The sequence below is a fragment of the Corvus kubaryi genome, unplaced genomic scaffold, assembly GCF_017639235.1.
Source record: "Corvus kubaryi isolate FWS band 111438036 unplaced genomic scaffold, C.kubaryi_AGA036_p1.0 133, whole genome shotgun sequence".
NCBI classification, from domain to species: Eukaryota; Metazoa; Chordata; class Aves; order Passeriformes; family Corvidae; genus Corvus; species Corvus kubaryi.
Window position 1 is genome coordinate 6,233,348 of NW_024580667.1, and position 72,089 is coordinate 6,305,436.

At 38.8% G+C, this 72,089-nt stretch overlaps 1 long non-coding RNA gene across 3 annotated transcripts; it reads left to right on the top strand.

The window, feature by feature from the left end:
* The first annotated feature begins 1,935 nt into the window (after positions 1–1,935).
* LOC121668092 lies at positions 1,936–28,925 on the top strand. 3 transcript variants are annotated; one of them, XR_006017254.1, is made up of 3 exons: positions 1,943–1,982; positions 2,075–2,196; positions 24,583–28,925. It is a non-coding gene; the product is annotated as an uncharacterized LOC121668092 (long non-coding RNA). The 3 variants fall into 3 exon arrangements; XR_006017253.1 differs by lacking the exon at positions 24,583–28,925 and having other exon boundaries at positions 1,936–1,982; positions 2,071–10,093; XR_006017252.1 differs by lacking the exon at positions 24,583–28,925 and having other exon boundaries at positions 2,075–10,093.
* Positions 28,926–72,089: the final 43,164 nt, after the last annotated feature.

Below are 72,089 nucleotides of genomic sequence, written 5' to 3' on the forward strand. Positions count from 1 at the left end.
TGCATTTTCCTCAAGTTTCTTTGAGTTTTATCTTCTCACTGAGATAGCCTAAAGTAAAGATAGGTAGAGATAAAACATAGCCTGTTATTTAATAATTCCCCATTAAAAAATAACCCATAATAGTGGTATAGAGATTGATTTCTTCTGTCAGTCAGGAGATCATGGGTGATTGAAAAAGGAGAGGATACATGGTAAAAAGAAAAAAAAGCTAGAACTCTGAGGTAATAAAAACTCATGCTTGTGCTATTTGGTACTCACCAATTTCACTCCTACTTCTGTTCTGTGCTGTCAGTAGCTCCTTTGCTCAAAGGTTTCCTTTTTTCCCCAGCTGTGCATATGTGAAAAGTTCTCCATGCTGTAACATTTTCATCAATCTCAGCACTAATTCTGTAGCAGTAAAAAGTTCATAATATGAAAAGGGAAGAGTCTAGTAATAATGTATTTTTAAAAAAATCTTGAATATGGATAAGGCTCAAACTTCTCAGTTTGAGTCTAAAACTACTTTGACTTTTTCTAAGCAAGCTCCAGAATTATGTGACTGCATTTTTATTTTTGGCAGATATTCTAAGGGAACACGTACAGTTAGAATGACTCCCACACAGAACAAAACCAAAAATAAGTAGAAAGGCTTTGGGTTTGTATGGATTTGACTGTGTGGTGTGGCCAGGATCTTCAAGAAATGATGGAGTCAATGGAATCCTATCATGGCCTAGACATAATGGAAATGTCATTACTAACAGGAGTTGCCCAAGTGAAACTGAGTTCAGATGTCATTCACTATTTGTAGAAATGCATACACAGAGACACTGAGGAAAAAATGTTTCCCATGTAATTTAAAAAACATAGCATTCTGGAATTGATCCTTGTGGGTCCCTTCCAAATCAGAATATTTCTGTGAAATTGAACTCTTCTTCTAGATAATTAAAGACAAGATGCAATGTTTTGAGAACCCCTCCACAGTGAATGGGTGTGAAGAAAAGATGCAGAAAAATGAGAATTAGTTCACTAGCAAAATAGAAAGTGATTGCTCTTGAGGACAAAAACTTTGGTTAAAATTATTGCAACCTACCATGTTTCCACTTCATCTATGAATGATATATCAATCTCATATATGACGCTAAGGACAAAGAAACAGAAACATGTTCCCCTTAAACTGCATCTTTGATTCACTTCCATTGGAATTCACATTTTCTCTGTGGTAACCAATCAAATGTTAGAACATACATTCTCGTCACTATCATCTTCTACACAAAGCCTTAGGGAAGCTTTTCTTTTGAAAAACATAATGGAGACACAGGCTGCTCTCTTTGGGGCATTTTCACTATAGAAACTATGGAATTTTTGTGCCCTTCCCAGGAAATTATCTGCAGTATTTTAGAAAACACATTTAATGGTAATACTTAACAAAATTGAATGTACACTTTCTAGTTCAGCAAAACCAGAACAAAATTAATTAGATTGTTGGAATATGACATAGCATGTTCCCCATCTCTTTTCTCTGTGAATTTCATGCTGAACTATTGTCTTGGGGTGACTTTATGATGTGTATCCCCTATATCTGCCCCATGCCCAGAAATTAGTGTCTTTTTGTGCCTTTAAACTGAGACTGAGAGGGGGGAGGAAAACTGAGCAAAACTTCTTCAAAGCAGTTTGCAGCTTGTTCAAGGTCACACAGAGACAGAGACTCTCTTTTCAGCTGCGGAGCAGAGTGAGAGTGGGGAAGGCACCCAGCTTGCTTTTGGCCAGTTTTTCAGCTCCTTTTTCTTTCTCTGGAGAGAGATGGAACTTTTGTTTTTCCTGGGACTTTGTTTTTTTCTTTTTTTTCCCTCTGCTGGACGGTTTCAACATCAGAATACATTGGGAGGACTTTCCACTGAGGCCTTGGCCCTGGAGCTGGGCCCACCACCCTGTCCCAGCTCCGAGGAGGGGGAGAGAGAGACTATGGAAGGACTCTGAAATTTTCCCAGGTTTCTCTCAGCAGAGTAAGAGTTTTTATTATTTAGCACCATTATCTTTTTCCTGTGTGTTTGTTAAATAAATAGTTTTTTATCTCTTTCACTTTTCTTCGAGGAAGATTTATTTTTTCCGAAGCTGGTGGGGGAGGAGTGGTCATAACCTGCCTTCTATCAGAGGATATATTTCTAAATTTTCCCAAACTGGTACAGCTATTCAGGATATAAGGTAACAGAGTAGATGGTAAGTGGATCTGATTGCATTATGATGGGGGAAAACCCCACGAATTCTAATTATACCTGTCTTCAAACTTTCATGGCTCCTTTTTGTGTTGGTTTTTGTTTGTTTACTTGTTTAATGTGTGTGTGTGTGTGTGTTTTGCTTTGTTTTTCTCTTTTTCATCTCCATCCTTGTAGACTTTTTATTTGGAGCTAAGGAGAAACCGTGTGACCTCTTAGTACAAGCCAGAGTTCCATCTTCTATGCTAGTACCTGCTGTTTGTGCTGCTAATCAAAACTAAAAGGAGGCTCTTTGTTGCCAGAGTTCAGGTTTCTGTCATGAGCCCTGTGACATCTCTTGTTTCTGCTTCAAAGCACCACACCATGGAGAGGGAGCTCTGTGGGCCAGGATCATATCAATTTGTCAGGGGTGGGTGGTGTCTTTGTGGCAGGCTGGTGGCAGGAAAAGTCTTGCCCTGTGATGTATCTCAGCCCCAGAAATTTCAGCCTCTGACCTACAGAACAGGGTTAGTCACTTTCCACCACAGGGCAATGCTGTAACTGCTCCAGCAGCAGCTGTTGAGCGGTAGAACAGAGCCTAAGGCTCTCATAAACCTGGGAACTCCTCCCTTATTATTGTACCTGAAATCCCCGACCCTATTTGCGCCTGCAGGGTATAAGCTGAAATCTCTCAAGCAGAGGTGGCTGCCCAGAAGCACAGATTGTTGGTGTAGTCAGCTGAGCCTTAAGTGTTTTAAATTTGGGCTGTTTGCTCATCTCCACCTTACAGACAAATATTTTTAATAATAAAGCTATATGAATAGAGGAATGAAGAATGGCATTTGACATTAAAATGAACAACATAACATAAAGGCAGGTTTTCCCATCCCTCTAAGTAATTTGCATTAGTGAGAATTTATAGCAGTGCAGGTTTCTGTTGTATTACAACAAGCATTAGTATGAGAGCCTGAATGCTGAACATTTGTGAAATAACAACATCTTCAAGGGTGTACCATTATAGTCTAAGTGCTAGTATTATTTTAAAAGAAACCATATTGCTTTTAACATTTTCATTATGCATAGAAGTCGTAATGAGACTCAGTGCTGTGTTTGCTAATATGTCTCATCTGTATTTTCACAGAGGAGAATTTTAAATATTTATAGCAACAAGTGTTTATGTTCAGGAATTTTGCTTTGACAAGGCAAACCCCTTAAATAAAGTTGAAAGACACTTTAATTCAAAGCCTAGGAGTAAAATGCCTTTATCATATAGCCCTAGATTTTTTTGTACCTTGCATGAATCTACAAAATTGTATCTGTTTTCACATTCCTGTGCTTGTTTCTCTGATCCCCATCTGAAAAATGCCTGACCCAACAGAGCACCTCACCAGCGTGGGAGTGAAATGATTGGTGTCTATTCATGGAAAATGCCTGAAAGCTCAAACTGTCCAAAACTGTGCTGACTATCAGATTTGTAATCCCACTGTGCTGAGACCTTAACTATTGCATCTGAAGAGGCGTTTGCAGCACAGGAGAAGGAAAAGGCCTCACGCCAATCTGCACAATCCTACATTATTTACTACCTCTCTGTATAGCACAGCTTCGGCTGGCAGGGAGAGCTAGGGCTGAGAAAGGGAGATGCGTGCTGCTGCTTTGAGAAGTGCAAATAAGATTAGAGTTGCCAGTGCCTGCTGAGAGGTAAATTTCTTTTCCAGAAGCTGAACACACCTTTTTTCGGAAACAGAATCTTTGTTCATGGGAACGGCTAGCCTGCTTCCATCTGCCACACTTAAACACTGGACCTGGTAAATAATCTCTGCACACTGACTGCAGCTATGACAAAATATGTAATGTCTTCTTGTTATACATGTCTAATCTTCCTTTGGCAGTGAACTTGTGGTTTGTCAGCCTCAGTGCAGATGAGGGCAAAGAGGAGAGGCATAAAGGGGAATTCAGGGAGTAAACAAACTGTACCAAACAGCTGGGGTGATCAGTTTGTGAATCCAGGTAAAAGATGTCATCTGCTACAGCTCACCTGATGCACAATTGCTGTTCCTGCACTACTGGCAGGATTCATAAACCAGGTGTTGGACGTACCCATACAATCCAGGTGGGATGAATGTTTGAGTTGATAGAACTATTGAAACCAGCCAATTGCAGGAATTATCTATTTGGTGGTGTGATTTCAGATCTAAAATTTGCTATGGCTACCCATGGCCGTACTCTAGTATGCTTTGCAAGTGGTTAATGTTGAAAGCTATTCAGTCTTCAGCTAGATCAGAAAATTCTTGGCCAGAGGATATACTATAATAATTCATGGGTAAATGCAAGGTTTTCTGGTCTGGTTTTTAATACAGTGTGTATCTTTCTTCCTTTTCACTGAAGAACAGCATGTTTTCAAGCAATCTAAGAGATTACCACTCTCCTAAGAAACATCACACTGAAACTGTTAAGTTGAATCTGAAATGTGTAATAAATAGACTTGGTTTGATGACATTTAAAGGAAGATAGAGATAGTATGTCTTTTTTCAGCCTTTTTGGGAAAAGAGGGTTTGTAATGGTCTCCCAAGATGCTTGTTTGAAGAAAGTTTCTATTTAAAAGTCAGGCATGCCAAGCATTTTACATAATTGAGACTTACAAATACCTCAATTATCAATCAACACAATGAGAATCTATATTCTGCAGCTTGTCAAATAGCTGGCCTTTACCACAGAAACAGTTACTGAAGGAATGGAGAGAAAATAACTAATGGTTGTTATAAATATTCTCTACAGGTAACACTTTTTTTCCTTGGGGAGCCCTCGGGAAAACTAATAAACAATGAAACTTTGCAGCTACTTCCATCCTAGTGGTGTCAAATACTGAGATCAGAGCTTGCCACATCTCCTGCTGAAGTTTGGCTATGAATCCATGGAAAACCCTCTTTTCCTGTGTCTAGCCATATGCCTAGACTTGCTGCTGTGCAGCCCTGGCTGCAGGCACTCGTGATGTCTCCTAGCTGGATATCCTCCCTCACATGGTCAGATGCAGATACCTCTCTCCTTGTGCTCCAGCTCACAGTGCAGTCCTTGGCTTTCCTGCCAGGTCACCATCACCAGTTAGCACTGCCAGACAAGCTGCCTCCTCTCTGGCAAGGGTTCTGAGACCCTGGAGCCTCCTCACAGTGCCACATTCAAGGTAGCCCAAAAAAGCCACCAGGCCATTAGGCTGTGAGCAACCAGAGCAACCCAGTGGTAGTGTGGAGTCTACTTCCACCCTCCTGCTGGGACAGCTGTCCTGGGGAGAATGTGTCCCTTCAGCCACTCCTCCTGCAGCCTACCTTTGGCTGGAGCTGTGGCTTCCCTTGTACTTCAGCTTGGGGTGAATCCTCTGCTGAGGCTTTTAAAGATGCAGAGCAGAGTATTCCAGAGAAAGCTCACTTTGAGCCTAAGGGCATGAAAATGTTGCCATTAGCGCCTGTCTGTGTTCCAAATATTTATAAAACAGTAGATTTAAGATGTGCTAACAGCTTCTGAGAAGTATTGGAACTGCTCACACTGATCAAAACCACTTCCTACGGTACATGTTGTGCTGTGTCTCGAACTTCCCACACTCAGTGAGTGTTCCTGGCTAGGTCATCAATGTCACTGACCCTAAGCAGATGATTTTTTATTCTTCTTAGAGTGACTGAGACATTCCCAAAAGACACATTTTTTTCTCTTCTGAGAATTTCTATGTATTCATATGTGAAATACTTGTCCAACATGCAACAGCTCTGCAAGCTTCTGCACAGCCATCGGGTCGTGTTTAAGGCCACTGAAAGGAACGGGTTAATCTTTACACCGCCGTGAGTCACACAATGTCCCCTCATCCTCCGGGAAGTCAAACTCGCATGACAAGGCTAAGGAGCTGCAGAATAAGCATCATTCCCTTTGGGCACCCAAAAAAAGGAACCTCACCCTAACGGAGAAACCTGTTCGTGAGCCGAGACCCACTCCCCGCCACCCCACATCAACCCCCGGCTGCCTTCCTCGGGTCCCGTAAAATACCCCAAAAGCCCATGGCAGAAGGAAGCGGGTCCCTCACCGCCTCCCTCGCCCGGGATGTCGCTCCAGGTGCGGGGGGGACGCGCTGGCCCCGCGCGCATCTCCCGCCAGGTGGAGCAAGAAACCAAGATTAGACTTTCCCGATTCCCGGGTGTTTGGTGCTTTTTTGGTTGTTCGGTTTTGGTTTTATTTCGTTGGTGGTGTTACCCGCCCCTCCCCCTCCACCTCGCCCTTAATTTTGCCTTTTTTCTCCCCAAACCGGAGTTTCAAGGCAATGATGACGCAAAGGGGGAGGCCAGTATTTACTTCTCCTTTAGACGCCCCCGAGAGCGGGTGATGCTCTCTGCAGTTTGCAGCGTGTCAGCGATAAAGGGTGGTGGGAGGGGGAGAAGGTAGGGAGCACAATGAGCTGCATCAATCCTCCTTCTGCGTGCCTACCGATTATAGCAGGAAAATAAAATTTAAAAATTTAAAAAGGCAGATCGCTCTTTTTGCATTAGTGAGGAAAAGTTGGAAAGCCTATTCCTATACACAGCAGCATAAAATTCACATTAACATCTCATTAAGCCTAAATGCACTTAGGGATTGATCCAAAGGCCATCAAACTCAATGGGAGACTTTCCATTGCCTTCAAAAGGGATTTGGATCATGCTGTTAGAGATTGGCAAAAGCTCATATTAACAAAACAAAAAATTTCTGACATTACCTAAAAGGCTATAAAAGCATTTCCATTCCTTTTTCTGGGAAATCCCTTTTACAGCTGATCAAATGTAATCACAGCAGCCACCTTTATGGTGAAATATTCCAGTTAGTCTAACATCAATGTGGCTGAGAGACGAATGAAAATGACACCACTATTTCACAAAAATTGAAATGGAACTTTCTTTTTTGACCATAATAAATTATCCATAATAGCAGAGGTAAACCTGAAGTGTTCAGAAGTTAATTTAAATAAATTCTATGTAAATACTATTTTAAAAGAGGGAGAGAAAAAAGCAACTGAAATCTAGTTCAGGAAAACCATATGCTTGTTATGAAAATGTTTTACACAGGTCTGGTGGCCTAATGTGAACTAAAAAACTAAAATTACTAAAATTAATGAAAAGTACTAAAGTAGACTTTATATGATCAGAACCAAACCAATTTGTTGTGCACAGTGCATTTAGAGAACTCAGTACATGATATCATCAATAATGACTCTGTTTTCATGTGTGGAGATGAAAAGTAGTACACTAAAAAAAAATTTAGCTGCTTTGGGCAGCTTCAAATTCCTTGATCTTCATTCACTCTTTTAAAATGCTGCTTCTAGCAGAGACAGTCTGGAGCAGAGGCTCCAGCTCTGATTAGGTTTCTTGTTCAGATGGCCTTAGCTGGGACTGTGTTACTTGGCTGATGACAGAGAAAGGCTGAAAATTCCCTGTGCATGTTTCAAAAAAAAAAAAAAAAAAAGAAGTGAAATCACAAATATCTAAAAATTTTTGTCCCAAATATTAAAAAATTGAAACTGACCTGTAAAATTGGACGGGTAGAATGCTTTTGAAGATTTGAAAGACTTTCCAAGTTCTACTTCTGCTGTGATGTTTTAAATCTCCTTTTTCTCTTCGGTATCTCCTTTGCTTGTTTCTTTGTGTTGAACATCACCTTCCTGCTGCTTGGGCCAAACAGCGTGATGAGAACTTCATCTTCAAGTATCTCCATGTCTCTGGCAAACAACCTTCTTGTTCCTCATGCCCCTTAGAAGCCAAAGTAAATACTTCAATGAACAATCTCCCAATTTTTGAGTGCTAGGAAAGTCTGGATGTAAGACAGGGAAGTGATGTTCTTATAGGAGTTGCAACTTTTAAAATATTACCAACAAATAAATTTCACAAAAGGAGGAAGGAAGCTGTAGGTATTGCCCAAAATTTTAAAAATGTATCTAATTTCTACAAGCAACAGTTATGGCAGATCCTGATGTTAACATTAAAGTTAGGCGGCAATTGAGAAAGGAATTCCCATAAAGAGTCATGTAGCTGCACTAATTCAATTTTTACTTTTATTCTTCTGTCTCACTCTAACATCAATTTCCATTTTCCTCTTTTTGGTCTTCAAAATAAATATAGTCTCACTGTCTTTTCCCTCTCCAACTTTGATGGCTTACGTTTATACAAAATGAAAGGGTCTTGTAACAAGAAACTATATATTGAAATACATATTAAAATACTATTCAATGCATATTAAAAAACAATGCACTGGTTTGAGCATCAGTTCATGCCAACAGAGATCAGAAATCTGGCCCTTGGTGAGTACTTTGGAATAACTGCCAGGAACTACTAATCTTGTACAATGTCCCCATACGTTCTGATAGAAAAGTGATGCCAAGGAAAAAACTCGAACTGGCACCCGTGCCTGGGATCATATTTTCACCTGTCTTTCTCTTCTGATTGCACATCACCTCAGCTTTCTTAGAGGTAATCTCATTTCACTCCTTCAGTCAAAGGGGGCATGCCATTGATTACAGAAATAGCAAAGTGTTTTGTGAATGTTTCTTCTTTTTCTTCCTTCATCCCTCCCCTCCTAAGAGTCATTAAACACAATGAAACCTATCAGAAGCAGTATTTCTTTACTTATGGATAAACTATTGATTTTGGTATTATAACCCCAGAGATGTGTCAACCCTGGAAAACAAAACAAGAAGCATCTGAAGTCTCAGGGGCCTCTTTGAACCACAGCTTCCATGCAGTTTTCTCGCTGCTGCTACTGAAGCACTGTGACATCCCACCTGCTATGCCAGCACCAAATCCCTGCCAAGGCCACTGCCTGCATCCCCAGCCCTGCCAGGCCCTGGCTGGAGCGAAGCAGAGCTGGAAGCTGCAACATCCACAGGGGATAAGAAGACCTGCTGCCACTTTTATTTGTCATCATCCAAGGACGCCCAAAGTTTAAGTGGGGATTTCTGTGGAGAACACTTCAGGATTTAGGTGTTGAGTGCCTGTGTGGAAGCTGAAATCCTTTTGTGAATCTGGGCATTGGTTAGAAGCCAACTAAACTTTGTACTGTGTTTTGAAACCAGTTATTGCATGGCTTTGTTTTTCATTAATCTGTGAGGAGCTTACCTTTACTTTTAAAACTCCAGGGTGAATTGTTTATACGTACCAAGCTTTTCTCTAGAGTTTTAGTTCCTCTGACAGAGAGCTACATTAAGAAGAAAAAATGAATGAAAATGCGACAGCATCTAAATTCATCCTCTTAACAGAACATTTCTGTTGCTGGTAGTTAAATCAGAAAACTGGTCATTTAACTACATGCCCAGTATTTTAAACAACAAATTGGGTGATTTGCAAGGACAGCCCAGAGCAAAAAACCCACATTTTAAATGCTGCTGTTGCTCTTTTCTGGGGCCATCCAAGCACATGCTGGACTTTCACAACGTTAGTAATATTAAATGAGAAATTAATTACTTAGCTAGGATGACAATGGCATGGTCTCCATGGTTATGGCCATTTTCTCTCAAAACACAATGAGGATGGAAATGCAGCTCTGATAATGCTGGTTGTTGTCTTTATTTAATGTGAAGCACTCTTAGTGAGTCACCCAAGCCTCTTGTAATTTTGTTCAGTTTCTGGTTGTGCTGGCAAACATACAGGATTTTCAAATAACATAGAGTATCTAAATTTCACACCTTGAGACATAAATCTATGCCTTAAATAGTTAAGTGGTAAGTATTGCTTACTTCTATTAATGTTTTACACTTCTACCTTGCCTTTGGATGCCAGATAATGGATACTTAACCAGATCTCTGGGAGAGATAAATACTGTTATTAACCAGAGCAGTGTAGAAAGGAGAGGTGATCTTTCTAAGTCCATTCATTGAGACAATTTAGCTTGAGAGGCCTGAAAACACAGCTATAAACACACTAAAGCAGCCTGGCCAACCTCCAGAGATTTTTTTTTTTAAATCTATTTAAAAAATGATGATTGTGACTTAAAAATATATTTGTTTCTACTTGACTCATAGTTTCTGAGCATGAAGAATACTCATTCTTATTTTACTTGAAGAGCTAGAAATTTCCACTCTGAGTTTCAGCTGGTAATTTGACAAACCAAGTCTAAAACTTGTAGATAGATCAGGAAGTATTATGAAATATTGGAGATAGCCATTGGACTCCTAGAGGCTTTGAGCCATTTTTCCTGTAAAAGAAACAGTGAATTAAATTTTGTGGTGATCAGTGTATTAAACCTAATGAGCGACCTTCAGATTTAATGCATGTGAAATTTTTAGTCTCAGCTGAAGAAGATAGAAGGATGTAGGGTGAGTGGGTGCAAAGTGCTGTGGGCTGTCAGTAAGAAACTCTTAGTGTCATGCTGAAAACCCCATTGCTTTAGCAGTGGGGCAAATAACTGAATCACATATGATTCAACAGCACTTTAAACCACTCAAATAATAATTAATAGGGTTTTTTTTTCAATTTTCATTAAAATATATTAATATCATTTAATATATGAAAATTTAATATTAATTTATAATTAGACATGAAACATAAAATCCTATTAATTCATAAATATATGTTTTATTAATTTGAAAAATAATGCAAATTACTTACAGGAGCTTACGTGCAGACCCAAATGCAGCTTTCCTCACAGAGACTGGTTATCTATGAATATAGATGTTCAAAGGTAGTTTATTGGTATTTATTGGTTAAACGTAGCAAATGGTTTTCCTGTGTTTTCAAGTGTGCCTGTTATTGTGAATGAGTGTGTTGAACATATCACTTTATTGTGTGGTTTTTGTAGAGGAGGACTGAAAGCCTCCACACTCCTTTATATTGTCAGACTTTAATGTTTTTCAAAAATAGGAAGGGTTTTCAAATACAGAGATTAATAGGAAGGCATGGAGGTAGCTAATGTTTCAAACTAGTTTGTTATCATAGAATCACTTGGGTTGGAAGCTGCATTAAAGACCATCTAGTTCCAACCCCACTGTCATGGCCAGGGACACCTTCCACTGGACCAGGTTGCTCAAAGCCCCATCCAACCTGGACTTGAACATTTCCAGGGATGGGGCAGCCACAGCTTCTTTGTTCCTGTGCCTCACCACCCTCGTAATGGAGAATTCCTTCCTAATATCTAATCTAAACCTTCTCTCCTTCAGTTTAAAACCATTACCCCTTGTCTTATATGATGAGATTATTCGTTATTATATAATATAATTATATAATAATATAATATTATTATATAATTATTATATAATATATATATTATATAATATCATTAATAATAACTTGGCTAAGTTCACTTAATTCCATGAGCATCCTTCAATTAATGAGGACCTGCTCTTGACAGAGGCAAAGGACCTTGGGGAGCAAAGTGATTAATGACCCTTCTCTGCACGGGGCTTTCGAGAGGTCCAGTTCACTGCTCTCAGTGCCACAGACAAAGGCACCAGGAGAACACTGGAGGAGGGATAGGTGGGTATGAATCCCCCAAATGAGTGGCTGCATATCCCACCCCTCCCACTCTCAACCATAGGAATGAGCATTACCTTTCTCCAGTTTTTCTTCCTCTTTTTCTGTATTGGGGTGAGGAGCCTTTGGTCCTACCTTCATATCTGCCCTGCAAGGGTGCAGTGCAAGCTGCTGGAAAGCCTCGAGGCAGGTCTGAGGTACTCAGCGCCTTCATGGTCTGCTTGCCCCAGTGAACTGAAGGTACAGCTTCTCTGAGGTGAACAGTAGCCTTTCTCCAACAGCCTTTGTCAATAGTGAAGTGAGACATCCTTGAAGTGAGGATATGTAATTTTAAAACCTCAGCCAGCTGCACAGTTTGTCTGTGTTCACGCTCAGGAGGGCATTAGATGAGCTGACTTGAAGTACAAAGGCCAAAAGCAGGTTTGGAGAGGTGGGAAGAGGGCTTTCTGTATCTACAGTTTCTTCATCTGGAAACTAAATATGGTAAAGTTGACATCTCTAATAAAAATAATGCAACAATTAGTTCAGATAATCAGATCCAGGTAGTTGCCAAGGAAATATCCTGGTACAAATATAGCTGGGCAGTTCATTGCCAGCATAACTATGCATGTTTGTACTTTTAGCTTCTATCATTCCCTGTGCCAAAGTGTGTCCTTGATCTGACACACAGCTGATTTCCTATAAATGCAAGGATTCCAATTAGCAAGAAGTGCCACTGTTGCCATGCTGCCGCCATTTAACACCATTGTGGGAGGAGAGCATGTTAGTCACAATTGTTCTGTGGACAGGAAAGGTGAAGCCTAGCACAGATTGTTAATGGAAAAAGAGCTAGGCACACTTTTTCTATTGACTTCCCCTTGGATTTGCTCGTTTTATTGTTTGTTTTTGCATAGTAGGAAAGGTCACCAGCACTGCTGTTAAGAATAAATTATCTTCACTATTTATTCAAATATTCTAGAATATGTGTTGATTTAATATGAGGACATATGAGAGACAAAGTGAGAACCTTTTTCGTTAGAAAAAATCCTGATACTGTTTATGACAAGTACCTGCACTAAACTATTCTCACAGCAAAGGAGGATGTTTTCTTAATCCATATTTTAATGGAGGCTTGAACTGAGTGGTTCTGCTCTAAGGAAGTGATTAAGATGTCGATGTGTCTTGGCTAGAATATTGAGGAATATTAATCCACAAATTAATGGCCTTAATTGGATTGAATGCTTGCAAATAGATGAGTGAAGCAACAGAACAAAGCAAAACCAAGATCCCTTAGAAATGCCATAAAATAATGTAAAAGGAGTTTCTATAAACTTTATGTCTTCTTCTGCTGATAGCAAGATTTCATATCCTTCCTAGCTCTTCTTCTGTTGCTTCAGTTTGAAAAATCTGAACTTTGAAGGTCTTACAGCAAGGAACACAAACAGTTCCAGCTGATCTTCATTGCAGTGTTCTTAAGAAGCATCACTCATCATTAACAGAAACTAAGTGATCTACAATTATGTCAATACTGCAAATTAAAGTGCACTTTGCATTTCTGGATTTTATTAATTTATGTGGTTCTGGTTTTTTAGTAAATTATCAGTAGGAAAAATTCCACAAAAATAATCCCATGAAAGTTAACCAGGGCTGCAAAGGGGATGGTAGTATTTTCCTAACTGATAGCATAGCACAGAACATGACACATGCTTAAATAAAAATTGCTGTTCTTCTTGAAAGAAATATTCTGTAAATTATCTAGCAATGTTATTACAGTGATGGCTTAGAAAATATTTCAAGACTTTGGCTGGGGGGGATGTGTGGGAAGACAGGAAGACTTAGAGTAAGAATTCACATGTGCATTATTATAGTACTTGAAGAAAATTGTTAAAAGGAGACAAATATAGGATTAAATCTATGAGAGATGATTGTTACTTTCCCCTAAGGTCATAAATGTTTTGTACAGATCTCTCTAACCTGAAGGGAAAGTTGCCTCTGCATAGAGTCAACAATTTGGTCTCTGGACCAAATTCAGCCTGACATAATTGGGTTCAGTTCCATTAGCTTGTCAAGAGTTTTGTTCACTCTGACACACTTGGATTTGGATTTGAAGTTTTGGCAGTCACCTAGAAATTATAAAAACTACTCTTTCATCATTTCCTGTGATCATGCTTGCATAAATGAAAACACAATGTGTGAAGAGGTCCTCAAAATTGAATTTCACTAGCAAGACAATTCTGTGATTGGTTACAAGCTTATTCATCTTTATAATGACTTATTCATGTGGAAATTAATTTTCAAGACCAAAAGATTCTAGATTTGAGAGCCATATAAATTGCAGGAAATATGAATTTTTAAATGCACTTTTCTAACATGTTACATGTTGACATCACACTGACTACAAATTCTTCACAGAAATATTGGAAGTTGCCAGTCAACATGCTGGCTTTGAAAACATTTATCTAATTTTTTTCCACCATATCTGGTGTTGAACGTGCTATTCCATCCATTTTTGTAGATGTATTTTGTTTTTCCAACAGAACTGAACAAAAATATGAGTCTTAAATATTTTATGATGCAGGATTCTAATGATGAGATGTGAAGCCAATGACAGATTTTCCCTTTTTTAGTAGAGAAAACTTCACATACTCACCTGCAGAACATGAAGTAGGGTTTGGTTCAGAAGATGAAGCACATTTTTGTTTAAATTTGGAAACTCTAATAAAAAATGTGTGGTAAGTGATAGAAGAGTAACAATGATTACCAGATGGCGACTGCTTCTCTTTGAAGACTTTTCTCTTACTATTATTTGTAGCCACTGTTTGCAAAAGTAGCAATTCAAGTTTTCCCTTACATGTAAATAATAGTAATAATGGTAATATCTATTAATAATAACAATCAATAATGATTTCAGGTGGCCCAGTGGTTCTAAGAAACTATCCCAGGAATACAAGAGCTATGTAAAAAAACCACTCTGAAGTGGGTTCTCCACTTAGAACTGTAGGTAAATGGTCAGGCAGGGTGAAGCACAGTGCCATTTTCCCAGAAACACACCATGAAGGAAATCAGACATTTTGCTTTTCATTACCATTTAGTTAACTACTCAGCAAGCTGTATTAATGATAAAAATGTGACAGGCAGGAAATAAGAAAATAAGTATGCCACAGAAGCATCTTTCATTGCACTGAAAGAAATGTCACATTTAAAATGTTTTGCAAAATATGCAACATTTGTGACATACATGAACTGCAGATACTCATTTCCCCGTTTTTGTGTGTTTCAAATATAGAACTCTCAATGTAGAATTAATAAAGGAGGAAAAAAAATCAACATAATCTTGCCGACAATCAAAGGGACAATAAACTGATTAACTAATTGCATTAGGTTTTCAGATGCCTGCACACTCTTTGAAGCTCATGTCTCATTGAGATGTGCAGTGCAGAAAGTCCATCCCCTTTTCACTGCTGCTTTTGGCAACCTTCAGCTAAAATGGGCTAAACATGGGAACATCACATCCTTTTAATCATAGCTCTATTTAAAAATACAAAAAATTATTAAGACTGACAGTTATCTTCATGTTTCTGTATCTTAATATGTAGCCTGGTCTTAATCCTTCCAGCCTTCACAGGGGATAGGAAATGCTCAACACACCTAAGACTCCATTAGCTTCATCAAAGGCTTTAATGTCATGCTAAATACTCATCATCAGGGCCTCAAATTTGAAAATGTTGACTTTTTCCCCCAGTCCAGACTGTAAATTTGTGGGGAATCAGTGAACTATTTGGAACGATGCTGCCCAAACACAGTTGCCAAATCTTCGTTTCAAATTGTTATCAAACACGGAGTAGTTGGGAAATTTTTGTACTTTACACAAGAAGTATTTTCTCAGGGGTACAGAGATAGTGCATGATTGTATTTATGCCAGGATTTGTATCCTGTGGATGTAGCTCATAAAAAGTAACACTGACGAGATCACCAAACTAAATAGGCCGAGATCAAGGTAAAACAACCTCTGCAGCAGTGACTTAAAAAAGGGGACAAGTGCACCCTCAGCAGGTCTGCGGATGACACAAAACTGGGAGAAGTGGTTGGTGCAGCAGGTGGGGGTGCTGCCTTTCAGAGGGATCTTGGCAGGCTGGAGTGGGCACACAGGACCCTTCCGAAGACCAACAAAGGGAAGTGCCAAGCCCTGCACCTGGGGAGGAATAACACCAGGCAGCAGTACAGGTGGAGGGCTGACTGCCTGGGAAGAAACTCTGCAGAAAATGTCCCAGATGATACCTAGCTGGACACAAGGCAGCAATGTGATCTCACAGCAAAGCCCAGCAGCAGCTTGGGCTGCACTGGGCAGAGCAGCACCTGCAGGTCAAGAGAAATGAACCTTCCTTCCTCTCTACTCAACCAGTATGAGAGGGTCATGGATATACTGCAGTGAGCCAGCAAGGTGCCACAGAGGTGATTAAGGGACTGGAGCACCTTTCACATGAGGGGAGATTGAGAGACCTGAGACTGCTCGGCTTGGAGAAGGGGAGGCTTTGGGGTCTTACCAATGCAGAGGTTGATGAAAGGAGTAAATGTAAGAGTCAGACTGTTGTCAGTGCATCTCAGTGAGAGCACGAGAGGCAGTGGCTACAAAATAAAACATAGGAAGTTCTTTGTGAACAAAAACGTTTTTCATAAGAGGATACTCAAGCACTGGATGCCCTGAGATGTTGTGCCCACCATTGGAGACATTCAAAACCCAACCAGACACTTAGCAAATGTCTCCCAGTGATTCTGCTATGAGTAAGACCTAACTTTAAGTAGTGGTGTTAATTGCCTGGGACACTTATGAGTGTTTTCTGCAATAGTTTTGAGTGAAATCAAAGGCAGCAATATATTTGTATAGTTAGACTCACACAAAAGTAGGTATGTGTGTGAATGTCCAGAAGGATGTATGATGCAGGGGTGGGCCATAGCAGTTTTTAAAAAACATGAGTGTATTCAGATAGTTAAAAGCAAATTTAGATGGATGAAAGGGAGCAAGGGTGCAATTATTGATAGCTATGCATGGGCACAAAAATGCAGGAGAGGCTTTAATCTCCCTTGACAGTTTTGGATTATGAGAAATACTGTGTGAGAAGGCAATTTACTTCTGAAGGAGAAGTATAGAAATAGGAGTTTCTTTCTGGATCTCTTTCACAGGATTAACATTTAGATATATATCCAAAAACCACATCATTTTTGAGCTTTGCAATGTGAATCAAAAGCCAAACAGAAAAGAATCGTGCTTTGCCCATAATAGCAAAAATTGCCTTGTCCAAATTCTTTTCAGCAGCAGGATTCTTTCAAATAGCGGTGACTTTTATCAATATTAGTCCAAGGGAAATTAGGTTTTGTTCTTCACATGTGGAATATGGTGTCTGTGCTAGGAGGCTCTATAAATTCTTTTAAAGGATGTATTCTTTGGGATTCTCATGAGGAAAGGCTGATGTGTATTGTCTTTATCACAGTGTGCTTTGACAGTAAAATTACTATCTGTCTCAGTTCATTTGCTGCTTCCAAAGGAAACTGATTTGCCAATCTTCCTGCTAGCTCACCTCTTATTTAATCTACCTGCTTATAATTATTCTTGTAATTAATTTATAAATTATTATTAGTAGTAGTTTATTCATATTTAGAGATGGACATTCTGACAGTTCCTCTAATGACATCTGGCATATTCTCTGTCCCAGAGTGATCTGCTTGCTGAGTTTACCATAGATTTACAATCTGATCTTACTGGTTTCTACAGCTGTATATCCCACTATATTTTGTGAACTTTATTGCTATAGGATGACATGAAATGTGGCTGTTCTACTTGTGAACATTGCCATTTCTCTAATTCACTCAGCCTGAGGTCATGCCCACACTCTGATGATCCCCTGGGAGTAATCACAGACAGGGAAATAACCTCATGGACACCTGCACTAGGGGATAAAATCTCGGAAATTGAGAGTAGGATTGCCCAATATAGACTCCTTAAATTTGACTTTTAATATTATTTTTCCTAACCCATTTTTGCTGTTTTGACATTTGAAGCAGATGTGGGGAATTTCTTCAATTTCAGTAGTTGTAACACCTTAGGATATATTCAGATGGGGAATCCCTTTGTTTTATTTCTCTGCCTGTCAGAAAATGCTGACAGGCAATGAGGTATTGCTTGGGCAAAGGATCAGTGTTCAAGCTTTTTATGTGCACCATTGAAAATTCCCAAATGGCAGTCTGCCTAAAAAACTGAACAGGGACAAATGAAATCACAAGATTTCAGGCATAAGCTGTTGGAAGAGGGAGTGACAGGTACAGATCCTCTGAGAGGTCATGAGATTTTATTTAATGTAAGATGCACAGGAGACCCTGGCAGGAGTTTCCAGCCCAAAGTCTTTTCCATCACTATGGGCAGCAAGAGGCAAATGAAGCTCAAGCACACAGCTCTCATGCTGTAGCTGCACAGTTGAAAACAATCAGTGATATATTTGATATTTCATAGCCATTTATTCCAATGTCAAAATGGCTCCTGCACAGTTCCTGCTGACAAACACAAAGCACAAAGTTATGTTGCTGCCTTCATCTCCTGTTTTCCACATTGGCATAAAAGACTGTGGTCTGGAACAGCTCCTGGGTCCAACTGCCTCTTCTCACATAATAAGATGTATTTGAGACTTCAATGTAAATTAAACCAGAATATATATTTATAGGGATATATTCCCTCACATGTACACATGCATATTAAATATTTTATAAATAATCATAATGATTACTTCTCTGACACAATGTTGATATTCTAACATAGCTCTTTTTAATTGTTCCTGTTAACTTACCAGGAAAGAATATAGCAAAAAATACGATGGAGGGCAAATAATTGCAGATTTGGTTGAACTTTCACAGTGAGGAATGCTGAAGAGATTGAAGGCATGTCGTTTACAAAAGAGATGGATGAGAGAAGTATGATAAATGTTTTCGAAATTATGAGTGATATAAAAAGAAAGCAAAAATAACTCCCTGCTTCCTTCATTCCATTGGCTTTCTTTCCCTTCCACTGAGCAGTAGGCATGTGCCTTGCTCAGGATATGAGCACTGCTAACTTTGAGTGATCAATCATACAGTCTCCTTTTTCCTCCCACTCTGATCTCTGAGGTTTTGCACAATTACTTTGTTTAAAATCTTAAGCAGTTTTTGATAGAAGTTCCTTTGCAATGTGCCTAAACTGCATAAGAGTGAAGAAATAAATTGTTCAAATAACTTTCAAATGCCATTAGAAAGTTTAAAGCAATCAGTTTTTTCCTAAGTGGTCCAGGCTTTTTAGTTTGTGTTGTTTCAGAGAGATAGCAGAAGCTGAAAAGATATTCCAGTGGTAACCAGGATTCCTGAATTTGGATTGCTACAGAAGGACTGCTGAAACTGAAGCTGTGTGTTGCATTTTGTTATCATGAGAACAAGTCAAGCTTTCATGACAGCATTTTTTATCTCCAGGTTATTTCTAGTGTTTTAATATAGTTTACTAATGATGAAAACTAAAACAACAAATTATTTTTTAAAGCTTAATTATCAAAAATCACATTAAATCCAAGAACTGAAAATAAATGGTGACTATAAAATGGTGACATTTCATGAGGCTAAAACACTATTTAAGGATCTTTCCAAGTTCATTAATCTTTTTCCTTGACCTTTTAGTACAGACACCAACAATGTTTGTGACATTGTAAATACCACTGAAGCTGAAAGAAAATAAAAGTTTATGGTCTTCCATATGTGAATAGACCAATAGATTTTTTTCCACTATATTTGGAGGTCTTTCTGTAAAGGTGACACACAAAGGCACTGAGGGGATCTTTTTTTTAAATCGTTTTTTACTCATTATTCTCCCCTAAAGAAAATAAACTGTAAATGCTTCAGATAGCTTATTGTAAGTTATTTTGTGCTTAGAGTGCTTTCTTGCACATTTTATGACACAAAGGTACAGTGTAAGTTGTACAGTAATTTCCCAGTGATTTTCAGAGGGACTGTATGCAGTTACAAATGCTGTTGAACATGATTTTGGATTGTTGAATGGAGTCTACATGCAGATTAGCTTTCGTGTTGGATTGTAATTGCCTTAAGCCAATTGTACAGTGAGTAATAGCTCAACAGGGAGTACTAGCTCAACATATTTACATAACCTTCTTGAAAAAAAAGAAACAAAACACCTTTATCTTTCTCAGGGATTGCCTGGTGAGATTTGCCTGACTTGCTTTTCTCTCAGGATTTTGTCTGCCAGTCATTCACTGAAAACTATGCACCTGTAGTGCAATTCTGCCTGCTCAACCAGCACCTGAATGGTGTGCAAGCCATCACTGCAGCACCAAGGTGCATGTCAACACCAAATGGGTTTGATCTTCCCTCGGTGGATGTGTTTCTGATCTCTGCTGTAAGCTGAGATCAGTCTTCAGGCGCTGTTTTCAGCCGTGAAGTCATTTCACTGATCAGTTTTCAGTCATGATGACTCCTGCTACTCATATTACAGGTAGCTGATTCTTTAATCCTCCTTCACAGTGCATTCTTAATATTCCTGAGCAGATGAACATTCTTTCAGGGATGGAAGGTGCTTGCTGACTGAGAGCAGCTTTTGATCAATTCCTTTATATAAAAAGAAGTGCTTGACTAGGAGTTGCAGTTGTGCTCTAGGAGTCATGGGCTGAAGACACTTAAGAGATCAAGGTGTTAAAATGGGGGGAAAATGGGAACAAACATCAGACTTGCTTGGATGCTTGAACAATTTTTTAAAGAAACCCATTCTAGACATGATGGGAATAATTAAACAAAAAAGTGGAAAATACATCTGCTTCTCTCCAGTTTATATTCTAAAGAAAACAATACCAGATCTGACACAGGAAGAAATTCTCGGGTGAGCAATTTTTCTCTCTCACTTTTTGAGTGTATGAGTGAGAATTTCTGGCTGAAGAAAAAAATGGTGTGAATAGATCATTTAAGAAAAGATGAACTAGAAAATTTAGTGATGTCCCAGGATGTTTTCGCAGAGAAACACAGCACATTTTATTTTGCATAGAGCATCCCTATACAACTTCGAAATTTCTATTCACTTCACTGATACTTTTAGTGAATATGATATGCATCTATTTATTTTTTTATAAATGCCTGAGCTGTATTTATACACAACCACTTCAAAAGAAAAAGATTGATGTTGTCATTTTATGCTTCTTTTTTCCAGGATATATCTGACATTTACATGACAATGCCAACCTTTTTTCTGCTCTTCATTTTAAATACCCCCAAATTTGTCAGGCTTCTAATGCATCCTCCGTGGATCCCATTCCTGAAAATTTTTATTTTGTAGTGATAGCTTATTATTATTTCAGTCTCTTTTTTTTTCATATTTTAGTTCTTCATATTTTAGCCTTTTTTTTCCAAGAGCTGAAGATTACTATATATTCAAAATTAAACTGCTTTCCTAGCATTTTCCCATGTCATATTTCCCATTGGTTCGAGACTTTTACTCTTCTTGAGTGACAGTGAGTATAGTTTAGCTACACAACCATCTATAATAACCTGTTCTGAACAGAGAACTGTTCTCTTTGGAAATTAACATCCGCAGGCAATAGTTCTATTTCATAAAATCATAAGATAGAATATGTGGCTTGAATTATAATGCTGGATTTAGAAGTTAAAAATATCCCTTCGTATTCATGTGGGTCCAAGGCACCAGAACACATGCAATATGAACTCTGAGCTGCATCTCTGTAATATTGATCGTCTGAACTTATGAAAACCAAAATATCAAGAGATGTACAGATTAGGATGCCCTTATTCTATTTCTTAACTTAGTTCAAGCTCTGCTTCAATTATTTCACAGAGCTACTCAAGGAGTGAGATGACAGTAAAGATATTGGTACAGCAATCATCCTTGTTCAGGAAGTTTATCTTTCAGTAGGAGAAGCACATCCAGCTCATCTGTAAGAAAGGCCAAAGAGGACAGAAATAAATACTTTGGTGCTGCTCCTGGGTTGTGCTGACCCTTCTGGGCCAGATTGTTTGTGAATTGTTCTGCTACTCTTGGAGAACCTGGCATCAGGGAAACTGATATGAAGTGTTTATCGCCCCTCCTCTTTCTCCCTTTGACATCTCAGGACAGGTGTAACATAAACCTGATTATCCGTGTTCTGATATTTACAACTTCATATCAAAAGTAAATCTTGACATTAAAATTTAGTGATTGATGAAACAAACTGATTGCACAGGCAAAGGATTACCCCAAGTGTAGGAGTCACTCAAACTCAGCTTTTAAAAGGCTTAGTATTCATTGTACATGGCACAGATATGGATTTATGAGGTATATTCTTTCCCTCTCCTTGAAGACCCAGATTAAATTGTCACAGCATCCCTGCTGAAGCTGGTACAACACCCAATCTGAGTTTCATAAATCTCAGTAAGTGCCAGTCTATAGCTTTGTAAAAGCAGTCCTTTGGTTCTCTAGTGGTAGTGCACAAAGTCCTCATTAGATAAATGTTTCTTCCAACCAGTATTTCTTGGAAGTCTGTGCAATGCTATGCCAAGCAATTTGCTAAAAAATTCTACTCTTTGTTTAAATGACATTGTTCACTCAAAATCTGACATTAAAAAAAAAAGTCCTGAAGTAGTCAGAGATACTTTTACCTCAATCTTGTTTTCACATTTCAAGAGTCGTATTCCTTCACCATGTTACCTTCCACCTCTTTTTTCTTTCACCTGTCTTCTGTTCTGTTCTGTCTTCTGTTGTTTCTCAAAAGCATGTTGATATCAGAAAGCAGTCAGTTGCTTATCTTCTTTATCCTTCTTTTTCATTATACTCAATTTCTTGGTGGACACAGCTAATATGGTTCCCAGATACCCATTTTTGTGCCACAGTTATATCACTCATTCTGAAAGGTACTGAGAAATATAAATGTTATGTGTTGCAAATTATGTAGAGATGACCACTACCGCTCACTAGAGAAAATGTTACATTTTATCTATGTTTAGGGGTTTGATTTCTGATAACTGCTAAGGTTTCTCCTGACTGTACCAACACTCAAAACATTTGTGTCCTTTAACATTTGTCCAGCTGTAAAGAAGCTGAGATGGCTGCACCTCCCCCTGTGTGCTACATTTGGTACACCAGCAAAAGTTGTGCAGAAAACATATTGGGCATGGGATGGGATACAATTTCAGAGATCACTGGTCAGTGCACCAGGAACATGCAGAGGTCAGCTTTGAGAACTGATTGCGAGCTCAGAACACTGAAAAGTAGCCTGGATCTTTAATAAACACAAACTGTCAAAGCAACAGGTTTATATCAGTTTGAATGATGGCTTTGTTGGGGAATGGAGCCCTCAATGCCATCTTGGGGCATTGCTGATTTGAGATGAGAAGCATTGCTTCTAAATCACTGAATGCTCATTTCCTCGAGTTCTGATCCATGCTGACTCTTTTAAGTTTATGAGATCACAACCCAGTGTGACCTGGCTGCAGGCCAGCGAGCAGAATAGAGTTCCAGGTCTTCCCAACTGCAAATTGAATTACTCCACTTGACATTAAAGTCAATCCAAAGTCTCACCAGGACAGCGCTGCCTAGGCAGTCCTAGTGTGATGTGTTGACATATGGCTGAAATTTGTGCTTCAAATACTAAATATTTTTGCTTTTGCTATGCAAATACAGTACATGAATGTGAACAATTATGAATGCAAGCAGTATCAGAAGCATTTTAGGATTAGGGTGTTCTGAATTCCTGCTCTTTTACTTGAAAGTGTGTCCTTGTCAATTTGCAGGATTCTTTTGAGACCTCTGAATAATAATTGCAATCTACTTAGAAACATAAGTGCTGCACAGACAGTCCATTCCCTTGGATACCACATTGGTCCATATTTTAATATTCACTATCCAGTGTCCAACTGCAGCTTATGTAGAAATCTTCTACCTTTCTGCCTACAGACATTATTTAATTATATACCACTTAATATTGTGCCTTAGCTCTCCATCTCTGTGACAAGGAATCAACTTTCTACCTCTTTTTTTTTGCTTAGTTTGAGGATTAATTACTAATGTATCTTTGTTCTGAAGATGTAAGACACTCAACTAATTTGAAATGAAACAATTGAGACAATGTCTGTCATTTACATGGCTGCCTAGCAAACAGCATACCACGTGGAGTTTGTGGAGTGCATGTTGTCGGTGACTTTGAAATAAATACTTGCAGCCTGGGATAAAGATGACAGTCAAACCTGATCCTGAGAGTAATCAGAAGGCCACCTGGAACAAACATTATGGGTGTAATTTTCTAATCAGCTAACCCCTTTTCACCTCAGTGCTGGCCACAGTAGAACATCAACTACCACAAGAACAAAATGCAAAATATGTCAAAAAATAAACAGCTCAAGAATCTGGGTTGTATATCTCTGTGCAGTTAACTACTTTTTCTTTCCAAATCTTCAGAGTACCTATATTTGGCTCTGAGAGTGAGAAGACTGTATGGAGGTTTTTGTCTTAGTTTTAGTTCCTTCTCTAACAACAACAACTGTAATGTTATGGTTAGATTATGTCAGAAGCTATTGCTTCACAACAGAGAACAATGTTTCTCAAATGCAGTCTGAACAGAAAGAAGAAATACTTCACTGAAGTATTATTTTCCAAGCATTCAAGTAATGTTTTCCATTGCCATGTGCTTTGGTTTTAATAGATTACACTCTGAAACAGGATTTTGGTCTTTGTGGTTTTATATAAAATCTAGATATAATTTTTAGCAGATAAAAACTCCACCTAATTTTAGCTTAAGGCAGTCAATCTATTTATCATTCTAAGGAATATTCCTTTCCATAACAGTTTCCCTGGGTGAAAGCTTTGCTGACAGTGAAGAACCCTTTCCTGCACTTCAGGATACTCTGTCTCTCCCACCATTACTTCATGGTGTCATACAGCAAATTCTCTTTCTAAACAGGCACAGGAAGGACAGAAACCTTATGAAACGATACTGCCTCAAGAAGTGAACTGGATATGAACAAGCCACAACATTTCAGTAAGCCCAAATCCAGGAAAATAGAATTGCACAGGTGTCCCCAAGTACTGACACAGGCTCCACCCTGGCTGCTGCTGACTACAGCTCCAGGATACTGAAACTCACCCAGCCAAGGCTCGAAGTCGTGCCAGGTTCTTTCAGCATGTGATAAAGGATGGTACTACACTGAGGGTGAGTCATTTGAGCTATTCCAGTGAAGGAGTCACCTCAGTGAAAACATGGTGAAGAGCCAACCCAAAAACTGCTTCATCTTTCTTGCTCAAGCCTGCAGTGCCTGCTCTAATACTGCTGTTCTGTGGAGAAAGTCATATTTGTCAGCTTTCTTTTGAATGTTGATGGTATTACAGGATTGAATGCTTCTTGTGAGGATTTAGAAGCTTCATTTGGCAGCACTCAAGCAGTTAACAAAGCTTTTTAAAATTAAGTAAAACAAATCCTTACTTTCAATCCTCTGTGAGGATAGTCTAGTTTCCAGAATTCAGGCATGACATAACTGAGATACCATACAGTAACACAGTCATATAAATTCTGTTTAAAAACTCACAATGAGCTTTAACAAGAAAAAAAAAATTAACATTTTTATATGGTTCTAAGAAATGAAGTGGATAATTAAGTTAAAGAGAGCAAATTAAATTACAATGTTTTCTGTTGTGTGAGTTTTTATGTGGTACATAGCAAGAACCATAGATTTAATTGCACAAATAAGTCCTTAATGAATTCCATACTCTTCTCTGCCTGCAAAAAACAAGCTTTAATAATTTTATTACTTAATATTTTGCTTTTGAATAAATATTTTAATTTTTTAAAAAATATTTTACTTTAATTATTTTAATTTTTCAGATTAAGATGGGGGGTTTTTGCAAGTCTTCTTATACTAATCAGCAGAAGAGGATAAAATGTTAAGAATGAGGGTTGAAACCTTTAAAGCAAAGGGTTTGAAATTAAGTGCAGTTTTTGGAGTTCAGACTGATAGTCTGCAGAACCTAAAAAGAAAATCATCTATATTTAGTGACTTTAAAAAAGAATTTAAGGGTGTTACTTGCCTGCAGAACGAAGCCTAAGGAGACATAAATCCACAAGCTGGACACCAGCTATTCTGTATAAAGCTGTGCCAAACTCAAGGAAAGCCAAATAGGACTGTAGCTCTGGGGTGTGTGTGGTGCAGGCTGCAGGGGAATGCTGGAAAGCAGAATGTGAGATACAAGATGTGTGAGCTCTGCTGTGACCCCAGAGGTCACCTGTGTCTGTGCTTCGTGTGATGACTGAGACTGTAAAGAGAAATCTTTCTAGCAGAACTCAGTCAGGGACGCCACAAGCAGAGTGACAGCATCACAAAAACAAGGATCTTCACCTATTTAATATTTCTGGTGCTCCTCTAACCCCATCTGAGGAACTCATTGGCTTTGAGCTGAATTACTAATACGCAATTCTGGTAGACTTTTCAGCTTGTGTTGTGCCCTACGACTCAAGGATTTGAATCCCATTCTACCTGGACCAGCTGAAATAATTTATTTTGATGCGTTTTGCACAGTTCTTCAGGCTTTCATTTCCAAGTGTAAAAAAAAACTCTTTCTCAAAAAAAAAAAAAAAAAAAAAAAAAAAAAAGAAAAGAAAAGAAAAAGCAAAACTTTCTATCCATTTCAAAAGATCTTTCTTCACTCTGCAGCTGGAACAGAACCTGCTATTTGCACTGCTCTATCTTTAGTGGTGTGTCACTTCAATCTCAGAGTTACCCTAGTTTGACAGAAAACAGCAACTGACAACCAAGTTTTTAATTAAATGGGTCAATTCCATTGTACAAAATGCTATCTCCAAACTCATCTATTTTAGACAACTTTTCCAATTTGAGCTTCCTTCCAGGAACTGTGAATGAAGAACTAATTTCTGTTTCAAAGAACCAATTATTCTGCTTGGTACTGAATTATGCTAAAAGGCAGATGGCTATTTTCTCTTAAATTCAAGCAGCATGTCTAGCCAGTGGTGTCTTTCTTGATAGCAAGTCTGCAACAAGATAAAACACATCCCAGACAATTTCAATTCACCTTCCAGTGCAGTTAGACTAATGAAAAGTCAAGTTTCAAGCTGGAAATAAATGTATGTATTTATTTACTTCTGCCATAGTAAATTTTGCCATGCACTGGGATAGTTGACGGGGTATGGGAAGAGCACCAGTCCTCTCATGAAAAGTCAGGTTTACAGGAGCTTCATGGGGGAGCAAAACCTTGAGGATATTCTTTGCCATGAGGCTGAACACTTTGTCCTTTACAGAGGCAGTACTGTATTTAACCCCCAGACTCTGTCTATGTCTCTGAAGACAGAGCATCTGCCACCGTAAAACACAACCACCTTGTCTTCCCTCCTACCAGGGAAGCTCTGTGGGCTCCTCTATGAGCAGCACTCATCCCATCCCTGACCATCTCATGGAAGTGCTTCAGAGGGAGAAGCACAAAATGCAAGTTAAATACACGGGTGAAAGTAGCAAAATTTCTTCTTGTGACCAAAATTTGTTCTGGGAACTCATCCCCTGGAACTAAAGAAAAAGAGTTCATCCCAGGATGAATGTGAGGATTTTCTGTACAGTAAATATGACTAATGCAGCTAAAGGAGGGATGTTTTTCTTACAAGTAGGGAAGTGTATGTCCTGGTATGTCCTGGTCTGTAACCTTCTGAAAATTCTGTTTGATTTTGTTTAATTTTGATATAAATCTCAGCAGGAAGAGGTTCAGAGAAAGACTACAACTATGACCACAATAACTGAATTCTTGTCTCATGGGATTAGAGCAAAATAATTTGACTTCATTTTACAAGTCAGAACAATTCAAAGGGAGGGTTTGAGGATCACCAGAAGTAAGAAGATATAGTTAAGCTCTAGGGAAGTGCTGTACAAAGAGCAATGGGCCCATAATTGGCAATGAACTAAGGCTGGGAATGTGTCCTCTCATTGAAGGGTAAAGAAGCTTTTACTTTGTGCTAATAGTGAATAAACTTTATTTAGAATGATTCACAGTTCTTTTATAAAAACAATACATAATGTGATTGTCTTGCAGTGGAAAAGGATACAGGAAGTTACAGAGCAGAGCTTCTGTTTAGCCTTAAATTCCTTTACTGCCTAATGACTTGTCTGTGTTATTTGTTCTCCAAAGTTAATAAAAGTATCTCAACCATTAGGCTGACTTGTTGCAGGTATAGGAGATGTAGCAGACTATGCACATTTCCCTCTCTTGGCCTTTTTCCCTTTCTTCACCAGTGGACCCCAACTTTATACAGAACTGCCACATCAAGTCTGACTCTGGTTTCAAGAAGAGATGAATTTTTATGAAGGGAAAGGACAGGTGAATGCCACTGTGTTTTTGTTAAGAGGCCCCTCTCCTGCAAGGCCTACAGAGTTCTTTGCTCCCACATGTAGATGGCTGCTTGAAAAGAAACCTCTCTGCTCCTCTGTGCAATGAATACTTCCACATCCTTCTCCAGAAAAAAACACTCTATGTCTTTGAAACAAACCCATGTGAGAAAAAGAAGGCCTGAGAGACCCAAAACCTTCAAGACCAGGAGGAGTTTTCTTTGCAATTGTTCAGTTTAGGCATTTAGGATTGCTAAATGTGATGTCAAGGGAAAAAAAAAAGACTCAATAGCTCGTTGATCATTAAAGAATACAATAGGTAGTGTGAAAACCATGTGGAGTGAGTTAGGAAAAAATCATATAAGCATACATAATCACTGCTACTTCTTTCTATATGTCAGTGTCTGAGAATGGTGTCTCTCCACCTCCCAGTGAACACAGTATTTGAGCTGTCACTGTACTGAATAGAAATTCTGAGGAAGGTGTCAAAGCACAGTGTTGAAAAATCTGTTTTGAAACTCAGAAGGAATGATTTCTGTAGATGTAGAATAAAAAATTACTCTTCAGTCAATTCACACACAGCCTAGTTTCTGAAACACTATAGTAAAAGCCATGTATTGTTGCAGATAAAGGAATTCCTTTTCTCTACCACAACTTTCCTGCTCAGCCATGAGCATTAATTGAGAAAACTATATATGATTGTGATTATATGTACACACACACACATACCAGAAGCATTACAGTATCTTAGAACAGAAGTCACTTGCTGACTCCACCAAACTTTCTGAGTCACACGGTCAAAACTGGTTACATTCCATAGCAAATGCTATAAAGAAATGCAGAATATATCTATTAAAAAAATACATTTTCCCAGCAGAGCAACACATATCACACTGTTGACATTCAAAGCCCCATTAGTGTAAAATATACATAGAAACATGCTAAAAGCACTGTCCTGACTGGTTCCCTGTGCAGAGCTTAGCTAAAAGTCTATTGCCCAGGCAGAAGAGAAGGATCAAGCCCAAAGTGTAGGACATGAACGTGGGTGTTTTCTCCCTCTTCTGAGCCAGACAGAAAGATAATTTTTTTTTATTTCCAATAAATGAGGTTCAACATAGACTGTACCTTATTTCTTTGTGCATAGATTTTTCTGCTTCTGTCACCAAGCAGAATGTGGCAGGACTGAACATCTGAAAGAAAGGGATTTTTCAAGTTGTAAGAAAGAGTGCACTGCTTTTAGCCCCAGCAGTCTTTAATGTCACGCATCTCTGGCTTGACTGGTCAGGACTGTTCTGTGTCCCAGTAGTTTTCAGGAAGTATCAGGTCTGACCTTACTGCAGCTCCCATCTGCACTGACAAACTCCTCACAGGACGTAACCTGATTTCTGTGTAGTAAGAAGTAAAATAAACTACATCTGGACCAAGGCAGTAGGTGTGTTGTCAGTTTATTTAAAACTAACCTTTAGCCCTTGGCAGGAGTTTCTCAGGCTCTGAGGAGTTATATCAGGAATGGACTTCTGTAAAGCAAAAGGGAAAGTAATTTAGAAATATGGCAGTGTCATGGTGCTGGCCAGGTCCTGAAGCCACAAGTGCAGTTGGAATAGTGTGCCCTGAATTAACAAACTGTCTGGCAGCTGGGCTATTGAAGGTGATTAACAGCTGTTTTATGGATTGTCTGCCTCATTCAGTGCATATGTGTGCTGAGGGGCTGCTGTAGTGATGCAGGAGAATAAATAAAGTCTCTGGGACTGAAGAAGAAAACGTCCTCTGTTGTGTTTTAAGGGAACCTGAAATTCATGTAACATTTTGTTCAATTACTTTAAACCTACTTCAAAAGAAATAAAATGCCCACCCTTTAAAGTGGTCTTTAGCGTGACAAATAAAATGACATGGCAATAAACCAGAAAACTGTGACTTTGTTGTTCTGCTGTTTCATTGTTCAGCAGAGAAAGTGCTGATGAGCACAAGAATGCATAAAAGAGACTGGAGAATCTTGGCTGAACCTCCATTCAAAAAGCTTTATCGAAATACAAATATGTCATGGAAGTACAAAGCCAGCTAAAATACCCCACTGCTAAATCAGGCAGACTGAGACAAAGTCATTTCACTGGGTATTATCTAGCACTGCTAACTCACATGGCTAAAGAATTGGGGTTTCAGTTCACCTGCACAGAGGAGTCACCTGCTTTCCTCTCTTACTGAGGGCCTGTCAGCCATGCAATGAAAGTTAATTGAACTCCCAAGATTCCTAAACACAGCTTCTTTGGTTGTGTTATTTCCCTCACCTACTCTTCAATATAAGGCTGAAATTGGGCAGGGGGAAATGGTTGTTAGCAAATGGTTTTATTCAAGAATTTATTTCTTAAAAGGTAAGTTTCTATATTTTTTCCTAGTTTCTCTTCTTTCAGTGTGAGATGCTCACATCTGTTACTCCTGTCTTAGACTTTGAAAAAAAAAAGCTTTTATTTTAGTGTAATTGGCACTTAAGCATTCAGCTTCTTATCAATCAAAAGATTGCATTTTACTGTCAGGAAGCTGAAATTATTTCTTTTTTCTATGAAATACAGACAGATTCAAAATAAAGATTTATTGAGGAAAATACATGCTCTTTCTTCTTTTTTTTCCAGTTGGATGCTGTGGGTCAGAACTGCTGTAAATTGTCCTTTCTCTTTGAAAATTTTTTCACATCTCTAATTATAAAAATATGTTCACATATTAGCCATCCTAGATAGAAATATAATCACTGTAAATTCCACAGCCTGCCCTATTTTGTTCAGAAATCTAATCCAAAAAGCCTCCATTCATTTATCCCATTTATCCCATTGTACGTGGGATAAACTCCTTCAATTCCCACATTCTTGTAAGAAGAAGTCCTTTTTACCATATTTATTTGCTTGTTTGTTTGTGTTGCTGTGATTTCATTTCAATAGGGTGAGAAAACCCTAGCACAAAGGACTTAAATTGTTCTCTCTTATAGAGCTTCTTTGTGTGGGGAAAAAGTATCCCACAAGAGACAGTGGCTGTTCGGTGTCAAGGCATAGCTGGAGTTCAGTCCCAGCATAAAGTGAATTTCTCTTTGACACTGAGCATCTCATGGGACAGAACCAAAACCAAACTATGAACACAGTGTGAGTGAAAGAACACAGTAGAGGGAATCTTCATCAAGGCTGACACTGTCCCTGGGATGTAGGGAACAGCAGAAGAGTGTGCTTCATCCTGTGGATATGTCTACATGAAAAAGTATCTGGGGCTCATTGTACTGCAGCCTGGAAGCTCATGCCCTTCTCTTTGCCTGACTATCTGTTTGCTTGTGTGTTTTATCACATTATTTGGGAAATTCCTCTTTGTGTGCCTGCTGGAACCCCAGTCAGGTAACACAGCCAGCTGAAAATACACTGGAATTTCCTCCTGCCAAAGGAAACAACCTTCCTGGGAACTGGCCTGGGGTGTGTTACAGGAAAGCTTGCCTTGCTTTCACAGCCTAGAAAGAAGAACATGGCTTGAGACTTTTGGGATGGAAATCGTTGCAGTTAGCCATAGTGTGTACAGTTATTGACCCCATATGACATACAATTAAATGCATACATGGTAGTAAGAAGCAGCTGCAGACCCACTGGAGGAGCTCTTCTGATAGCAGTGAAAGTGTGCCTGAGCCTGTGTCTCACCCAAGGAGCTTAGGGACATGTAGAGAGTTGAAGTACAGTTCCACAAAAGCACCTCAGGCAAATAATCTCGGCAGTCATGACAAGATCTTTCTTGCTCCCTCTAATGCTATTTTCTGCACTGAGACTGTGCAGCACATTGTCCTGGCTGACTTCAGGACTTGGCAACATCTGCTGAGGTTGTAAAAATGTAGTTTATTTTATGTCCAATACATCTAATGCTTTTGTGGGTACAGCTTTATTAATGTTAAGAGTTGTTAAAAAAGAAAATTACTGAACTGGAAAATTATATTGTTGCAGACTGGTCTTATTAGTTGAATGAATGTAAATAATATGGCCCATTGCATGTGACAATGAAAAGTTATATTGATTCATACTAAAGTGTACTCCGTTCTCATATGTCATAATGCTGAAAATATTTTAGTTTTAGAAACAGACAATAAAGGGTTGATCTTGCAGAACTTCTTAGACAATTTTTTCCACCTTTTTATTGTGCCAAAGTATTTGAAATCCGTATGGATTTTACAGAACATCTTGATTTTAATCTTTGTATGTACACGTACAGTTACATTTACTTACTCTGGGAATCTTCTGACTGATGTTGAAGGGAGTCATATTTTCTTCTAAGAAAAGAAGCCTGGTCATGAAATTGCTCCAGAAATATTCTAACAGTTTAAGAAATTATGATCTTTACTGCAATAATAACCCAGCAGTTTATGTAACTATTCCTAACCTGTTTCACTGCAAAAACAGGTAACTAAGTCTAATCATCTTGGTTTCCCAAGAGATCTTGTGACAATATTCCAAATCTTGTGGGTTTTTCTTCTCCTGGAAAAACTATGTAGGGTTTGACCACAAACCTAGAAAAGTCCTCAGATGGTTTCAGGACTTGTTTCTCTCTGGTTGCTGCTGTCAATGTACAACAACACTGACTGTACATACACAATCTAACATTCTAACTCTAATGACTAGGGTCGCTTTTAAAAAACTCAAAACTATGGATACCTTAGTTGGCTTCTGCCATGATAATACAGCAAAGGCTTGGTTAAAAACCAACAAAAGTCAGTCAGTATCTGCCCCTCTGCCTCCAAGTACACTGAAGCAAAGCCAGACTGTTTAGATATGTAATGATTTTAACTTAAGTGGTTTCTGAAAGCAATCTTTAAACTTCTATAATATTCAATTCAATAAAATTCTCTTATAAGAGATATAAATAATTTAGGTGGAAATGTGCTTTCCTAACTGAGCTTCATTCCATCTGGCAAGAGGGCAACTGTCCTTGCAATGTAAGGGTTGAGTATATGGTTTCAGAATGCTATGTCTTCTTGCACAGGGGAAAATGGCCCTAACCATGAGGTAGAAGTTTATCTCCTGACCGAAACACAAAATATTGTCTCAAACTGTTAATAAATTAATTCCTGTAAAATCCTGGGTAAACTTAAATTTTAGGTTGAAAATCAAAAAAGGAAAAAAGGAAAGTAGCTTTACAAATTTCTGATGTCTCTGAAAACCATAAGCAAGACTTCCACTTGACACTGCTAAAACTTATATTCAGATAGAGAGAAGACTGTGGGAATCACCATTATTAGAGGATGAGTGTGTGGGAGCAGAACAATGCTAAGCTGAGAAGGGATGACCCCTGTAGTGTTGATCTGCACTGCAAACCAGGGCTGAAAAGTTGCTTTCCAATGGGGTTGCAGATGGTGTGCAGTGCTCTGATGTACTAAGAAAAGAAAACCTAGTAGCAAGCAGAGAAAGCTGATACTCCAAGATCTAAAGAATTCCCTGACAGGGATATTTGAGGCAGTGCTCTCTGGAATTGGTGCTATACTTAGTTAATTCACTAAGCTTGTCTCACTATCCTTGCTGTAGCTATCCTGTTATAAATCCTGTCACAGCGCACCTGCTGGGTCGCAGCTCTGGTGAGCTGGTCTGAGAAGGGCAATTGAGCAATTTGTATTGCTTTGGTGACTGTGGACCCTTGTGTAGCTGTGCTAATTTATGCCATTGCCCTTGGAGAAAAGCAGAATAAGAAGAAACAGAAACTGTGTCGTTCCTTTGTCCTTTGGGCTTTCAGAAGCTTAATGTGCACCGTGTGCAAGAATTACTTTGTGGTGACAAAGACATAGGAGGCAACTACCTTGAAGGCCCTGTGAATAGTTGGGGAGCTGTTAAAACACAGTGAAATATGTTAATGACATCTTAAGTATTCAGACACAATTTACTTACATTTCATTATTTCATCTGTTAGAGAAGCAGTTTCTAGAGATGAGCGTTACAAGGAACAATTTGTGTTTCCTTAAATTAGGATATGTTTAAAAAGGCTTATCAGGAATGTAATTTTTGATGTGATTTTAATGTGAATTTTAGCTTGTGTAACAACCTGAAAAGCTGAATTTAGGCTTTGTGCTTATGTATGCCTGAAGCCATCAGAAAACAAGTCATATAGTAAGATGGTTTTGTTCCTGTAGAAAAAAAAATACTAATATATTCATTGATTGTGTCCAGCTCTGGCCATTTCAGCTCAGCACACGAATCAGGAAGAAGCAACCAATTTTTCAAGGCAGGAAAAAAAAATCACACCAAGCACTTAAAAAGCTTGCATAATCTAGATAATAGGTGAATAAAAAGAGACAATAGGAAGACATGTGAAAATATGTGAGTGCTCTGAATAAGTTCCATGTGAGTCAAGACATGGGTTGGATTCCTTTGTGGATAATATGAACAATTATACTAATATTTATAGCACTTTATTTTGAAAGGAATAAAACCAGTTGTATTTTTGGGAATAACTGGTCTATATCTGAAAAGAGTTAAGTACAAATCTACCTTGGAAATATAAGTAACTTCTATTAGTTTCAGCCTCATAACTGCAAAAGTATTCCCAAAATAGGGCAAAAGATATTTTGCTGATTATGTTTGTAAGGCATTCTTTTTAACAGATGGATCATAGATCAATGTAGAGTTGCTGATTTAAGTACTTAATGGCTTCCATTATCACTGAGTACACTGAAATTCTTAATATTTATCCATATGAGACAGGAACAACTCCATTGCACAAATAGGAAGATAAAGTTTTGGATAAATATTTAAGTGACTTACTTAAGGTCATGTAAGGACTCTGTCAGACTGGGAACTCAGTGTCACAGACCCTTGCCTCACCAGCTTGTTTTTTTATCCAGTGGACTACCTGGAGCTGGTATGAGAGTGGTTGTTGGAAGCACCCAGTTTTCGCTGCCAGAAATCTGGGAGAGGCCACAATGCTCAAACCCAGACCTTGCCCTGAATCTCTAGAAAGCTTTCTTTAACTTTCCTTGTGGGAACATGAGGACTCTGCAGGAAGCACATGAGCTCAGGCAGGGACACAGATCCCTGCAGGATGCCAGGGTCTGGCAGTCCCCTGCATGGGGACACTGAGCCTGCCATGGGGAGTGTATCTTGTAAGCTCTGCCTGTAGAGCCAGAGCTCTTTCCATTCTGCAATTCTCTCTGTATGTATCACCCACAAACGTGTCCCTGCATGCACAAGGATGAGGACAGTGATTTAGTTTTTGATTATAGATCATAAATTTAATGAAAGTGCATGGAACACTTTGGAAACCCTTGTTAGAAACACAAATAAAGAACTTTTTTTAAAACTGGTCTTTGATACAAGCAAACCAAAAGGCAAAGAAACAAAAAACTATTATGAAGATCTGTGCATCTGGAAATTGCAGAAGTAGGTTCAAAATTTACTTATAAATTAGCCAGAAAACCAGTAGAGTGAGTTCAGATCTCTAAAACATCCAAACCAAGTTTTGAAGTAGTAGAGGAAGGTTGAGAACTCTTTCAAATACTGCTCATTTAAGTGGCTTTTTATGAATTACAGTTATGTGTGTCTCTAAAGACTGTTTTACTCTCAGTATGCACAGCATCAAGAACTTAGGAATACTTTTATTTTTCTCTTTAATTATTTTAAAGATGTAGAGTGCTCTGTTTTCTGCAACTACTGGAAAAATAAGATGAAAGTGACCTTTGGAGAATCAATTTTTGTAAGCTTTGTGTTGGTCTTCAAAAATATATCCGTTTGGAACAGCTATTCAAGGGCTCTGTTTTTCAGTTAATTGAATTCAACATATTATTTTCGAAAGTTTTCTGTTTTGAAGCATTTCTGGGATTTTTGTCTGTTGATTCTAGATGTGTGTGCAGTGTGCAAAAATGTTGCAGTCGTGTGGCTACAGGATAATATTGGTGGAAAATGAAAATGAAGCAGAGGTCAGAAAACTGAACAGGAAAAGCCCCAGAAACCTAAAGAACAAAGAATGCAAATGCAACCACATTACTGGTACAGCTCAGGGAGTGCCAGATAAACCTTACTGACATGTGTGCACCTTGTTTCTGTGTGGCTCTGTTTTGGGATGATTTTGGTATCTCTCTGCACACTTAGCTTTTATGTAAGAAAAAACTAGGGCATGTCCACAGAGAAGGAGTTGTGGTGCACACTAAAAAGGGCTCTCTCATTTCAGGCCATGAGCTGCACAGCACAGGGATGCAAAGGACAGGGCCCACTCCTGCCACGGGGTGAATTGAGCTGTAGCACGTGTTCTGCAAGTCTTGGGTGCTGATGTTCACTGGAGTGCTTATGCACCTGATGATTGTGGGTGAAGCCCCATTGCACTGATAGAAGAAAGCAGCAAAAGGCAGGAAAGTGCTTAATCACAAGCAATGAACACGTGATTTAATCCCACTAAAGGCAAAGGGAATAACGTGATTAAGCTCCAGACTGAAATTTAAGCTTGTGTTTATGTATCTCCTAGAATAGTTTCAGTAGGCAACTTGATGTGTTATAAATCTGAGTCATCCAGTCTTTCTGTATTAGAGCAGAGACAATCTGCTTTATTTTATTTAATTTAGCAGCAGACTTGGGGAGCTGGCACATTGCCAATAAAGCCTTTCAGCAAAGTTTAAGAGTCCCTGTATGATAAAAGTTTGAATAGAACAAAGAATGGACAGGAATGAATTTCAGGCTTAAATATTTGAAGTAAAGAACAAATGGTCAAAATTTTGTCTCTGTGACAAGTCAGAGACAAATGGTTTTCTTCTTCAACACCTCTCTGTCCTCTGCTTTTCACAGCTAGAGGCAGAGAAGCATGAAGATTTTGAATAAATATGACTGAGAAAATATTTTAAAATATTGAAAGAAAATAAGCCTGTCCCATTTCCATAATTGCTGCAATGTAAATTTACTAGATCAGGTAGTATTTGTTTTTTATTAAGGGATATGGCTAAGTATCAAGCTTTCCAAGACTGTTCCGTTATCTCCATTACTTCCAAATATCTCCAAAATACTTTTGTAATATGTAACAGCAGAGATTTCTATCTTTTTTCTTCAAATTTGTTTTCTGTAAAATCCATGTCTATAGTTGCTCATGAAAAAGAGATTTTACAGCCTCTGAGAATGCCAGGCATAGTAAAAAATGCATCCAAATTACTCTGTATAGTGGTGTTTATATTATCTTTTTAAAGGCATGATAAATGATAATGGTATAGGCCTCATTTCTAATTTTGTTTCCTCAAGCACATTCTCTTGTGCATACTCCTGATAGGAATTTTGAAGACTCTGATAATGAGTTAGCTTGTGCTCAGTTAGAGAGGAATCCCACAGTTGCTGTTTGCATGGGAACAGGCCTGTGGCATAACTCTGCACTCTCTTTTCCACATTCATTAGGAGAGCTTTTAAAGCAAGCAGAAGGAGTAAGGGATTTGCATGACAGAAACTTGAAGACCAAGAAAATATCCTTCATTTCCATTTCTGAAGTCCCCTGACTTTCAGGGATCCTAACAGTGGAGCTTTTGCAGCTCTGTTGGTTCAATTGAAACACTGAAGATAGGATATTTGAAATTTTATTCTTGTTTGTCTTTAAAAATAAGAAAAAAGAATACAAGAAGATAAAGATATTTTAATAAGATTTTCTTGTTTAGGTAGGAGAACATACATGCAACCCCCTTGTAATACATGTGTGCTGCCACATTGAGCTACTGAGCCAGAATCTGTTAAAAAGGGTGATTTACAATGAGGACTTTTGGTTCCTGAACTGATCAATATATTCCTGATTAGAAGTGCATGAAAGGGCAGTTACATCAGTCTTCAGATTCATGCCTGCAAATGTGAGAACACTTTCTTACCACACACATGCTACACCAAATGTGAATTTTTTTTTCTTAATTTCATTTTTGCTGCTGGTGGTTTTTCCTTTCTTCCATCTTTCCTAGTTGTGCCTCTGTGATGTATTGCATCAGATTCCAAGAAAAAAATCTTTTCATTATGAAAGGAACAGGGTGCTTAGAACTTCACAGACTAGAAGAAGCATAGGCTGGAGGAGGACTTGCTCCTGCCTGTTTCCCTGCAGCACCTTGCTTTCATGACCTGAATAGCATTACTGATAGTCTTCTCAAAGATCTGAAAGAAGGAAGAAAATAACACTATGTCTTTTCTGTTTTTCAAATTGTGGCTTTGAAGGCAACTTTTAGTGCTTAGATAACTGTTGCTTTCTATTCTTAACCATTGTGGTGCCTAGCAGAGTTAAGGTATGTCAAATTCCATGCAGAGATGGTCTTGAGCTCCTACGCAATTTTTTAATACTCCTCAGCACTGCTTTTTCTCCATTTTTTTTTGCCTCAAGTGACATTTCCTTAGTATCTCCCACCCTTACTTCACAAGAATACATACTCATAGCACAAGCAGACACAAAATACATCTAGCAATTTTGAAAATTTCTGTACAACACACTAAAAATTACACCACAAAGAGAACAATAATAAGCAGGTCCCCTTCTTCTTCATTTAGATGGAGAAAGCACCATATTGTGGGGTAATTCATATTTTAAGGTTCACTGCACATTTGAGCTAATTTATATGTGTTCTTACAGCCTTGTGTCATTAATGAGTGGTTTTGGCCACTTAAAGAATTACTGTCAAAGGTACTGGCAAAAAAGCAGGTTTTAATATGAATTTGTGGAATTTACAGACTTTAGTGGTGACGTTCACTTTATTACTCAACATATGGATGAAGCATACAAATGAAAATCAGACAAGAGTCAATTTAGAATTATTTAAGTGGTAAAAAATAGCAAAGTTGCAAATACAAAAGATAAGGGTACAAATGGATTTAGCAGCATTTAATATTTCACTAATTTAATAATTTTAAAGTGAATACATAGGATTTACTACAGTTATAACAATGATTTATTATAGATTTGTGATAACAGGCCATCAGGGATGACTGATTACCCTTTGTCCCCACCTTGGTTGGGCAGCTGATGTTCCTGTAACACTCAGTGTTGTTCCCACCTGGATCATGCAAGAGCCTCTGGTACAGTCAGAGATGCTTCACCCCTCAAATGGTCTGGTCAAGGCTTGTCAGGAGCTCCTGAGATCCTAGACCAGGCCTGGCAGTGGTATGGTGGAAGGATGCACCACCACACCTTGTGTCTTAAAGATGTAACTGTCTTTACCTTCCTGTAAATACCATTGCTGAATAATTTCTACCAGATCTCACTGATGCATGAGATCTCAAGGATGTTCAGTTTTAACAAACTAAATGAAACTGTTGGCCAAAGACAATGAAGAGAGCACTTTATGTGCCCCCAAAGGGGGAAAGAGAGAAATGCCAGCATATGCTTTACTTGACATCAGTGAATTGACATTGAAACCATCGCCATCACTTGGCTTCAGGATCAAAGCCTGATTTGCTTTCTGAGAAACACCCTGGGTGAAAGATACGAAAAAAATCTACTTGTACAAAGATGCTGTAGAGTTGGGGCAAAGCATTTTCAACAATCAGTTCTCAAAGCCTGAAAGGAGCTTGTTTAATCAGGTTTCTTCTACTTGATGTAACTGTTGTTAACATTAGAGGCCTCTTTAAAAAAAAAATGCATGCAGACACTGAGAAATGCAATTTTACAACTGTAAGAAGCATTTATCTTAAAAGTCAGAGTACATCTTTTATTGGTGCTGCCAATCACATGAAGAAAGAAATTAATTTCTTTTGTGCCATATCTAAATACCTTAAAAGAGTATGTTTTAAAAGACTTGGCTCATTTTTCATTCTACCCAGGAGATGAAATTTAAGATGTTAATAGTTTGGAAAATATCACTTCGAGAACATATGACTTTAATCACTTCTGGTCTTGGTTTGTGCTTAGGGAATTTTAACTGAAAAGCTTTATTGTTCTCTGGCAGATTTTTATACTTATTTCTGTTTTTTTTTTTTCATATCAGTCATGTGGCTTTGATTTGCATTTCAGACCTTGGTTTTCTGATTTACTGTTGTCCGATCACATTTTGTATTTACTTGTCAATGCTATTCATCTTGATCATTCATATTCACAAAAACTATACCTTCTGGAAAACTTTAAAATAAACCCAACTTTTGCTTCTCTAACTGAAGTGTGTGAGCTATAGGAGAGCTTGTGCTGTGTCACAAAATGGTAGTCCCAGTGCTTTGAGTTGGAAGGCAGCTCAGATACAGCTGAAAGCTGTGTTGTCCTATGGCCCTATGGTTGTATGACAAATGCCTTTAGACTCAGCAGTCCAGTGATGGAAAGCCAGAGTTAAAGTCAGAGTTGGTATAAATCTGCAGCATATTTTTTCTTTCAGAGCTGTAAAATTGTTAGGTCATTACACTAACATGCTTTGGACTGTACAGGACCTCTGAGGTGAGCAAAACCAACCACCTGCCACCACAGATAATGCACAGTGCAGTGACTTTCATAATCTTACAGAGGACAGCATTATAAATAATTAGGGACTTGCTTTGGCTTTTTTAAAATATTCAGTGACAGCTACTGGAAAGCTGTTCTACATCCCAAATGTCCATAACTCGAAGAATTAGAAACTTTATAATTTCAGTAAATTGCTTCTAAAAACATTTTATATATCTTTTGGATATGCAAATTATTATGTTTTTAATACTTCTTCTGTCTTGTTAATATTTTTTCTGATATATATTTTTACAGAGCAGCCATGGCCTACCTTTTTTTTTTTTTGATAGACTAAATGCAAAAATATTTTAAAAATCTAATCATTGTTAATAGCTCAAGTCTGATATCTCCCCTTCAGTCCCAGCAATTACATGTTACAGTCCTTTCTTTTAACTCTTCCTTGTCTGCATTTTAATTAATGACATATGTTCTTTCACGAGATAAATATGTTGAAAACCCAGAGATGCAAGAATTTCCAGGATAGAAGCCAATTTGTTTTAGGTAAACTATGTTATGTTTTACCCTCATTTCCCCTTTACATCTCAGTTTGCAATATTTCCTTCAAAATTTATTCCAAAAATATGCATACTCTAGACACCAGGTTCCCAGGTGTAATAACCCCTCAATCTCTTCATCCCTTTTTTATTGCTTTAAATACTTTATCTTTTTATATTCACTAATATCAAACCTGAGTTAGTAGAGATTTTTGTTACCAGAATTAACATTTGTTTTGCTGCACCTTTCAGGTTTCTCTAGAGTTCCTGGAGTTTTCCTTTCCGTTCTAGCATGGTCAATTCAACACCTCTGTTTTCATTTCACATCTTGCCTTTATGTCTTTGAAGCTTTTATAATGAAAACTGAGAGTATTAATTTGACTTTAGAGACTTGCTTAGATTATCCCTGCTGGCTCTATGCTTAGGAACGCCACATTTTAACATCTTTTTTTTTTTTTTTTTAACTGTTACTTTTATTTCTTTGTAAGGTCTCAGCTCTCAGCTTGACTTCTGGCAATTCTTGCTTAAGCCCTACATTACTTGATAGCTAAGATATAGCTTGCTAATTGTCCTTTTCCTGTTCATAAACCTAAAGCTTATTCTTCATATCTTTATTAGAGTGATTGGCTGAATGTTCTTTCCTCATCCCTTTTTTTTCTCCTTCCTTGACATACAGATTCTCGTTAGTCTTAAATCTTGGAGATTTGGAGATTTCAGAATTCATGGAGATTTCAGTTTTCCTCCCTGTGTACCAGTTTGTCTGAGGCCTCTTGTCCTATTATTCAGCTCCACTGAAAAGAGCCTGGCTCCATCCTTTTAACACTCTCCCTTCAGGTACTTATATACATTGCTTACTTTATAAAATTTAATTCTTTCAGAGTACCAAATGTATCTTCCTTTACAATTCAAATTGAGCCAAGTCATAATGCGCCTATCAAAACTTAAAATACCTATTGTAATTTTTTGAGTCTCCTTGGTATCTATGAATTTAAAGGAAAATGATCTTTTATTTTTTGTAGTGAAAATTTAGGAAAAATCTGACCATTTTTTATTTCAGACAATGGCTGATGTCATAAACATTAGATAAAATTCTGTTAGCTGCATGCTGTTCAAGCTTCAACTCAATCCAAGGCAGGACAGCAATGGCAAAGCATGCTACAGCATTCCTGCTTCTGAGGCAATCAGTGAGCCACTAATACAGTTCTCCAGTTTCATTACTACTATTCTTCAGTATAAAGCAAAGAGGAAGATAATCAAATGACATCAACCAAATGTCTAATACATATTCATTCAAACTCCTCTCCAGAAGACGTACAAACTACATTTATGCATGTTATGGAACAAAGTAGCTTTATCCTCATTAACAACAATCTCTTCTACCATTTAATCTGCCAAGTGTGCAATAACAATCATTTTAAACTTGTACTTCCTTGTATCTATTTATCTACTCTCCACTTGTAAAAATTCTCCTTTTGCTTTTTTTATAATTTTATTCATAGTCCTGTTTTCTGGGGGAAAAAAAATGGCACGTCATCTTCTATCTTTGTCCACTTCTTCAGATGCCTTGCAAAGAAAGGATTTTTAAAATAATTACTTCCTCTTTAATTAAAAGTCAACACCTATTGAAGTCAGCTTGTTCTGCAAACCTTCTGTTCTTTTGTATTACAACAGTGCCAATTGCTTCCCTGTTCTATTTTGTTTATTTCAAATCCAGCTAAAAAGTTAGTTATACTTCCCCAGCTGGCAGTCTTCCAGAATAATAGCAGTGCTCTGAAATTGATTGAATAGCTCTGTCATTCCAAAGTGCAAATTAAATCAGAAACGCACCTTTCTAACTGTTGCTCCCTTAATTTCCTTAATCTGCAACCAGTGCACAGAAAACAGTTCCCAGTCCAATTACCTGAAACATGAAGATCTTTAAAAAATGCACAAGGAACTCAGGGGACATGCAACTTGTGGCACTGCAGAGTGGCTCAAGCCAAAACAAACATCCCTGCAAGACATTTAATGCATGAAACTAACCAAGTAGAATTAAACTTAAAAACCTTACAGTCTGTTCTCAACGTTTTGAATAGGAAATTAACAAGTTGTCTAAAAATGCGTAATGGAGCTCAATTACATGAGTATAAGAAGAGCAAGAAACATTACATAAACCTCATGGCACGAATTACAGGGCGAAGGCATCATTAACATTATTTAGCTACTGTAAGCTGTTAATCAGCAGCTCATAACTTTGCAGTTACCCTGCTTTGCCACATTCTGGATGCTGAACATTGGCCAAGGCCCACCATGTGCAGATAGATCCTTCCTGCAGGATAAAAGAGTGGGTGACACATCCCCAGATGCTCAGGCTGCTGCTCTTTGTAGTGACAGCACCAGAGTTCACAGAGTGTCCTGATGGGGACATCTCCCCTCATCACCACAGGGTCATACACGCCCACCCAGCCCCAAAGGTCAGCAAGCTTTAGGGTGCACTTTAGATTCCTGCAAGGTTTTATGATTAAGACTCAAACAGAGCAATTCTGTTGTGTAAATCTTAGAACTCTTTTTAGCCAAAGTACCCTTCTCAGCCGTGTCAATGGGACATAAAAGGAAAAATCCCAAATGGTGAGAAGAGTCTAAGAACCCAATGTGGTGAGTCCTTAACTTCCACATCATCATACCACTGTTTACAACTTCTCCAAATTTCAAAATATGGTGTTAGAATAAATGCACAGTATCTCATTGGTTTAAAGGGTGAATATACACCTATCATCATTTATCAGAGACTTTTTCTGTCTAAAGAACACTGTTCTTCTATTACAGTGTCTATTGACTTTTTTTCTTGCCTGTTTGAAGTCTGTGAGTCTGAGTTTGTTAAGGTTAGAACTTCTGGGGTGTTTCTTTTACTTTTTTCCTGCACTTCCTATATAGGTCTCAATGTCTTCTGACTGGAGAGACTCTAGTCCCATAGTGGCTGATAAATTAGAGTAGGAGATTTATTTCTGTCACCTTCCAAGGAAAGTTCAATAGCCTTTCCCCACACCTCCTCTTTTGAATCATACGAACTTCGTGATATAAAAGATATATTGTATTTATAGCATTTTATTTCATGCCTCTAACTTGTTTCAAATTCAGTTTTGCTTTTTTTTTTTTTTGTATTTCTCCTTTCATAGATGAGAAAATACATAAGTGGATACATTTACAGTACTTCACAATACTGAGGTCAAAAGTCTTGAAACTCCACTCTGCCTTAGGAAGGGAAATTTTTTCTGGGGCTATATTGAAAGCTTCAGTTTACCATGTATGTTTTCATGTTATTGTTCATAATCGGTAAATATACAGATGCCTCTGAGTAATGAAGGTAAGAAAATGGAAAACAATCATGAAGATAACAAGAAGAGTCTCATTGCCTCCCACGAGACTTAACTTTCACCTGTTATGAAGAATACTCTGCTTTTCAGCAGTTTCAGCAAAATAACCTAGTTGGGGCTGGAGGGGAAATGTCATTTTCTTGAATCAGTCTGTGAGGCAGTACTTTGAACTGCTGTAGTTGAATACAGCTGTACTGGTGCAATGCACCATGTCTTTGTTTTATATGTTTGCCTACTATTCAGTTCATGTCATTATTCAACCATCTCCATGTGCTTCTGTTTAGGAATAATCCATGCAGGAAAAGACTGAAATAATTTTACCTATAATTCAACAGGAGAGCTGGGCTATTGGATATTTTAGGTTGAGTATTAGGAAAAGGTTCTTCACCCTGAGGGTGGTTAGGCACTGGAACATGCTCTGCAGGGCAGTGGTCACAGCACCAAGCCTGGTAAGAGTTCATGAAGCATTTGGACAATGCTCTCAGGCTCATTGTGGGATTCTTGGGACTGTTCTGTGCAGGGCCAGGAGTTGGATTTCAATGATCCTTGTGAGTGCCTTCCAACTGGGGATAGTCTTTGATTCTATGACAGAAAAGAGCATCAAAATGAGAAATTTCATCCCCATGTAATCAGAAATTATCAGCTGTTTGCCTCTTAACTTCTTTCCCTCTTTAGTAGGAATTAGGTAGCAGCACAGCGAGCTGCTTTTAAAGCCTGTGTGCTTTGCCCCATGCAAGGTCATGCACTGACATTTCTGGCATTTTCTAAAGGGGAAAAAATGACATAGAATCATTGTGGGCAGGAGTTATTTTTCATTTTTTTCTTTTTTTGGTGAAGAACTACACAGTAAAACCACGTTTCTCAATTATTTTGAGAGGAAGGTGTATTTGGGAACATCCACTGATGCTGATCTGTGTACCAGCTCCCAATGGCCTTAGTGTGAATTGTACATGCCGATCAGTGACAGCACACCTTTCAGAACTGCCTTTCAGAATTAAAGGGGAACAAACTATAAGGCAAAGTGTTTCACTTCATGTATAGCCCTTGTGACTACTTTGGAAAGTTCAAACAGTTCTGGAAATGTTGGAAACACAATCTCATTACTCTGAAATTTCTCACAGCTTAGGAAACTCCACGATTCTCCTGTCCTAAACCTGACATTTCATTAAATGAAGATAAACTACATACACATTAGCAGCTTGTATGAGCATTACTTTACCAGCCTGTTTCAATTAAAATAAAGATCAGACACAAGACATTTAAGAGAGTGTTTTTGGTGACACACTAAAATTCTCAGTTTAGAGACAAAAATACAGCACCCAGTGTATATGTACAGAAAAATAAAGGATCATCTCTATGCATGAAAAACAAGGAGAGTTTGGTAAAGGGGAGACGTAGTCCACTCCAATGAATTAGACTATTGTTGTGCTTTGGCACTGGCCTGATGCCAGGCACCCATGAGAGTCGCTCGCTCACCCTCCCCTGCCACAGCTGGACAGAGGAGAGGGGGAAAAAAATTAATGAAGGCTTCATTAGTTGAGATAAGGACTGGGAGATAACATTTCAAGGACAAAACAGGCTTAACTTAAACTTACAAAGTGAATTTATTGCTAACAGAATCAGAGGATAATGACAAGTAAAATAAACCCTTAAAACACCTTTTCCCCCCACCGACAGTGCAGGGAGACAGGGCACGGGGGTTTGGTCAGTCCATCACCGAGATTCTCTTCCACTGCTCCAGGACAGGAGTCTTCCCCAGTGAGGCTGTGGGGTCCCTCCCACGGGACACAGTTCTCCATGAACTTCCCAGGCGTGGGTCCACTCAGGAGCAGCGGCCGCACCGCCCCTGCTGCAGCCTGAGCCCCTCCCACGGGCACACAGCCCTCCCAGAGCTGCTGTGTTGGGGCTCTCTCTTTCCATGGGGTGCAGTGCTCCAAGGACAGGCTGCTCCAGCCTGGAAGCCGGGCCCTCTCTCTCCAGCGGGTCTCCCACTGGATCGCAGCCTCCTCCAGGCATCCACCCGCTCCGGCACGGGTGGGGGGGGTTTGCTGCTGCGGGTGGATCTCTGCATCCCCCGTGGACCCCCAGGGGCTGCGGGTGGATCTCTGCATCCCCCGTGGATCCCCACGGGCTGCGGGTGGATCTCTGCATCCCCCGTGGATCCCCACGGGCTGCGGGTGGATCTCTGCATCCCCCGTGGATCCCCAGGGGCTGTGGGTGGATCTCTGCATCCCCCGTGGATCCCCAGGGGCTGCGGGTGGATCTCTGCATCCCCCGGGGATCCCCAGGGGCTGCGGGTGGATCTCTGCATCCCCCGGGGATCCCCAGGGGCTGCAGGGGGACAGCTGCTGCACCATGGTCTGCACTTCAGCCTGCAGAGGAAGCTCAGCTCCAGTGCCTGGAGCCCCTCCTGCCCCTCCTTCTGCACTGACCTTGGTGTCGCCAGGTTGTTTTCCTCACGTGTTCTCACCCCTCCTCTTCTCTGACTAGAAGTAAAAACTGAGCAACTTTGTTTTTATTTTCTTCTTAAATGTGTCATCACAAAGGCATTACCAACCCCTCTCATTGGCCCAGTTTTGGCCAGCAGCATGTCCATCTTTCAGAGCCATCAGAGATTGGCTCTGCTGGACATGGTGGTAGTTTCCAGGAGCTTCTCACAGGAGCCCCCTCTGGGGCTCCCCTGCTACCAAAAACCAGGCTTTGCAAAACCAATACAACTATAAAATTTGTTATGCAGCATTTCATCATGCATTTTTATCCATTTTCTTTTTCAATGTAGAACAGCTAGATGATTTCACTAAGATGCATTTCTTATTTGTCCTGCGCCATAGCCACATACTGGTAGGTGAAATGTTTTGTAATTTTAAAATAATTTATAAATACACTTTTCTGCAATTTTACTTTTATGTGTTTCAAAAGGTAATTAAGAGAAAGTAAATCATTATTAATTTAGAAAATTATTAATTAGGAAATATATTTCTGTGTAAGTATATATTACTTTCTTCATACATATGCACAGGCTGCAATTTATATTTTGAAAGAAAGCATTTATGTGTGCATCCACAAGTGACAGCATACCCAAATCTACAAGATCTTTCTCGATTTTAACTCATCTACTTAGTCTTTTAATTTGTCTTTCGAAAGAACAACAAAAGATTTTAATGGTGCTCTTTGCTAAGTTCACAGAACAGTAACTACATTTAGGTTTTGGATGTGAATCTGGAAAATGAAATAGAAATTAAATGCATTGTGGAGTATGTGTTTACAACCTGTATTTTATGTTGCACTACCAGCTCTCTGTTTTAGTTTAGTGACTATTTATGTAATGAAATTCTGACATTCCTTTCCCCAAACAGGGTGTTTTCTATACTTGGATAGGTTTAAGATTGTGGTGTCTCTCTTTTTGATTAGAAGTTAGTATCTTATTTGTGAAATGCATCCTTGAACACTGAATTTCTTTGCTCTGTAAAGTTTAATTTTACGTCCAGACTTCTTCAGGAGTGCTGCAGTCTCAGCTGTACTCAGTATACACCTAACTAAGGCTGCAGATTGTCTTCAGAGTAAACTTCAGAGTTTCTTATTCCCTTATTTTCATGATGAAACTTTCATTGTAAAATGAAACATATTATTTTCAGGCATGCTTGAAAAGCAGTAGGAGTTGAGAGCTGAATAGTCAAGCCCTGTCGGTGGTAGAGCTGTCCCATGTTCCCAAATCGAGTGGTTCAAGACTGAGGGGACAGTGATTACGGCACCGAACACGGGGCTAGATGCTGCTCCGACTGCTGTCCATTGTCCTGAAGCTGGGCGTTGTGCTCATTTGTGACTGTGGTCATTTGCCAACCTCTTGAAGGGGTTTGAAAGAAAGGTGAGCACAAAAACATTTAAGAGGGGAATATAAGACCTGACTCTTCAACGTGAGAGTTGAGAACCAAGAGATACTCAGGACAGAAGTCATCATACTCTGTGGATGGGAGAGAACTGAAAATCCATATGTTCTTGATTTAAAATAAAATCCAGTGTAGACATGACTAAAGCAATAGTTATTGCAAATTGGTTTCCATATGTGAGAAAAAGTATTATTGCATCATTCTGTAGCAGGTATAGAATATAAATTATATAGTTTAATAGTGATTTATTTTCTAATATTTGCTACATATTATAATAATATAATAACATTTTTATCTATTTCATATAATATTTTATTATTATATAATTATATATTATTATACATACATGAAGGGGAAAAAAAAGCCAAAGCAAAACCAGTCCTTTTTTGTATATTTGGATTGCCCCAAAATCAGCTGGAGAAGAGTTCAGCTTTTAGAAATCTCTTCAGGCAAAGAAGTATGGAAGAAGTAATGGTGCTGAATCAGTTCTATTTTTGGTTTCTGAAAGTTTTATCCCAGTCAGTCTCCACACTTAGACATGGTTTTTTAATCCTGAAACATGTTGGGAAGTAGAGTTTTTGTCAGCTTTCCTTCATCTCGAGAATGAATATTTCCCTTTTGTGGGACATCAAATCTTGTGAAAATCCTAAAAATTAGGGGGCAAAAATCTCTCCTCCCAAGCGTCTATGACAAAAGAAAATTAGTGCACAACTATCTATGGACTCTGTGAGGAGAAAAGGTGTCTTCGCAACCTTCTTCATTATTTTCACCTTCTGCTGTCCATTGTTGCCTCCCTACACCTCTCAAAGAGCCTCTGGGAATGTATTGTACAAAATATGTTTCAAACATCATAGATCAGGTTATATGTTTTAGATATGATACATGTAAAGTACAGCTCTCAAAAATAAGAAAAAATATCTCAGCGTTGTGGACTTTCCAAATGGTGATTCTCTTACCAGTGCTACTTGACCCTGACAATTTTACTCAGGCTCACAGCAGCTTGAGCAGCTCACAGCTAATTTCCTACATGGAAAACCCCTACAAGTTCAGCAAGACTTAACAGATCACAGAATCATAGTATCACAAAGATTGAATAAGACCTCCACGATCATCAAGTCCAACCTTCAACCAAATACAATAGATTGCAGGGGACACAGCAGAAAGGAGCTAAACCTTTCCTCTTTCCCCTGCAGGTGGTTAAACCAAGGAGATCACTGGGGACCTACCTTCCAGGGAAACAGGGCATTTCCTCCTGCTCTTCTTGCCTCTCAGGAGGATGACTCCTGTAGTGAGGGGCACTGCAGTGGTGCGCAGGTTGCAGGTCCCCAGGGGTTACCAGTCCTCACTTCAATAGAGCCTCTCCACTTTGTCTCCCTAACCTGAAGCTCCCTGGCAGTCCCTTCTCTCTTCAGCAGGATGACCCTGTGTGTAGTATCTTATTATGGGGATGCACAGGAACATAACAGCCAAGTTAATTCTGTTTCAAAAGATATTTGAGAGGGCAGAGAGGAGTTCTGTTTCTCTGCACACCACAGAAAGTATTTACTGCTCACTTTATTTAGGTTTCTATTTCCCTGCTTAAAAGAATTGGAAGTGAGATAAATTAAGACAGCTCATAATCACATTCTGGCCTGAAGTCAACAGGGACAGGATTGGCCTTTGAATGCCTGGTCTAAACTTCAGTGATTTTTTTTTTTCTTTTTTCTGGTGAATGTAATCTGGTTTCAACGTGCCCTTCTTCATTACACTGACAGATGGTGCTTCGGCATAGCAGATGAAGTCAGATTACCTGTGTCACCCTTCCTATTTAGTCTGGCATGAATATATTAAACACCAGCTCTTGAAAAAGCTCAGCTCCCGGGTTAAAGGGGACTTTGACATTTACTTTCCCCAGGAGCTTGGAGAGCCTGCATAATGGTGCCAGACAAATACCTGACAGATATTCACCACATCATCAGCTGAGTCATTTTGTGTTATGACTCCTACTGGCCTCATAAGGTGAGTGAGGCTGGTATTTGTATTACTTGAAGAGAAACTTCTAACAAACACCTTGAACACTCCCAGAGTGGCACAATTTAGTACATTCTTCTTGTTACCAGAACACTCCATAACTGTGCTTTGAAGATCGGTGTTCCTGAGCTACCCAGGACATATAAAATGAGGTTTATATGAAGCTTGTCTGCAGATAGACACAAGTAAGAAATAATATTGTTCGTTGTAGGTCAAATTTTTTAGAGGTTGTAGAGGTTTAAACACATCCAGGATCCCAAGAGAATGTAAGAGTCTGGTATTTTATAGATCTTTGAAGGGTCTCATCTACTGCCACCTGCAGTAAAATAAAAACACATGTTCTGTTTCACTGAATCATAGAATTGCTTGGGTTGAAAGGGCCTTAAAGCTCATGTAGTCCAACCCCCCTGCTAAAGGCAGGGATAGCCCCCACTAGATTAGGTTGTCCAGGACCCCACTCAGCCTGGCACTGAACACTTCCAGGGAATGTACCACTACCTTTTCTGTTGGGATTTTTTTGTTTGTTTGTTTGGGGGTTTTTTGGTTGGTTGGTTGTTTTGATTTTTTTTTTTTAAAGAAACTAACACTTAATTTTCAGTCCCTTCTTGGGAGACCAGGGTCCATCTTGCCATGGTATTTCCATACTTCTTTTACTGTGTCACCAAATTGTGCAACCCAGTAAGACCGGATTTATACAAACAGCACTGAGGCCCTGGTGGATTTACCCCCAAATGGAGAGGTTTTCTTCAGAGTCATTCTGGTAACCTCCTGAGGACTGAAACCCTATTATCAGTTGGACCAGATTAGGTACATTTTCAGGACACAGTTTCTGGTTTAGGCTCATCCAAAAGAGAAGATACCCCTCCCCAGTGAAAACCCCCCTGAAGCAGTTGGGGATAAACCACTTTAACAGCCCTCTCCTGATCCAAAAGAGGCCCTGCAGATGCCAGCAGTGAGCAGGACCACAGCAAAGCTGCCTTTGTGGTGGTGCAGAGGCTGGGTTATACGGGGTGGGTGGTGATGCTGTTTGCTCCTTGCTGCCCCTGAGGAGCACAGGACGGTGATGTACAGAAACACAGTGAAACACAAACACTTGCTATATTTCTTCTAGTGTGTGCAAACTAAATTTTACTAATGCCATTTTTTAATGAGTACTTTAGGGGCTTTCAGGGAAAAAGCAGTTAGGCCAAGCCATGATGCCTTTGCTGAGCAAGCATAGCATGACTTCACCGATGAATCCAGATCTCTTATGTTTTCTGTGGAGATTATTTTTTGCTGCATTTGTGTTCCATGCCATGCTGTTGCATGCTGAAATAATTGTTTAGCAAAAAGTTAAAAATACACCTGCAGAGTATAATGATATAAGTGGGATTAAACACTGTAAATCTTCCTGCAGGAGCTTCTGGGGAAACCCAAAGATTACCTCTGAGACCATATTTCTTTCCAGATTGCAAGCCTATCCTAGACCCGCCTAGAGAGGAACACTAAAAGCTGCTTCTACTTCCCATCTCCAGATGTATCTGAAGCCGGGGAGCAAAGTAAGAGCAATTAAAGCAAATGTTTTCTTTTGAAACATATGCTAATGCAAGATTTCTCAGGAAATTGGATGATCTTGGCAGAGGGTCTTTATATAATATTGCTGTGGCTAAGAAGTATGAGATGCCTGAGAATGAGAGAAGCTTGAAAAAAACTGATGTGTGGCCCTGAAATAAGTCTAAAGAAGGGTCTTTGAGGACACAGTGTGGACTAGGGGACAGTGTTGGAAAAATCACCTAAACTGTCACAAGGTGCTTATTTGGAGGGACCAATCTACTTAGTTTGAAAAGGCCAATCTACTGTCACTATAATGACAAGCTGTAATCTGAGTCAATATTATCAGTTAGCTGTCAGAATTACAAAATTCCCCTAACTCATTACAGTCATCGTGCTTTAATCTAGGCATGATACTTTTTGTATTATATATTGCCTTGCTTCCACTACAGATAAAAAACCATTTTGTTGAAAGGCAGTTTGTGGAAAAAACCAAATATCTTTCCAATTTTCACGCCCAGAATCTTGTGGATGAAATTGTAACCCATACCATTTGATGTAAAATCCCTATGATATAAACAAGAATATTTTTTTTATTTTAGCTAAGGAGAAGCTATCTTATAATTTTCATTTAGAATTTTAATCAGACTTAATTTTAAAATGTTTTTAAGGTAGCACACTAAAGAATTTAATACCTAACATACCAGCATTTATACCTGCATATATATCAGAAATCAATTTATTTAACTGCCAATTTATTAGGGAATTTGATGTTATCAATACGTGTGTATATATATATATATGTGTGTGTCTAATTGCTAAAAATTACATGTATATATGTATATATAATCAGCATAATTTTATGGGTTATATTGGAGGAATGTTGAATAATTATCTTCCTTTTATGGTTCATAACGTTATATCAGGAAGAATTTCTTCACAGAAAGAGTGACTAGATATTGAAATGGGCTGCCCAGGGGGGTGGTGCAGTCACCATCCCTGGAGGTGTTTAAGGAAAGCCTGGACATGGCACTCCATAGTCTGGTTGAAAATCTTGTGCTCAATCAAAGGTTGGACTCAAGGATCCCAGAGGTTTTTTCCAACCTAATTGATCCTGTGGTTCTCTGATTCTATTGCCAATAACTCTGCATGACAATCCTGGTTGTATTAGCAACAAATCTGTGTTAAACCAAAACTTTTTACTTTCCTGATGCAAATACTGTACCTAAATTGTTATTCTGGTCATCTATACGATGGTCTCTCTTACACTGTGTCTGCCAGTGGTGCATTAAGTAATGTGTTTACAGGTTTGCCACACACTGCTTCTCTTTTCATCATTCTATTTCTTTTGTCCCCTCAGAGCATGCAAAGAATGTGTGGTTTTGGTAAGCAGGTACTTTTCAGTGTACTGGTTGCTCTCACTATATATGTTGAGCAATAGCACAAATCTTTACTCACCGCTTCTTTTATTTTACAGCTCCTGCAGGAATTGATGGACAGTCTCAGACTCTGTTCTCTACCTTAAGATAAACTCTGGCATATTATTTAGTAATAAAAAGTTCAGCTGTGCCTGTATAAGGTTATTAAAGGCATTATTCAACTTGGACCTTCAGGTATGTCTTAGACTCCCATATATTTAGACTGGCAAGTGTTAGTTAATGAGAAGATAATTAGGTCGGGTTTTGTATATTCCTGTTCATGCAATTTCCTAATGAATTTATGGGCAAGTCTATCACTGAAAAGTGATATTGAAATGATGAATAAAGCCAGATATGTTTGTTAGGATAGCATGGTGCTTTATAACCATACCAGCATTTGGTATTAATGTGAACCTTACAGTTTTCAGAACTGAAAAACACCCTGACTACAAGTGGCACGTATTTTCAAACAAGAAAGACTATGGCTTCTTTAAAGTTTCCCTTGAGCTGTAGCCTTTATCCTTGTATCCAACCTCAGCAACGTGGTCTTCATTTACGAACTCATCATATAAAGAAACAGGTCCTGGTAGCAATGGGATGATTTTACACAGAGGTGCATTGGCAGAGCTATATAATACCCAGCAGATGTTTACTTTAATGCTTTTTATCTGACTAAGCTCACACAATGTCACCAGCTCTTCCCCTCTCCACAGGATCTCGTTTTATACCCCGTGCAGTAAGGCTATAGCACTGGAGGTACAGCTGGCTGTCACTGCTTCTTTTGTATGTTCCTGAAAAAGCATTCTGATACATTATGCATGGATTTTTTCCTCCATGTCAGATAACACTAGGTCATCTTGAAATTGTGTTTCTAAATGCTACAGAAATGTCCAACAGGATAAAAATATCCACTGTCCTTAATGAATAGGAAGAAATTATCTACATCATTATTTTTACTTTCCAAAGCTAAGACTGAATGCAAATTATTCTCAACCTAGAAGAATCAGATGAGCTTTAATTGGCTTTATGAATGTGTTCATCGGTGCTATTTTACCTAAAAATGGTAGCCGGATGTAGTTGTTGGCTAGAACTGGCAGAACTCGGGTTAGTAGAGTGAGTATTGCTCCACAGCTGAGGAACTGTGGGTACAACTTTCTCTCTGTGAATTTGCAGTGCTCATGGGTCTCTTTGCCAGTCCAGAAGAGAGGGGTGTGTGATTTAGTCTTTTCCTTTTGAAATGGGCAGAAGGCTTTGGTACCTTATCTCCAGGAGGGCAGATGAGCTATTTATGAGTGGCTCTGGGTAGGTGTGTGTCTGCTGTTTGGTACAGACCATGCCATGGCTGTGTAGAGGTGCATTTCAACCTTTTCTAGCTCATTTTTACTCTCTTCCATATTGTTTTCTCTTTATTTTTTTCGTATGATATCAAAACCCAAGAAGAGTCATGTGGGTAATGAGGAGGAGAAGCTGTTGGTAGGATTGTTGGCTGGGTTGTTCAAAGGTGAACATCAATCTAATGGCTCATTTTAGAAATGCTAAAATGCTTTATTTCAGCCTTTTGTAAAAACATATTTTAACATATCCTGTTTACCTTTTAATAGTTAACCACAATGTTATAAAATGCCCCCAAAATTATTTCCTTTAGTTTATAGATCACTGAACTGTTTCAATGAGCATATAATTTTTTGAAGACCTTAAATATTCTTCTTAACTTGAAAAAAAGAGAAAGTGTGTTACCATTGGGTTTGAATTATCTTTTAAACTATTTACAAGGTAAATAAGGTTTCACTTCCTTATTTGCTTAAGTTATTTTTTAATAACTCTAGTTAGATGACTGACTTTTAACATGTTTGACTTAAAACTGAAGCTACTCACCTGACCTTCTAGGCAGGAATCACAATTTAATTATTCTTTCAATTTTTAAAATTTATTTTCTGTGGTTACACTGCAGCTTTTTGCAGATGTTATAGCCTTGAATTAGAATAACTGAAGGTGCCTCCTTTGATCTGCCAGTCCAGGTGAGAATAAGAATGCACTGGTTTCCTAAATGTGTTTTCATCTCACTCATTCATGTGTAGTTTAGAATCCATCATAAAGCTATGCTCATTTAAATTCTTTAAAATCCAAGAAATGTATTTCCTCCTCTATCAGGTTATGAAGAGAGGTATAATCTGTAAATCAACTTTGGGTTTTTTTTTATTTGAGGGTTTTCTGGTCTCTCCCTCAGAGGATTAAAAATCATGTCTCAAGGCAGGCCATTAAGTATCATCTATCTATCTGAGAGACTTGTAGGTGCAAGAAAAATGTGGTTAGACTTGATCAAGGAAAGAACTACAGAAAAAGAAACTCAAATTCTCTCTTCTGTCTGTTCTGCTGGTAGTCAGTGCTGTAGTTTTCATTTAAACTTAAATGCACTGCATTTCACCATATGAATCATAACATTTTGTGTATCTGTATGATAAATTGGGAAGCAGAAAAGAGCATTGAAAATTGTTCCTTTTTTGACTGACTTAAAATAGAAGATGGGAAGTAAAACTTCTCTAGGTTAGCTGTGGTTTTTTTGGCAAGGCAGACATAATAATAAAATTGAGGCTGACAAAACCAGGAATTTTAGTTAGTTGGACGCTACTAGGACCTAAGCAAACACTTTCTAACTTTGCTGGGGTGAACAGGAAATGATAAGTACATAGGAAGATAAATACATAGAAAGAAAAAAAAATAGGATTTGCAAGTTTTTAATAAAGTCTCAGTGATCTATAAGAATTATTAAATATTTATGTTCACTCTTCTTTATACAAGTGAGAATAAAAGACAAGAACGGAACTTCAATCTTCTACTTCACAAGCTCTGGAAGTGGTAATGATGCAAAACAAAAGACTGTGTCCAGAATCTGTGCAGTCAAAGTGACAACTCAGAGTCACAGCTGGGTCAGAAATGAAAAAATGTTAAAATTACTTTTATTATATTTTCTAAAGGCAGACACAGTGTATGAAACAAGTAATATACATAGTGAATTGTTATTTTACAAATGTCTGCTTTATTAAGGTGCATCTACAATTACTAAATCCCCATATTCACATGAATTCTCACAGAATTGCTAAATATCAGTAGTATTATCAAGCATTGTATTTGCGTATCAAAAATTATTTTGAGCTCAATATTCACTCCCTTGCTGCTACCTATATAGCTGATAGCTTCTGACATTCTAGTCTCTGCAGAAAAACAAATACAGGAGTTTCCATATACAACATTCTCAGTACTGTCCTAATTGTCTTTTAGTCCTATCAACATAAAAGATATGATTTCATTATGAGTTCACTGTGCAGCTTTTTAGAGTCTTGGGGAATGAGCTGAAAAAGGAGTGTCTGGGTGTGAAGTGAGGCTTAGTGGTCTGTTTGACATGATAATTTGGAGAAGCTGTCAGAGGGAGAGCAGTGCTGAGTTATTGGTGCAACCGACCTGCTCTGTGTTTCTTCCCGAGGATGGCAGAGTGCAGGTTCAGCAGTACGTGGTGAAAGTAAAGGAGATGTTCTGACACTCCCTGTTTTCTGCTCAAGCAGCAGGAACTTCAGATCACAGCTTTCTCCCAGAAGCATCACGGACTGCACTGCAGCTGCACCGTGTGGTCTGCAGTGGCCACCCAAGGCTCAGGATGCCCCAGAGGCTGTGCCAGTTTGAGCTTTGCTCTAATCCATGGTGTCACCTGGCAAGCCTGTTTGATACAGGGCTCCTTGCAGAGCAGTCTCGACTCTGACACCTGCAACACCTCCCCAGGCTTTGGGTGTTTGGGCATTCTCAGGATGTACGAAGAGGAGAGAATCTGTCAAGGGGACAAGGGGATGTGGGGCCAGATATGCTTTGAGCACAGGCCATGTGACTCCTTCCAGCCCTGTGTTAGCTTTCAGAAGCTCTAAACCTGTGCTGGCTGGATCACCAAGCAGCTTCCAAGGGACATTCAAGTGATGTGCTGTCAACTGGTTGGGGACCACTGCTGCAGAAAAGGAAAAACTACAAACATGCTTTCTTGCCTTATGTTAATTGAAAATTTGACATCTAATTTACTTTCAAGGAGACTCTTTTCTTAACAAATGAAATGTGGATTTCTGTTTAGCAGGGAGAGAGAAAAAGAATTTGAATTTGCGTATTAGATGCCTTTCTCTCAGTCTAGCGCTGGGTTATCCCTCCTGGCTTCTTTCAGAAATATAATCAGCAAGATCAGGCTTTGGGTGGAAAAGAAATACAGGTCTTCCTGGAAGGCATACTAAGAAGTGCTTACGTAGCCATGTGTTATATGGAATTGACTTTTTTCCTTTTTTCCACAGATGTACAGCAGAATATGGAAAACAAACCAAAAAATTAAATTGCATTGCTTCTGTGAACAGCTGCCTGTTAATGTGTCTGTTTGTTGGCTCAGTTCATTAAAACACAAGATTAATAAACTCTAGATTAGAATCAGATTAGGCATGACACCTCTTAAAGTTAAGAAAAAGTTTCATTTCCGTTCTGGCTATATGATTCACAATCAGTGGTAGTTATCTGCTAATACATATTTTGTCATGACATATGTCAGATTGGGTGGTTTTAATTATGTTTATTTTGATATGATTATCTTTGGAATAGATTAGGTTGTAAACTTATTACATTGACTAATAAATTGTATGAATATATTCATTTAATACTGCTCCAATTTTTCTCGGATGATCTTTTTTAATAATAGAGGAAAATTATTATGGTGAAGAATTGTAATGTTGGCATCAGTCCTTGATGATCACAAGATGCATTCAAACTGTTGATAGGCCAGCTTGGAGGCTGATGGTTCTGATGTGAAGGGAGAAGAGATTTACAGTCCAGGGTCATCATAACTATGTAGTATTTCTGAGAACAAGGTTTCTAATTTTGACTAATGTTATCCAGCTTGTTTTGCTAGTGGGACTTGTAGACTCCTTCTGCCTTATCTATCTATTATTTCTTGCAGTCTCTTGGGGAAGGAGTCTCTCTTTTTTTAGTGCAATGAGGTCCTGATCTAGGGAAAGCTCTGCTAGGTGCTCAGTAACACAGATGAGTAAAATCACTGTTAGCACCTGTTCACCCCTGAGAGAGTAGATTTGTGCATCTAACTGCTTGCTTTCTTCTTCTTGGGCAGTAAAAAGGATCAGTGTGTTCACATGGTACCTGCTTTGGATGGCCACTTATTCTTCACAAAGATTTCAGTTTCCCTTTTGCCCTCACACAGAGAAGCAGCAGTGGGCAGAGTAGGGTTTTTCAGCTTACAAATGGTGTATTATGGACAGGAAGGGGTTGTGTGAGGGATCATGAATGAGAAGAAATTTGTCCAATAAGTAGTTACTCTAGGAGTATCTAATCATTCCTTTCTGCTTCCTCCTGGCACTACAATCTGCCTTTCCTCCCTGCTTCTGAATAGCAGTTTCCAGTCTCACCTTCAGTCTTGTCCTTGTGCTTAGCCTTGGATGTCCCTCCAAACAAGCTGTTTGCTCTTGCAGACAGGCCCAGAAGCAGTGAGTGCTTCCTGTCAGTCACATTTATGAGTCTGTCAGAGCTTTGCTGTTAGAGAAATCCTTTCCTCAGCTTGGCTTCCATTTTATATGAATTTAAATGAAGGCAGACAAGTTGTTAGGATGCTAACTCTTCTCTTACACTGTGCTATAGGAGTATCATGTAATGTAAGGCAATAATCAGATTTTCCTTTATTAGATGTGACTGACCAGGCCCATTAATACTTAATGGAAATAAGATTGTTGTATAGTTTATCCAGATGTGAAATGGCTCTTCAGAGCATTATAAATTGTTTTAAATCCTGGATTCTTCCAAGTTCAGCAGTATTTCTGCACTTCACCATAATGATTGAAATCGACAGAGGCACTCACCCTAATTACTACCTAATCAAATCTGAAAATACTTTTTCAAGGATGTAAGATCATCTCTGAAACTTGCTTCCTTCCCTTTGGACTATCACTGTCAAAAATTGTTGGCCTTCTGGTTGCTCAGCAAATTTCATTTGTTGTCCCAAGCTGCTTTAGTGGGAATTGAAGTGATGAATTGATTTGTGTGGAAGTGTTATGATTAGTGTACTAGGAAGATTTAACATCTCAGATATATATATCCATATCTATCTATCTATCCATCTATCTAATGCATGTGTGTGTGTGTATTTTGTCTTCTGCTCCGTAGATTTTATAAAAATGTATCCCTTGATTTTACATCTTGGGAGTCTTCAGTTAGATGTATCTTTAACTCACTTTTAATTAAGAAAAATAAATCTCTGGATAAACTGTACTTTTGAAGCTGAAGTCATACGGCTACTTTAAAAACATTCTTTTACATAGAAGAAAAGCTGGAGAGGTTTATTAGAACTTGAAGTGAATTAAGCAAAGACAAAAAATATTGGACTTGCATTCCTGTTTTGATTGCTTTCTCTCACCAGCATGTCTGCTCTTTCTCAGCATTGCAGTAATGACTTGCAGCTAATTCCATCACAGTCATCACATAGTTTATCGACTGTTCTGTGCTTCAATCTCTCTCTTCAACACCTGTGTTATGGGGCTGAAAGACTTGTCACATGAGTGAGGCCAAGATATACAGCACTGTTGGCATGGCAGTCTGGGCAATCTTCCTGTTTTACAAGAGGAAAGTAGGAGCAAAGTGACCATGTCCAGCCACGGCAGCCAGCACAGCTGAGCAGTTATAGTTGCTGCAACCTGTGTCCCTAACTGGACCATGATGACTGAGCAAACAGCTTAATTCTCTCTGAGGTAGCTGAGCCTGGTGGACTGTGGGACCCAGGAGATCTCGCCTTCCTGAAGCAAAGCTGAGGTTGCTCATTTCATCCCAGATCCCAGCTCCAGCCACTCTTGAACCTGACCCCCACCTTCAGGGAAAGAAAAAGCACTTTCATAGCCCTTCTGTTTCCTACTTGCCTCCTGCTCTGACCTGTAGCTCTCCAGCTGCTCACATCCACGCACACACTGTGGATGGCTGCAGCAGCCAGCCCTCACCTGTGCCCCCACCCCAAGGTTCTCATGTCCTGCCCCACATCAAGGTCCCTGGCAGTCTGCACCTGCCCCTGCTCTGAGTGGAGTCATGCTCACCCAACACTGAGCTAGAAGTAGGATTTAATAAGAAACTAGAACAGACTGTAGCCATCAAGCATAATGTTCTGCTAAATAAACTGCTCAGCTGCCTGCTTAAATGAGTGCACCCTTTTATCTTCCTTCCTCATACTTTTCCTTTGCTTGTTCCTTCCTGATCTGCCCTGATCTCTCCCTTTATCATCCCACCTTCTCTCCCCTAATCATCCAATAGATATTGCATGATCCTAAATATCCCATCTGCTCCAGCCCAGAATTCTCTTTGCCCTGCATCCCACCAATGAACAGATACTCCTTTAAAAGGAACTGCCTTAGTGTGTCAGGCAGAGAGTTTCTTTGGTGGGTTTCACACCAGGGACAATGGTGTAATCATTTCTTGCTGTGCAAATATTTGGTTGTTTTTGTTCTTCTCTGGTCTGATTGCTTGGGTTCCTCCACCTGGCAAAGCAAGACTGCAACCTGTTGATGTTTGGGAAGAAAAGTGTGTAGGGTCCCAAACCATAACCATTTGCAAGGTGATCTATTTTCAGCATTATTTGTATTACCATTTTCAAATATGATTTTGGGTGGCATGAAAAGCAAAGATAGATATGAAGCTAGGAAGGCAGTGCTAGGCAAAAGCACTGTGCATATGCAATAGCCTGGGAAGTATGCATGTTTTCTTGGCTGTCTGGTTTCGAACAGATTGTTGGTATGCTGTTGATTTTTATTTTTTCACTGCACTGTAAATCTGCTAAACTCCTATGTGTTGCAGAAGTTTAAGCACCTCTGAATTTGCACAATTTGGAATGGAATTTGCAATGCAAGGCGGGGGGGGGGGTGTTGCATATATAAAAGACAGAATTTTATTTATGGAGACCCATAATAATGCACTGTAGGTTACTGAAGTATGTAGGATGAAAACCCGTAGTAATAAGAATGACATCATAAATTTCTAAATTGCTGTTAGGGAGTAGGGCTTGGGGAGGCTGGTAGCTAAAGTACAAGCATTTTCCTGTAATTGCTCTACAGGCATGTAAGTCAGAGTCTTTTCTTCTTTTTTTTTTCCTCAGAGAGCAATCCCAGTTCCTTCAAGGCAGCTTTTCTTGCCTGTAATACTCCTGTTGCTTGTGCAAAAAAACTCCAAAAAATTCTTTGTGTCTATGTGCACACACACACACACACAGAGACTTTTATCTGCTATTATATGGAAAAGCCTAAGAAACCTTTTTTGTTTTGAGACAATTGAACATGAGACTTGAAATGCATGCAGCTTGTACTGTCACAGCACAAGGCTTTCCTGTTTATAAAATGGGGTTGTCAGAACTTGGAAAAATTTCTGCTTCTCCCTTGATGCTGTGAATCGAGAAAATTGATTCAAGGAAACGATGGATTTTTTCAGGTATCTGGTGAATAGGAACTATTGGCAATAACAATCTCAGCATTTTGGAAGCCTCTCACTCATGTACCTACCCTCCACACACACCTTGAACATACACCTCATGGCTCCTTTGCTTCTCCTTTTCCTCTTTTTTCCCTAGATCACTTTCTTTTGTGTACAGTTAGAGCTATTTTCTCTTTCAGTCTGTCTTTCCAGAAGGAGAAGTTGCAGAGGGTGACGTTCTGCTCATGATGGTGTTTCTTGAGGTGGATGGAGACATGGGTGAGCTGATCGTTCTGCAGCTGGAAAATATATGCAAGGCCACGATCAGTCCACATATCCCTCTACGAGTCAGCACGAGAAATGGATTTATGAATCACATATTAGTCAATAGACTCTTAAGCATTAAAGAAGGCACAATCTCCTGGCAGTTTTCAGGCAACTGTACTGAAGGGCATTTTCTTGCAGATTGAAGGGTCAACTCAGAAGCACTTTTTAAATTTATGTAGTGTGCCAGGCCTTTAAACTCTGTGCAGCTGACCTATGTGTTCACACACTGGTATTTAGTGTATCCTTGTCAATTGTGTGGTACTAAGACTAGTTTTCCAGACCACCATTTCTTCAAATTTACAAAATTTTTTAATAACACAATGCCAACTTTTTCCTTTCCACACTCAGTGCATTTTAAAACAGTATTTGACTTCTGAGATATCCAAAACCGACAGAGAGTTTAAATGCAAGAAAAATGCAGTAAAAGCACTGCAAATGGTTTTTATGGGCACATATAATTCAGGGGGCTTCTGGCTGCTCTAATAGCTTTTTTCAATCAAAACTACAGCTTTTCTATATGTGGTAAACCACTGTGTAATGAAGATAACCTTGACAAAGTATTGGAATAATAAGGCAAGTTCCATCGAGTTTGCATTCCTAAATTATTCAGAGACTGTAAAAATGTACATTGAAATATTTTGTGCTTCAATAAAAGTGCCCCAATGCTATTCCTTTCTTTCAGTGGATGCCATGGTTTCAAAACCGCATTCTCAGGCAATTCTCTATCTTATACAGGACAAAGGCTTTGTGTCATAATTTGTCACTGCACAGTCTCCTAATGACAGTTTGGAGGTCAGACGTGGCAGCTGTCCCTGGCACATGAGTGCAGGTGAGCCTGCAGGTCACAGCTGGGGTGCCAGGCTGATGTGACAGCACACACAGCCTGTGCCTTGGCGTGCTGGGTGCCGGCGTGCACCGCCAGCATGGGAGCACCTCCTCGACACTGGGCTCTGCCCCCAGCAATCCCTGCCAGCCCCTGGGACCAGCCTAGACTACTCCCACCTCCAACATGTCTTGGCTGTGGCTAATCTTAAATGCCTTTGAAAAACGTCCACAGCTACAGTCCCTGCGGGAGCAGGAGCAAGAGGCACCCGCCGCTCTACAGTGGCCAAAGAGCCAAGGTCTGGGTCCGTCTGCCTGGCGCTGGCAAAGCTGATTGGTGTCACCACAGCTGGGCAGGATGGACAACTGTAGCCCATTTCTAAATTCTGTTAGGAAGTTTCTAAATTTTGTTAAGGCCTGGTTAAATGAAGCTTTACATGTATATTCCCTGAGCAGTGCTCCTGTTCTCACTTTAAGCCTTCCTCCTCTTCTCTTCTGCAGCTGATCCATGCCCCCCATGCAGGGAGACCTAAGCTGATGGACATGGAGATCATGGAGTGCAAACAAGCAGCTGTGTTAGATGAAGCTCCAGTTGCCGCTTGGGTTAATTTCAAGCCCCACCAGAGATGTTAGGTAACAGAACAGAGTTAAACACCATTTCTGAAGAGCCTGAAAAGTACCTGTGCCACAGGGATCACTGTGACAAATCAGTGTGTTTTGTTGTTGTCTTCAGGAGAACTAGAATTTGACCCACAGTAAAGAAAAAATATTAGAATAATAAATATCTAGAGGCTTACAAGAAGCTATGGCAAAACAATGAGAAATATGAAAGCCCATATCTGCACTGAAGACAGGTTCATTAGCCAGTAGTTCAGTGAGCCAGATGAGTTAAGGTGAAGAAAGAAAGAATGTTATTGGAATGGCAAATTATTTTAAAGTACACAATGATTTCATATATCAATATACAGGATAAAATGTCCCTTTGCCATAGATAAATACATAAAGACCTTACTGAAAGCTGCCATTTAGTCTCTGTTATTCTACTTCTTAACTGTGAATAGCTAAAGGTAATATCTAGTTAAATGAATTAGAACTTCTGAAAATTAGTTTTATCTTATTGGTGTCTGAAAAGCTGCAACATATGTTATTATTATCCCTGGTACAGTAAGCCCTGACCCCAGCCCTATATAATACCGAGAAATATAGGAAAATGGTTCAAGTTCCCAAAAGCTTATGCTCTAAGGATAGGATGGACTGTAATATGCATGCAGGCTGTTACTGTGCAACTGCTAGGGTGAATTCTGTATTTTTAAACTCAGATGGGAAGAAGGAAAAAACAGTGATTTAGCTGTAAAAACAAAGAAACAGAACAAAGAAGGAAAAAGAGGTGATACAGGAGAAAAGAATATGAAGAGATTAATGGAGAAAATACGTTAGGGTTGACATGAGAAAACAGAAGGAATATCTGGAGGTAGCAGCTAAGCAGAAAGACAAACAGCATTCAGAGTAAATACTACAGAAAACAGCTTTGTCTCCTTATCAATGTTGAAGGTCAAGGTCTAAAATGTTTCTTCAGCTATTCTTGCCAATATAAGTCTCTGGCTGCTTCTATTCAAAATAAATCCCAGATGCTATTTAAGTGATAGCTGGCATATATATTTCAGAATTTGGGGAATGCTAAGCTTTCTTTAGACATCATCTTACAAAGTGACTTACCATGGAATTGAGCTTTCAGTGACTCACCTGGTGGGATTATAGCCTTATTTTTCAGCAGTAATAATGGCAGAATGATTATATAACAACTAGATTAAAGTACTTCTTGTGTTTTCTTATTACATTTCCTACATATATTTTAATTTATTATTTTTATTATGTTGTGGTGCTTTTCAAAAAGATTAAATGCTTATAAAAATTCCAAAGGCTCATTTTTTGAAGACAGTAGGCAGTAAAAAGTCTCTGTCCAATGAGCCTTCAGCTGGGGGTCTGACAGACATATGGCAGCAAATTGTGTCTGTTAAAGTAAATCTAACCTAGCAAATGCCTACACTGCAGTCACTTCCCCTCTGGTATCAGTGTCAGTGCTAGATTGTTTAACACAAAATCATATATGCATAAATTAGTGCCACTTCCGTAATGCCTGTAGGACAGGCAGTCACCACAGACTGAGACAGTCAAGCCAGATGGCTGGAGCATCCCTCAGCTGACAGGCAGGAAGAGGAAGAGATTGTGGCATGCCACTCAGACAGTGTGGCTTGGCCAGCTTTGTGGGCTGCAGCAATTCAGTGTCGAGCCTTGCAGCGGAGCCCCTGCACAGAACCACTGGTTTGTCCTGATGTGTGGTCCTGTGGCCTGTGATGTTCTTCAAGACCTTTCTTTCCTCTGCCCTGCCCACAGAAAACTCAGAAAGAATCTCACCTGCTTTGAAAGTATGTTTCCTCATACTGTGGAAATGAGGACTGTCCCTTTTGTTCCTGCTTGACTGTGTGTTCAGCGTCTGTGTGTTCAGCCCTTTCCCCACACACATCACTCTGCCAGCACTTTCAGCATCTCCCTTAGATGTCATCAGCAAATCTCAGCTGGGAGCCAGACTGCCTGAAGGCAGCAGGCAAGCCCTGCAGGGACACCAGGGCTGACAAAACTGCAGCAGGAGTCCCCATGATTTAGAGATGGAAGTTGAGAGGAAACCTCCCCGTGTGCATACTGCACGGAGCTGAGAGCATCTCTCGGGTCTCCTGAATGCAGGCAGAGAATCTCTCTCATGCACAGACTGCTTCAACAGAGCCATTTTTACCATGTTGTCATATTTGCTGTCTCACTGGAATTATAAAACTGTCGCAGTACCAGAAAACTGGGAGCCCTAGAGATAGGTTATTCTTTGCTGACTAATATATAAGAAAAACTTCTTTATTCTGCTTTACTCTGTTCTCACTTGTTTCCAAGCGATTGCGAAAACTTTGCAGCTTCCAAAATTTCAGAGGGACTCTTTGTCTGTAACTTTTGTTTCACTGGTTGGCAGAAGTAAAATAAAACAAAAAAAGAAAAAGAAAATTCTTCCTAACAATTAGAGAGCTTTTCTAAGTGTCAGTCCTACAAGCCTGTAAGATGGCAAGGATTAATACTGTTTACTTTAAAACAGGAGAAAAGCAATCAGCCACTCTGATAAATTCCTGTAAATAAATAAACAGCTTCAGAAATTTAATCTCAAAAAGTCCAACTCTTATAGCTTCATCCTCCTTTAGTTTTGCTCCATTGCTAACCCTTACAGAGCAAAGAAAAGAGTTTGACTCCACTGACCATAGCTCACTGGCTTCAAGTAAGGTCTCTTATGGCTGTGATTTATATTCTGGACCTGCAGGTCATAGCACTTTGTGTTCACCCTCCTGTGGATTTATTCTTGGCTGCTGAGGTCATGGCCTACCAGCTCCTGCTTTAGAGATACTTTTTCAGCTGCCTGTTGTTGCTTGGTCTCTTTCCTTTTCAATTATTGTGTAGCTTCACTTGGTCTGAAGATGAAAAAATTATCACCTCCAATGCCATATGTTCTTTTTTCACACATAAGAATAAGTAAAAAAATGACTGCCCTAATAGAAGAGTGACCTAGAGTATCTTAATTACAGTGAAAATTGGTAGAAGATGCAGAAAGCCTTCCTTTTTTTTTTTTTTTTTTTGTTTGCTCTTGAGAACTTGCAAAACTATTCTGTTCCAGCAAGGTGAGAAACACCCTTTTCTTTTTTCTTTTTTCTCCTTTTTTCCTCATTTGATTGAATGATAGTTAAAATATTCTATGTCTTTCACTTTCAGACACAAACCATCTGCTTTGATTATGCTTTCCCTCAAATGCAGGACCTAGGGAATTCCAGATTCCTGCAACAACTTAAGGAGATATTGAGTATCCCCAGCTACAAGTAAAAGTCTTCTGTTCAATTGGTCTTTGCTAAAGTGTGTGTATTCCTACACAGTTTTCCGCAGTCACTCTGATATCATAAGGGATATCACATATGCTAGCTGTCAAAATATCAGAATTTACTATAAATATAAATTAGAATCAGGCACATAACTTTTAACCTGTGTATTGTGTCTCTGACCATGTCATTTAAGAAAAGCAGAGAAAATTAGCTTCTTAAAATCATGAAAAAAAGACCCTAGAAAACCTGAGGCTCACCTTAGAAGCCTGGGCTAGAAAACGAGCTATCAATTTGCTTGCAGGTGGTCCTGACAGCAGATCTGACAATATGTTTGTTTGGCTGCTGTAACATATATTAAGCTTCAGTGCATTCCCCTAAAGGTTTAGAATATGAATGATTTCTAAATAAGGGAGGTACATTACACTTTGAATAATCACCCCTGCAGCCTGTGGCCTGCACAGGCAAAGAAGCAAAAGAAAAGCAGAGCTTTGAGAAGAAAAGGTTTGATGAAAAGGGTGACTTTAATCTGGAGTGGCTATTGTTCAGCTATGGCTTCCTAGTCAATAACTATGGCACCTTTCTTTGCACATATTTATGTGATTAGTTTACTGTAATATAAGAAATAAATAACTTTTTTTTAATGTAAAAGGCCATCTAAAAATATACATCTAATACCCTGAAATAGGGCTTAAACAGGTACTGTGCATTTTTGCAGGATTTATTTCAAAGTTTTGTAGGAATATTTCCCCCCCCCCTCTTTCTGTGGGGAATCTTGAAGTTCAGATTGTTTTCTCCCCTTGTGTTGAGGAAAGTAAAACATTATTTTCTCCCACTGTATTTCAGGAATCTTGCTACTGTTCCTTCCTATTACTAGTATTTCCCAGCACTTACGTAATGCTCAAAACACAGAGAAGCAAAGAAATAAATTTGCCAAAACTAATGAGCAAGACTAGGAGGAGAACTTAGGTTTTCTGACTCATTTTCATACCGTTTACACTAAATCCCACTGCTTCTGGGTAGCCTGTCACCTTAGCATTCATTGTACAAAGTTGAGAGCTGATAAAATAACTAACACCTCATGCTACATTTAGGGAAAACTCATAAAGCTTTCATCTACTTTTCTTTTTTCTTTTTTTTTTTTTTTTTTTTTTTTTTTTTTTTTTTTGAGACAGAGCCTTGAAAAAAACCATAGACATTAATCTGACTAACCCAGATTATGCCCAAGGAAGGAAATTTTTTTCCACCTGTTTTTTTGCAGTGCGCCTTAATTCAGCTCTAAACCTCTCTCAGCATAACTGTGCAGTCTCCTCCCTCAGCTACCCTGTGGGTTTCAGCAGTTTGTAAACCATTCCAAGGTTGCTTCCAAATTCTTGGAACTCTGAGGTATAAAACACGGGCCTCAGGTTTTGCAATTTGTTTTCTGCACAATAACAAGTGGAACAGTATTTGTTATTTCTGAAATTTCTGTCACTTCTGTATGACTTTAGTAGTTAGGATTTTTTTCTTTTACAAAATAAACAAGTGCCCTAAAAGCATAGTGGGCAGCTGGCCAGAAATAGCCATAAATGCTTTCTCAGCAGTGTGAAACTTCTGAAATTAAAGACAGATGTGGTACAGTGCCTGGGAAAGGAAGGGAAATGTGACATGATGGCTCCTGCAGAAATAAAGATGGATATAAATCAGTGTGTAGCTATAAATTTACAGGAAGGCAGACTAAGCCACAGAGATACAGGGCCAGCTGAGAAACTTTGATTCGGGCTGCCAGAGGCTGAGGTGGACACAGCTAAAATGGAAAGGACTAGGAAGTAAAACCTGTATTTGTGCTGCAAAAGTGTTCATGGTATTCTACAGACAGACCTGGAAAAGAGTGTGAATGAAACTGTAGATTGAGAGTAGAAGCTAACAAAAGAAAAGTAGAGATTTTATTCATATGACCAAGATTTACAAAATACAATAATTGAAGATGTCTTTTAAAGTATCACTGCTGAATCACTGGTTTCAGTGGGATGGCAAAACTTTTATTTGTTAAAGATTGAAAGATTGTAAACTCTTGCTTTTGATTAATAGCACAGTCATCAACTAAGTAGGGGTGTCATGCTAGGTTACAGCCTGTATAAGTTATTTGTGAACAGAAGCAAGTAATCTATTCTTACACCTAAGCTAGTCACTATCATCATTTGTGAAATGTAGTTCCTCAGTTCATATCATCTCACCAAGTCACACATGAAGTGAAATTTGAAACAAAAAGTCAGGCTTTTATCATCCAGGCGTTTGTCTTTTGAAAACATGCACAGTAATGCTTGTAATGGGGTTTGCAGTACTTTAACGTTTAAAAGCCTCATGTACAGACACTGGAAATGTTCTGTACATAAAAGGAACATGCAGAAAAATCTAATTTACTACCTCAGGACATCTTTGTTTTTTTCTCCTGTTTTTGTAGTACCCATTGGCTTGTATGGAAAAGGGTTTTGGTTCGCTGTTGTATTGAAAAGTTTCTGTGCCCAATTTTGTCATTCTCATTTAAACTTGCAATATGGCAACAATAGCAAAACTCATATTAATACTTTCTTAAAACCACATTCCCTCTTTTCATCTGGTAATAAAACACATCATTGAATGTAAATTTCCTGAGCTGGATAATCTATGCTTTCTCATCTCAGTAGTTCAATTTTTCAATAGAAAGGAATAACGGTTAATTTTTTGACATTAACTCTATATAACTAGCATGAAATGAGTCAAAGAATGAGTGAAAACTAATCAGGCTTATACCTCAGAATAATCCTGGAAGAGAAAAGACTTCTTCATTAATTATACCTGGCCTTGCTACCATGAAGTTTTAATGAAAAGAAAAAGGTGACTAAAACTATGAAGGTTTTTAATTAATTCTGAGTCTGTTATTTTCATTGGATCTATGCTTCTGGCCTTAATAGGGGCACCACTGATGGTCTGAAAGCACACATAAGGCTGTGCCTACATTAGCAAGAGGGTGGCTCAGCAGGAGAATAGCATTAGATCAAAGCAGTTGCTGCTGGAGCCCCAATATTATATGCAATTTGCACATTTTACTTTAGGTAACATTTAGCCTGGCCTGCAGAGTTGAATGCCCTCACCATGTATGTGGTTTGGAAATACCCTGAGCCCGTGTCACTGATTAAGACCCATTAGGGTTTGTAGTGCATTAAACCTGCACCTGAATCTGGGTTTCCTGCCCAATTTCATCTGAAAGAAATCGAGTTCTCTTGTGCCTGAATTGCTCTGAAAAATGGTCCAAAATGCTAATGCAGACACAGCCTGTACCAGCCAACAATATGTATACTTTTTTCCTATCTTTCTGCAAACATAATGTTGACTGGAAAACTTCACAAGCTTCTAATTTAAATTTACAAAACCAAAGATATTTCAAATTATGTTATTTTCTGAATACAACCTGACCTGGCAGTATTATGCATAGATATTCTATGCATAAATTGTAGACCAAAATCATACTGCCTTCATATCATGACTAAAGGGTGGATTCATTTCGTACAAAACGCATAGTCAAGGGGCTGGTATTAACAATCAGTGCAGTAGAGCTCCAAAAATTCACTTTAAATGCACATAGAGAAAGCTATTTATGGAGTGGTTGAGAGAATTTTGAATGCAGTGCAAGATTGTATATTGTCATTTTCATCAAAGTTATTTGCTTCTTGCTATTACAGCAATCTGAATATTTTCCTTATTGTGCTTACATTTTTTTCTTCAAATGATGGGTTTTCTCTTGCATCTCTATAAAGATTTAGCAGACTATTTTAAGTGGTGACCACTTCTATTTGTATGCCTAGATCTACTAATATATTCCTGAATTCTCTATGGGATCATCCATATCAAACTTTCAATGTTGTGTATGGTTGTGCTTTTAAAACTGTCTTTCTTCATTGAAGTCTGAGACACTTAATTTTACAAAAACAGAGCAGATATGTATGTATGTAACAAAAGAGCCTTTTTTATTTATGTGATAAAGACTTAGATACACTGCAAGGAGCCACATAAGTTGTCATTTAAATAAACAGCAGTTGTAAGTATTGTATAGTTGCAAGGCATTTCACAAAATTGAGGCAATTCTTTTGGGAAGTACTTCCCTTAATGATTTGTAGAGTTCCTAATTTCACACTATGGAGTCTATTTTTTGGGCATATATTAACAAAACACATGTAAGTATCTGCAGAAGTCACTATTTTTTTAGTTAATCTCTTTCTTTACACCCTGAAGAATATAATGAAGCCGGTTTGTCATATTAGCATTACATTTCCAATTAAAGTCCTTATTAAAAAAAGAAAAAAACACTAATCTAATGGCCAGATAAATGACCTCAGCAATAAAAACTGTTTACCAGACAAAAACGTAGTTCACTTCTGTTAGGACATACAATACATTTGAAACAATTAAGAAGCACCATCTCAGTTTAGGGTGTAGAAAAGATCCACACTGCCTGTAAAGTGTAGCCATTGAACTGGGACAAAAAATGTATGTGCACAGAAAGGTCTATTTCTAATGGAGAAAACCTTTCTTTTCAAATCAACTGACACCTCTGCAGGCTTTCATTCTAGACTATGCTTTTCCCAGATGCTCTCAACTGTAACCAATAAATCTGAACACATATTTACTCTGCATGCTCTACCACGCTGATTTTAGGAGAATACAGGAGTTCTAACAACTGCATGAATAGGCAATAAACCAGGACCCTTTTGAAAACAAATCACTCTTCCTTTTCTTAAAAATTACTACATGCTGTCAAGATAGATGAAGAAATAGGGGATCAATATAAGGTATTAATCTCTTCAGTATTACAATTATACATAGTCCTTTAAGCACATGCCCAGACCTAGTGAATTATTGCATTTGAAGTAAAACTGCAGATTAAACTTGGAGCATGAAGAGGAAGGCAGACAAAGAGAGGGAGAGAGATGAATCTATATAAGGGGGAGGGGAGTGACATTTTGATTTGACACATTAGAATCTTTATATTACTGTTCTGCCAGTAAAGAGCCTCTCTGGAGGTGTATGAAAGATTTTGCACTTAAAACTAAACTGGCAAAATAATCTTCTTTGCTGTGTAGATTAATGTTAGGAAATTTTCCTTTGCTTGTCTAGGGCAGTTCTGATTCTCTCTGCACACATTTAAAACTTCTTTTGATTTTTCTTATCTTCCCCAGGTTTGGGTTCCTGAAATGTGCTTGTCACTCTGTGAGGGAGAAAAACAGGCACAGGTTTGTAGCTCATTTTTTCTCTAATTGAAGCACATTCCACACTTGTCACAACCTCCAGATAGAAGGAACAGGGAGGAAAAGTAGAATTCATATGTCAAGCAGGCACATGAAAATGAAATAAATCAAGGTTCCAAAGACACATGTGAGAACAAACTATTAAAGACTTGGTTTCTCATGGCTGTATTTCTATCCATCCCCAGACTCACCCTCTTGTCCCAAACTGTCT